Below are 72089 nucleotides of genomic sequence, written 5' to 3'. Positions count from 1 at the left end.
CACTTTGGAAACACTTACTATTTTTAGCAGTATGCTATTTTTAGTAAGTACTATTTTTATCAGTATGCTATTTTTAGTAAGTACTATTTTTAACAGTTCTACTTTTAGTAGGATGTCAGCAGGCCTGTTCAGGTGGCTATTTCCAGCAAGTCAGTTTGAGCAGTTGGTCTTCCAAGCATTTTTTGGTGCTATTCTTGGAAAGGGTGCTTCAGCTCAGTTCAGTGACTATTTCAGCAGGGCAATTCTCTCAGCTTGTTTCCCCATATCCTTGGAGCTTGTTTTGGTAGGTTCGGTATTTGATGAAAAATGGTGTTTTAAATTAAATTATAAGTTAAGGCAAAGGTTGGAAGATTTATTTTAAAGGGAATGCTTAAGTTATATTGATATCTAAGTCCTTTCCTTAATTATATATTGGGTAATTTATTGTTGAGGAAAAATACTTTATAAAGTGAAATATTAATAAGGCAAGATGGACGCCTTCTGGAGAAATTAGTTAATTTTAAAATATATTTCACTTATCTACCTCGGATGCCACATTATGATTTTATTGTCATTTTTATAAAGTATATTTTCTCCTACAAGAAGGTCGATTTGGAGAAAGGAGAAATGAAATGTAATTTCAAAATAATGTGAAGTGAATGTGTATTTGGGTTTGGCGTTCATTTGGAGGGAATGTGAATTTGAAGTTGGAAACACAAAGTCTATAAATAAGAGTGTTGGGCTCTTTTTTTTGGTATCCAAGAATTTTTATAATGAAATGTTGCCGAAATGCAAAGTGAAAGCTTCGGGGAACGCTTACCTTCTAGCCATAGCTTGATTTCTTGCTTGTAATACAGCAACTATTCGAGCCAAAGACTACTCTTCATTTAGAGGAGTGGATTGAAGATAATGTTGCAGATGTATATATTAGATTTCTGATTTTTGGGAATGTTGAAGCGTGTTGTTGGAAAATGCACACTCCAATGAGAAATTGTAGGTGATTGAAAGTATTGTCATTGATGGCAACCTTACAATCCTATGGCACCAGCAGGCATCGGCAAAGATGATTACCAACACCCCAACCGATAGGATTTTATTTTGTATTTAATTATAAATTCTTTTTGTAAGCTGACAAGGAGAATTGTAATAGGACTCATATAAGTATGAGATCTTGTAGATCATTTGTGTAAGTATGTATGAAATGTAATAGGCAGATGTGAATATTAAGGCAGATTGTGGAATAAGGTTTATGGAAGTTGTATGAGCTTAAACCGGTACTGAACCTGGCATAGCAGATGTTGAACTAAAGCAGTACATGATATTGGATTTGCATAATCCAATTTTGTAAGTCAGTGAGACTTCCCTTTTGTATTTAAGCAATGAGCTTTAGGCAGTTGGCCTTCCTACATGTGCAAGCCCCTATTGTAAGTAATATTCATTTATTGGCCAGTGAGTGAATATTGTGGGTCACAAATCCCACTAAGGTTTTTCCCACACCGGGTTTCCTCATTAAAAATATTGTGTTATGGTGTGCTTTCTATGTTGTGGTTATTGATCATATTTACTACATTATTTCTGGTTTACCGATACATTGTTTTGGAATGCAATTCATTTAATAAGTTTAGAAAATTCATTAACCAGTTAGATACTGATTCACCCCCCCTCTCAGTATCTTTGGGAATCCTAACAGTTCTTGTTACTAGTCACGAAGTGTGTTGAAGTGGATTTTGGGTCACAAGGCTTAGTGTGTCATTCTCTTCATTTTGGGTATTTCATCTATCTTTCTTTATGGTTTAGGCGATTCATTTTGCAAGTTTATAGAGCTTAAAATGGTGTTTTGGATTTTATTTTTGTAAAATCATACCTTAGTTGGTCGTACCATGTGGTTGAGTTATTTGGAATGCGTGCATAAATTATTGGGGTCAAATTGCCATGTTTTGTCATCTTAGGAATGATCGCCTACCTTCTAGTCATCATTTGCTTTCAGTTTCGTGTCATTTGGTTAAGAATTGGGTGAGTTGTGAGTGTTTTAGTGGGAATTGGTGTTGTTGGTCTGTGTGTTTTTAGTGTGCTGGGAGTATATCAGAATTACAATTTTTGGTGTTTGGAGTTGGTTTTGGGGTGTGTGAGTTCATTGGTGTGAAGAGAAAGGACTTGATTTCATTTGCAGTTTTTGGTCATGTTATTGCACTTGCTTCATCACTCTTATATGCTATGATTCATATTGTAATGTTGGTAGTAGTACTAATAGCAGTTTCTATTGTTCTTTCTTGTCCCACCGCATAAGTGGAAGAGGTTGGCCTTGCCACCTATCTTTGGAATAGTGATTTCCCTTAAATTGTAATCCATATTGTACATTCTAAAACTAGTTAGTAGCACTAACAACTATCTAATTGGATTATTGCTCGTAGTCCCATTGCATAAGTGAAAGAGGTTGGTTTTGCCACCTATTTTAAATATTGTAATACTATCCTCCCATTGCATAAGCAGTAGAGTTGATTTTAATTTCATTTCTAGTCCTCCCGCTGAGCAAGCGGTTGAGTGATTGCATTCTTCAGTTTTTTAGCTTGTCCTTGGCTAGTTTACCGCCAAGTGATTGCATTGTTTTCATTATCCCGCTGTATAAATGGAAGGGGTTGGCTTGCCGCCCAAAGATTGTAATCATTTTCAGTTATTGGCATCTAACGATCCCCTCGACGTTGTATGTTCTCACCCTTCCAGATTGGGCTCTTAGTGATCAAAAAGTGGAGGGTTAATTTCAGGAGCGTTTGGTTTTCATTTCCTAACCATAACAAGTGTTGTGTTGAATGTAATTGTGAAAAAAATTAAGGGGAATATTACATTGAGCTTTCTATCGTCTTGATGATGGATCACAAATTATGATTTGAAACATTGATGCAAACACAATCAAATTCAAAAATAACAACAAGAAATACATGATCTGCCAGTCATCAACTTCATGATCTACCACTCATCAACTTCAGTTCTTCAATTCAATTTTCTTTTTTTTTTTGTTACCCACCCAGTCCCTATGGCCCCAGCCCCACGTTTCCACTTAAGGGCGAGCCAAGGGTCGAGACTAGTCCCTGGGGGGGTGAATCCACAACCCACAAGAAGACCTCATCTTAAACTCGAGAAGGGGGTTGAACCCGAGACTATGGGAGCATACCCACCGCCCAAGTCAACTCACCTACCCGTTTGGACTAGTTCTTCAATTCAATTTAAGTAAATAAAACTCACACTAAAACTTTTAGAAACAAAATGATTTTTATTCAACTATCAATGGATATATCAAAATGCAAACATTACAAACTTCAATAATTTATTTCCTTGCTCTGTCTTTGCAAAGAAACTCTATCTTTCTCTAGTGCTCTCATCTTACCTTTCTCCTCTTTTTCTACACACTTTCTCCTAAAATCTACCAATCTCTTCTTTCCAATTCAACTCTCTACTTTCTACACTCTTCTCTTTAAATTTAAATCAACATTCCACTATCTTGGCCCTCTGCTCTGCACTATGCCTTTGCCCTTTAATCTGCAACTCAAATCAGTTGTTCTCTTTGCATAACTTAACTCCATTTATATGCTACTCTCCTTTATTTCACACGCATTTCTCCAAAATCTACATAACTCTTTCAAACCTCAATCACATCTGCAAATTTAAAAACTTCTACTCATTACTCAATGTGCCACTCTCCTCCACAAATCCTCTCTTTCTCTGCAAATAATCTACAATATTTACATTTTTCAATCTGTAATTTTGTGCATCCCTATCTTCCATGTTCTCTTCCAGTTTACTCTCCTCTCTACTCATTCCCACGCTGCTTCCTCTCTTCTATGCCACCCTTGGTTAGATTATAAATTTGCAAAAAAAATTCCATCTTCCCCTCTTCTCTGCTATTGCTCTCTTTCTTTTCTTTCACTTCAGAATTTCAATCTGCATTCCAAAAGAGAGATCCCCTTTCTCCTCCAAGCACCTCTTGCCTGTGTTTGTTTTGTGTTGTTTTATACATTAATAAAAAGTTTGAAACTCAGAGCTTTTGGACTCCCTACGTATCCTCTCTCAGCTACAATAAAAAAAAATATTTCCTTTGTCTATCCTGCTACCTCTGGTGTGCTCAAAATTTCCTCTGTAACTGCAATTTGGTGATGCATGAATTTGCAACTAATGATTTTGAAAATTATTTGTGCAGGATTAAGGATTCCTCCTCTGGGGTGCTCCTACATCAAATCAATGTTCATTGGTTTCACTAAAAAAGGTTTGGAAATCTCATTCACAAAGCAATGTAAAATCAAGTCCAAGCTTAAACCAAAATTCATCAATGAAGTGGTGATAGATGTAATTCTCCTAGATGTTTGTGGGGTTGAGTTGCTCTTTGAAGTCTATGCATCTATATCTAGGATGCTAGTTCTGATAGAAGAGAGAATAAGTAATGACTATCGAAGGATGGTGTAGAATATGTTCGACTCGTACATTTGGAAGTCTAGGATTTCTATTGTAAGAGACTCATAAGCTAAGAGGTTGATCAATGGTAATGGAAAGCTTGCACTACTATTTTTGTCTTAGAAATAAGAAAATACGGTCGATCAAATAAATTCAACACATAGAATAATAATAAACAAGTAAAATAATATGATCGATAAACTATTTTGTAAAAGTCAAAAATTACATACTTTCATACTTTTCACTCAATATTTTGCACTCACTTCACCTAAATGTGATTAGAACTCACTTCACCTATTTCTAAGCCTTAAACTCTTTAAATAGTTAAATTGATCAAACAAGACCACTTCTCTTCTCAATATCCCCCTATCTTCATTGCCATGTACTTTAAGAAACTAGCATTGTCACCTATCAGTTTGAATCTTTTCTCTAACCAACAATCATCAATAACCAATTTTTTCTCTACTATATGTCCTAACAATTAATTCACCATAGTTCTCCTTATGTGAGAGCACTATCCAATTTTGAAAAGACTCCTCTTATATAGTATTTTAACTCTTGATACCCTCATGCATTTTGTTGGCTTCTTACACACTCTTGCATCCTATATATTAAGTTTTGCATTTGTAGGCCAACAAATTTGCAAACTCCATTGACGGTTCAAAGCTAGAACTTGATTATAAACCATTAGTACATTTGTAGGCATTTTTCATTACCTACTTATTCCACTCAAAAGAAGTACATAGATCAGGCAACCATCTAAGGCAAGCCCATCACCCTTGTACATATCTCCTCTACCATTTGCACTCTAAGAAGCACACAATATTATTATTCTATTTAAGGTTAAATAATGCCAAACAGGAGCTCAACTAAGGTACACTCCTAAATTGAACAACACTACCAAGGTGTAGATGCTAATGACCTCCTAGGTGTGTTATGTTAAATAAGCCCGTGATATTGAATGACACTACCACCCATGGGTCACTAGAACTCGCTAAAAATCTACACTCAATTAAGGTCAAAGAGATCCTTATTGAACACCATTACCTGGAGAGGATCATCAATATCCATGTCAAACATAACACACCTAGGAGGTCATTAGCATCTACAAATTTATTTAAGAGCCTTGTACATGTCTTAAAGCTCCTCTTTCCAACTTTCCAACATTATATAACCAATTATAGACCCATTCAATCATTATATGTGTGCTTTATCTAATCTTTATCATTTTCCTTGATAGCACTTTTTCAATATTCACTCCAGTTCCCTTGTTATATTTAGATTTGATATTTGTAGTTGATTGCTATATTTATTCTATTTCAAGTTTATTAGTGAATTAGACAACAATGCTATAATTGAATGTGAACACATTAAACACTTAGCAATAAGTGTTTTAATCTTCCCTACACTAATATAGTAGGTTGGACAGTTCTTTCAAGAGCCTATGGGGTATCCACCTAGTAAAGCAATAGAGTGTGGGATGCAAGTGTTAATTTATTATGCTCTTCCCAAAATAACACTCAATGGTAAATTTTAGTTGAATATGATAAAGTTAAGACAACTAAAAGAACACATTGGTCAAGAAGTGATAAGACTAAGCACCTCACCTTGTAATTCTCCTAAATTGATGGTGTCTAAGAAAGATGAAATTTGGTGGGTGGGTGTGGCTTAAAGGGCCTTTAGCAAGATAATTGTCAAGAATATGTATCCACTACTTTGAATATATGATCTTTTGGGTGAATTACAAATGCCAAGTACTCCATCAAGCTAGATCTCAAGTCTGTATATCATCGTGTTGTAGTTAAAGGTGTATGGAAATAGCATTCAAGACAAAGAAGGGGCTCTATGAATGGTCAATACTTTCATTCAATTGTGCAATACAATAACAAATTTATGAGGCTTGTGATTAAGTGTTAAGACCATTTGTTTCTCTTTTGTGATAGCTTACTAGGATGATGTTATATTTTTTAGGATATATAAAGATCGCACTGTGTGTGAAAAGTGGACCTGTATCTATATCTGGAATACACAACACTTCAATTAAGTCATTAGATGCATGGTTAGTAAATCAATAATCAATGAATAATAAACCATTCCAAAGAAACCCATTGCCTTCTAGTAGATGTGAGTTTAGATTTCTCTCAGATTGCTAAGCTATCTAGTGACTAGACAACACCTAAACAAAGGATTTTTAATCTATATGAGCATGGATTTAAGCTAGATGGATGCAAGATTAATCTAGATATGCATGATTAATCTAACATGATTTAAGCAATATTTAAGGTAGATGATTTGACTAAGGATGCAATAACTAATATGAAATATCTCAATGCACAAATCTCAATGAACCTAGAGCAAAAACAACATAATAACAATATATTCTCCAGGATCCTTGAATGAGAGATGAGAGCCTAAATTTATAGAAAATTCAGAAAGAAACCAACGGCTGAGATCAAATGATGATGAGCGGTCAAGATTTTCCAAGAGAAAGCACAATCCAGGTGAATTGATGTGATTAGATGTTTTTCTTAGTTTTAAAGGAAATTGAACTAAAATTAAGATTAAATCAGGAAAAACTGATGTATTCTCTATTTCATTCAATTTTTATATTTAATTGTTTTAATTGCTTTCTTTGAGATTATTTATCAATTTTTAATTTATTTTTCAAAATTATCTCCAATTGATTTCTTTTCTTAAATTTTAATTCTTTTTTTTCAAATTATTTCTTCTTTTTTATGATTTAATGGCAAATTGATTTATTTAATTAAATATGCTAGGATATTCGATAAAATAAATAGGATAATTGTTTTAAAATGATTTACTTGGAATGATTTAATTAATTAAATAGATATTTAATTAATATTGAGTGATTAATTTTGTCATGTGACATTTGATGATTAAAGAATTAATTGTGTGCTCAAGATTTATTTAATTGTCTTTGGTTAGGACCTTGGTGACGTTGTTGAGATTAAGGGCTCATGGTTTAGATGACCATTTTTAGGGTATTACAGCATGGTGCATCGCAAACAAGTTTATAAATGTTAAAAGAACAAATTGTTGTTAAATGGTAAGCAATGTTAGTATGCAGAAAAATAAGTTATCTATCTTGGACATGTGGATGGAGATAGAGATGTAAGGTTAGATCTAGCTATAATATAAGGCATAATGAGATTGTCTACATATTCCAATGTTACAAAGACCAAAAGTTTTGTTGGAGCAATATAGTAAGAAGTTAACAAAGGCCTTATCATCCATAACAATGCTATTGTGTGCTATTACAAGAAGGCAAAATTGCTTCAAATGAGAAAGAAAAATAGAAAGGGCTTTTGAGGAATTGAAGCAAAAAAAACTTGAGGTAGTGTTGGTTAACAAATTTGTCTTCCTTAAAATATCTTCAAACTTGGCTCGCAATGCCCAAATTGAAAGACCAAAGAGAACCAACAGTTGAGTCACTTATAATGGCAATTGCAAGCGCTCTCTACTTGTTTTACAATGTGCAGCTACCTTCAAAAGTTATGCAATGAATGGAAATACAGGGTATGCCTTTAACCAGAAGGTAGAGAAGGCATACTACCATCTACCCATAGCCATGAAATAGATGTGAAAGGTTAAATCCAGAATTAAGAGAAACAGAAACAAATGGCACAAAGACCATTTACTCATCTCTCCCACTACAAGAGGACAAAGGAAGATTTAAATATTGCGTTTTCGGATATATGAATGAATAAAACTCAAAGATTTTATGACAAACACATACACCTTTAAATTGAACAGGACAACATTGAAAGACGATTAAGATAACTCAAAGATTAGCCCCAATAAAAAAAAACACATTTAAACTCAAAGATTTAACATATATTTCTTTCTTTCTTCATATACATAATAAATGACTCAAAGACCGTGTTGCCTCTGCACAAAAATCATGTCTGAAAACAGAACATTCATTCCCTCTTTCCCCTCTTACAATAGAAAATCCAAAAATCCCCCCTCTTCTTTGATGTGAATTACTATAAAAAATAAAAAGCACTCTCCGAAAACTATTCCGTTTCTTGTAACCGTTTCTTGAAAATATTCTTGGTTACAAAATTATCTCCACTTTTGTCCTTTTTATCTTCCAGCATATAGTCCATTCAATAAGTAATTTGGTGACTTACTACAAAATACCTGATAATTGCATTCACTGTATCTATCACTGATGATATAATGTTTTATCAAAACATTGAATGCATAGGAATTTCAAAATCAATTGACGGGTGTCAATCTATGAGCAGTCCATCTGGGAAGCACCGGCATGAGGATTTTAGCCCCCAAATGAACACACTATGAAAAGGAGAATCTTCAGTATTCATACTCATTGCACTAAATCCCCTGTTCACATCTTATCTATATCATTTTCAGTGCGAAATTTGATGGTCTAACATTCATTACTTTATTCATGCATGTTTGACAGACAGATATTTTACCTTGAAATTCCATAAGAATGGATCTCTTAAACCGTGACATGGACATAAAAGCCACGATCATAGTCGTTTCTGCTTAATAAATGTGACAGAAGCTAAGTGACTAATTGGGCATTTGAGTGAATTCGGGTACTAAGTCACTGAACATTCACATTGCGGGTCGTGCTCATCATCGGTTTATGCTAGCATAAACACCTGAAGAATTGAAAATCCAATCAACATCTGCGACATCTAGGTTTCATCTTCTAAAAGAAGTTGGACCAATGCCTCGAGACCAGACATCATTTATACTCATCCACATTTCATTGTCGCTAATCTGGGTTGATCGTGCCTTTGCATATGTCGCTTTTATCTCCCAAGACCGAATCTCTACGTTTCTTCGCAACACATTAAACTGTCTGGGCTTTTCACCATTTGGACCGCTAGCATGTTTCTCCACCTTGTGCACATTTTGTCAAACATATCATATGCGATGTTTTTAGGTTTACATTTAGCATATATACCCATTCACTTAGTGATCGGGATCCCTGTTTTTGATTTGGCAGTGACAACCACTACCAATAAGTGGCTGCAATTATAACACCATCAGTGCTTGGAGATCAACAAAAATGTTGAGGAGCAATGTTTCGCTGCGTGTAATTCCTTTTGTAATTAAAATCTTGCGACTGCACCCTTTACTCACTAATATGCTTTGTAGTTCAACTTGAAATGTCCGTGTATCCTATTTGGGCACAGGACTACTACAGTTATTATATTCCCGTGACCTCTCAAGGCGAAACTTGGAGCAACCCTTTGTATATGTGTTTCCATTAAATGGATAAAAGACACTGGCTCAGTTTTTTAAATCGACGACATCCTCAAATCATAGAAAGCAAGCCGATAGCTTCTCACCACACATTCACATTTGACATAATGCTCGACAATTCCTTATCTGGCACTTTGCTATTGGTAAGTCGGGGAGTCGGGCATTTGGTACAAATTAAGCTTTCACCTACAGTCTTTAGTAGCATTACTGTCGGGGAGTCGACATTCTCCATAACTTCTGAACCAAACAGGATGTCGCTCTTCATAACGTAAGAACTGCATGGGTTGGGAGTTACCAGATTTTGAAAACCCGCATGGAGCGACAAGGAGGACACGACAGCCATCCCGGTCTCATCCTTTATGATGTCAGAGCCTTGCACTCAGCAAGACTTGATCCCTGGTGGGCTCATTTGGAGCCATTCAATTTCACCAGTAGACCAAGGGACCATTGACACGAGGGCTATTTTTTAACTTTAAATTCAAATTTAAAATTGAAACTAACAAGTAGAAATGAATGCTAGTGACTATGATATGGGGATTATTGTACTATGAGGAAGACAATGGGTTATCATTGTGTCGGGTGAAAATTTTGTAAACTCGGAGAGGTTTACAAAATGTGGATTTCACCACAATGTGTAAGACAATACCTCTCAGAAGGCAAGATATGGTCTCTCCTATTTATGAAGGAAGGCTCCCCCTTTCTACTGCAATCTCTGTCTATTCTTAATCTACCTGCTAACTTTACACTATTTTCAAGATGATACAATAAATTAGTTCTCTTTTTTATAACAAGTATTTCTCCAATTCTCTATTTAGAACATAGCAACAAAACAATTCTAACTTGCAGTAATCTTAAAAATCTATGCTAAATGGAAGCAAAGTGTGCATGAAAGTGCAAAGTCTTATGTTGCTTCCTTTTCCAAATATGATTTAAGGGATGGTCATTTTGTATACAAAAGAGCTCAAAGTCAAGTCTTATCAACCACTATAACCCAAATATCGATATATTGTAAGCACAAAGTCTCCCAAATATATCACAAAGATTTCTACTCTAACAAGATAACTCAACAAAGCACAAAGACTTCACTTTATTATCCACTTAATACAAAAAAAAATGGCAAGATACCATAACACAAAGTCTACGATATTTTACTTTAATCTCTTTCAACTCAAATACGTGTCACAAAGCAAGATATAATCTCAAAGAAAGTAGAAAGAATGACATAAGAATATTCCCTCACACAATAAATTAGTCCCAAGGCAAAGATCGGACGCAACTTCTTTTCTTCTTTGATTAAACTGTTTGAATACACTACAAGCTCAAAGTCTTAGATAGTTTTTCAATTCTACAAAGTTTCGACGTATTAGCCAAAAGATGGAAAAAGATCGTTATGCCAATAAGATCCCTCATGTATATAGAAGAGGGATGATCCACAAAAAATAGAAAAAGTTACAACTAATTGTAACTAAGTCAAAAGTAGAGACCTATTTGACTTAGGACACATGCAATCCTACATGTGTAAGTGCATATATGAAATGACACCTAAGGTGTTGATTGGAATTACAAAATGCCACTAAGAAAGCATAAAATAATCTAAGCATCTTTATTTTCACGTTGATCCCATTCTTGGAAATATTCAAACTTTTGTAAAACATTTTTTATTTGAGCTTCATCAGGTCCTTGAGTATGACTGGTGATGACCTTGACCCGTACAAGAGAATCTCCCAAATCAACACAATATTTCTTATGTTTCTTCAAGAGAGAATCCAAAAAATTCAAACTGAATTGAAGATCAACCAACTTATCAATAGAGAACAAAGAGAAGTCCTCTCTCTCAATTCAATGATTAGAAACAAACTAAATTATTTGATGATTTCATCATCATCAAGAACTCTTTGGTTTCATCTAAGAAACTGCAAGGAATTTTTGATACTTTGTCAACAATCTCTTTCTTTCTATCTAGACATTCCTTCTAAGACTTTCTTAGTTCTTTGATAAGCCGCTCCAGAGTATTCATTTGATGCTCTAATGCTTCTTGTTGTTTTACATACATATCTCGAGAAGGGATGACACCATTTTTCGCAAGAACGTCTAAGTATAAATCTTCAAGTTTTAACCATGCATCAAAGTCCTTCTCCTGTGCTTCCAACTCTTGAGAAAAGAGTTCTATAGTGTTATCCACCTCAATCTTCACAGTATCAAGATTCTTAACTATGGTGGCAGCTAAACTCAAGAGTCGTGTCCCTTGACTAAGAATTCTATCCATCCATTCACCCACTGCTCTGTTTCATGAAGCTGCTTGTTCTACTCTCTTCATGGCCAATTCATCCAGTGATGAAGTCATTGGTTCAATTACTTCAGAGGACTTGGTCATTTTGATTAGAATGGTTGTGAATTGTTCAACCTATGCCTTAAGCTTATCTTTCTTGATTTTATCCTCATCATATCTATCAATGAGAGCATCTAATGTTGTTTGAATATCTCCTTTAACAGAGTCATGAGTTTGTTTGCCCAAACCAACCCTGCTAATAGTATAATCTGAGTCCTGAACTTGATCAATGTCCTTATCAGCCATAGGAATGGCAATCTTTGCATATTTTTTCTTAGTTTTGTCTATCTTTATCCTTGACAATGTCTTGTCTTTCTTGGTAGTCTTAAGCTTGGTGGAGATGAGCTAAATTGAAATCAAAATCATCTGGAGAAACAACTTGTTTCTTCCTTTTAAGAGCATTGGAAAATAACTATGGTGGTAAGGAAGAATCATCATCAACACCTGTGACTAAAGCTTGAGAGGGATCTATTTTCTCTTAAGTAGTAGCCATAATAGGTGAAGTTGTAGTAACAATGATGGGATGATTTTCAAGAGATGACTCATTATGTCTAGGACCAGTCTTTGTCATGAATTTATCAAAATCATTCAACATGGTGGTTGACACTTCAGATAGATTTGGAAAGGAAGAGAAAACATTCTCAATATTATCATGTGGGGTATCTAAAGTAGACTCACTAGTGCTAGTGGAAGAAATATGAACAATTGTACTAGGAGTAACACAAGAGATAGTAGATCCAAAAAGTTTTGATTCAACAGTAGAAACGGGAGCATGAACCATAGTTGAGGAAGAAAGAGATAATTGTGGAAGGGATTCATGGGACTTAACTGACTGAGAAGTCTTAGAAGATTGTGGTAATCCCTCTTCACCATATTCCTCATCATGTTCTTCATTGCCCTCCTCCTCTCCTTCAAGTTGATCCACATCAATAGGCTCCAGATCAAGAGGTCCATCATCCAAATGCTCACCTTGTACTTTTGACTCTTTCGCCTCCTGAACACTTGAAATGGATGGTTCTCCTTGGACTTTTCCTTTGTTAGCCCCAACTGTGAATTTCAACCTTGGAACCTTCTGGGAGTTGCAGGATCTTGTTTATTCTTTGTTCTAATCTCTGACATTTTACCAACAGGTCCGACAATGTCATCATCAGAACCAGTAGAGAAAGGATTCAACTGAATTCCCTTGCTAGAAAGCCAAACATTAGTATTTGCAAGAATACTTTGGAATCTATCATTGATGGATGTTGCCTCTTTCTATGACCATTGAATGAGTGGCAAGGGTGTTGAAGAAACTTTCTTTTCTACATAGGTAAGATCTAGAAAATTAACATCATCTTCAAGATTATATGTGATATCAGCAAGGTCAAGCTCACAAATCTGCTCCACTGTGAGCCGGAAATAATCAAGTTTCTTGACATTGTGCTCTATCCTACAATCAATCTAGATATCTTCATTGCGGTGTACATGGATAGATGCTTTCTTCAATTTATTCCTCATTCCTCTATAATCAAAGTCTCGCCTTGTCTTGAAGAAATTCATAGTTACTCTTCCCATTTCTTATTCCATTGTCCTTGCCTTGAAGATTGAGTTGATGGAGTATCTACCAATAGTTAATGAGAACTTCAAACTTGGCTTATGTGAACTGAATTGTGCCTCATGTACTGCCACTATTTGGCGAGCCAATTTCATCAAGATAATTTTATCTGATGGATACCTTGGGAGCATAAAAGGTTCACCATTAAAGAATCCCACCCTGAGATAGGTGAATGTAGGGAATTGTAGGAACAAACGCCCATACTCGTTCACTACTTCCCTTGCATGATCTGACACTCTTTTGTTGTATAAATCTTTGTTAAGCATGCATATGTGATAGCCAAAGAATGCATCATTCTGTTGGAATCCAATAACACTGAAAGGGGGGGTGAATCAGTGTTATACCATATGAATTAATTTTAGCCTTATTAAAACATGCATACACCAACCGGTATACTGGTACATACAGAATTAATTTTAGCCAATCACATAAATGAGAATCATAACACACATAATTATACATGGAAAACCTCAAAGAGGAAAAACCACGGTGGGATTTGTGACCCACAATATCAATCCACTGGCCATATGAAGAGATATTACAAAATATAAGGAGCCTGCACTTGCAGGAAGGCTTACAGCCTAGAGCACACTGCTCAATCACAAATAGAGCCTCACTGACTACATATAAATCCAGACTACAATCCAGAGAATTGTTAAACTACTAAGATAGAATCTTCTATGCCAGAATACAGTTCCGGTTTAAGCTCTATCTGTTCTGGTCTGAAACCCTAAACCCTTTACCGGAATAACCTTTACATAAATATCCTCACATACATAATCTCTCTGATATATTTCACATTATATCACATTCACGTATCCATCACCATATCTATATCAAAATGATCTAATCCAACTAACCTATATATCTTATACAACTTATCATGCCTTATGTCGGCTTACAAAGATAATTACAATATCAAATTGCATGTCGGCTAGATAACATAAATGCATGAATATCAAAAACAATTGTCGATGTCGGATCCAAGAGATGTCGGCCTCCAATATCGATAACCATATTCTAAACCATGTCGGCCTGCATTGCCGGTAACCAAAGAAATCCTTTTGTCCTGTCGGTGCTGGTACCGGTGTAGTGTCTGTGAAGTGCCTGTCGGTACACAACTGAACCAAAACATGAAGCTGAAACAAAATACCATGTTGCCATCAATGACAACATAGTGAAACCAACCAATTGAGTGTCAATTGCCAACACATTCACCCTTCGAAAATGATGAAAATTGTTCTTCAATACCAACTGGGAATAGTATTCATACACAACAACTTGCCTTATGTCTCCTAGTGTAGACAAACCTAGGAAATGCCTCATAGAAGTTGTTGCGTACACCAAATAAGATGTCATGTAAAACTTGAGGGTAGTTGGTACCTTAGTGAGTTTCTCACATATGGCATCACTTATTTGCTTGCCCCAAAATATCTTCTCTGTATTTTGTCTGCTAACATGGATGTAGTGATGCATCCATTCATAATAGGTATTTGAAGTAGGAAGGCCTTTTACCCTGCTCAGGAGAGTAACGAATTCATTGACCTCTTCAATGAAATCACTTCTAGGAAAGGTTTTCATCCACCTGACAATTGTAGATCTTGAGATCTTTAACCAATTGTCATTCATATTCTTTCTACCATAGTAAGTTTGTGCTAACTGCATGGTGATATTAGAATACTTTTCAATGTTCAGACACTTGAAGATAGTGTCAAAGAAGTCTTCATCAAGCCTAATTAGTTTCTTGCCACTTGTATCCTTCACGCTCCTGCTAACAGGATCAAAAAGATTTGCAATTGTCATAACAAATTCAAGATCCTGAGCAAACATTGGGAATGTTGAGACCAAATGAATACCATTATTGATGGTAGGCTTCATCTTATAGTATGAGGGTGGCTGCTCAATCCTCTTGAGAAACTTTTCCAAGTCTACATGACCTATTTTAGTATCCTTTATATGATCAATATTGGAAGACAATGACAAGAATGGGAAGACTGGATGCAGATCTTGCTTCTTGAACTTCATAGTCTTGCTTGGAGATGGTTCTATCATCTGGGCAAAAAAGGCATTGTAGCATAGAGAAATCATAAGTACTTGAGAAGAGCAATCATCAACCATCTTGATCATTTTGAACCAAACAGGATCATGCAAGTGTCGCATTTAGTGACATTAAGGTTATAAAAACCCTCATTACATCATGGTAGAACAAATCGAAATCGAGTCCACTAATCCTATTTACACGTGTGTGTGCAATTGGTGTAATTCGGGCTCATAGGCCCGAATTATACTTAAGGTTAAGTGTGGCTTAAAGGTGTAGTTCGAGTTCGTAGACCCAAACTACACTTATAATAATGGCTAGGTGTAGTTCAGGTCTATGGACCCAAACTACATGACCTATTTTAGTATCCCAGACAATGACGAGAATGGGAAGACTAGATGCAGATCTTGCTTCTTGAACTTCATAGTCTTGCTTGGAGATGGTTCTATCATCTGGGCAAAAAAGGCATTGTAGCATAGAGAAATCATAAGTACTTGAGAAGAGCAATCATCAACCATCTTGATCATTTTGAACCAAATAGAATCATGCAAGTGTCGCATTTAGTGACATTAAGGTTACAAAAACCCTCATTACAACATGGTAGAACAAATGGAAATCGAGTCGACTAACCCTATTTACACATGTGTGTGCAATTGGTGTAATTTGGGCTCATAGGCCCGAATTATACTTAAGGTTAAGTGTGGCTTAAAGGTGTAGTTTGAGTTTGTAGACCCAAACTACACTTAAAATAATGGCTAGGTGTAGTTCAGGTCTATGGACCCGAATTGCACCTGAGAAAACATGTTATTGGTGTAGTTCAGACTCATAGACCTGAACTACACTTAAAAAGTGCATAAGGTAAAACCAATGTAGGGCGGACCTATAGGCTCGCCATACACCAAAAAGTGTAATGGTAAAATAGGTGTAGAATGGGCCTATAGGTCCACCATAAACCAAAGGCTAGATCCATGATGTAGGTTGGGCATATAGGCCTGCCATACACCAAAAAGGAAGAGTCAAGGAATGGTGAGCTTTGGGTTGTAAACCTGGACACCACCATTAGTTGGTGTGGTTGGGGTTTACAAACCCAAACCCCACCTTTGGTTCACACGAGATAAAAGGCATTGATTGGGTTTACAGACCCAAGAAACACCATGTATATGATGTACCAGCCCGAACAACACCAAAAGTGGGAATTGCTAAGGCATGCAATTATAACGCCGTGTACCACCATACACTGGTGTGATTTGGATTCTCCAACCCAAATACCACCCAAAATGGGTAAAATCGAAAGAGGATGATGCATTTGGTTATCATAAAATCCAAAAACTATTACAAGGAAAAACAATACAGCTACAGTTTTTAAACCCAAACGCACCAAAAATGAAATAGATTTGAAATGGGAAAAGCAAAACCATAGAAGATAAATAAGAAAAGAACTCACCGGCAAAGAGGGAGATATCTTGCAAATTTGAAGGAGAAAATGTGTTATACAAAGTCGCCTTAGAGCCAAAATGATAAGCCAAAAAGATTAAAAACAAGATAAAATGACTCCTAATAGAATTACAAAAAGGGGGCATTAATATCACTCAGTATCATTAATAGGTGCAAGTCAGGTTTATAAACTCAATTTGCACTTATTATTATGACAAGGTGCATTTCGGGTTCACAAACCCAACTTGCACGTAGAGTCCAAAATGGTGTAAATCGGGTCTACGACACCTAGAACTCAAAAAGGAAGATAACTTGGAATGCAAAACAACAACCACGTACAAGATGACAAAGTCATCTCGAACAACAATTGAACCACAAATGGGCCAAAAAATTGTAGGGTTACCCCAATTTTCAACATGTCCAAATTGGGGATAACACATTGTTAATTCTTCCATAGATTAGTCCTTAAATACTGCATGTATGATAGATTTGCTACAATAATTCTACTCATTCGTCAAATAGAAATGAGTTGTAACCAACAAATTAATAAAAATGTTGTCCATGCCACCCTACTTTTAACCATTAGCACTTGTTTTTAGTTGGAATCCTTCTCCAAAGAAGTGTATATGAAGTTGTATGAGCAAGATGACTATTTTGGGAAGATATACAGGCAAGCTATAAGGGGGAAGGTTGTTGAATTTGAACTAAACTACAACTATTATTTCTAATAAGGATTGTGCTACAAATTAGGCATGTTTGATCCCAAGAAAGCGTTGTTTTTCTTCTTAAGATGGGCTCAAACTTTTAAGGTAGATAGTTACTTTAGAGTTGCCAAGACTTTGGAAAATATTTGAAGGTGTGTATTGATCATACATGCAATTTTTTGTCTCAAAATTCATTCATGGGTGCAAGTTGTGTAGCATAACCCAAATAAAAGGAAGTTAGGGTTGCATCAACCATTACCAATACCTTCACAGCCATATTAGAGCATCTCCATGGATTTTGTGGGAGGATTACCCATATCAAGAAGAGGGAATTGTTCTCTCTTTGTATTAGTGGAGTGTTTTAACAAGTTGTGTACTCATTTTATGCAAGAAGACTCTTAAATGAAGTGATACAATTGAGTTGTTATTTTCTTGTGTGTGGGTCTACTTTAGTTTACCTATAAATATTATATTAGATCAAGATATAATTTTTTGGGGAAACTTTGGTGTTCTTTGTGGAAAAAGATGGATACCTAATTGAAGAGATCAACTAATTTTCATTCCTAAACACATGACGAAATAAAGTTGGTGAACCAAACACTTGTACAACTCTTAAGAGGGTATACTATAAAGCATACTAAGTCGTGGAATGTGAAAATGTATTGAGTACCTATAACCTAGTCCTTTGGACGTTGCCTTGGGATGGCCACATTAGGATAAAGAATTAGATATAAATTGAACAAGCTAAAAAGTTCATCGAAATAATTTGACAAACCAATCTCCATGTTCAAAAGTTGAGTCACAAGCTAGGTATGAAAAGAGTTATGACCCACATCAAATTGAGCATAAATTTCAAGCTGAGTCTAAGTTTGGTTGCATCTAGGTAAATATAGGCTCAAAGGGTGAGCAAGGAAGCTTCATCTCTTAAAATATGGAATTTTCATTATTTAGAACAAGTGGGTGAGAACGCTTTTAACCTTAAATTGTCTCCATTTATAAAGATGTAATAAATGGTGAACGTTGAGAATCTACAATTCTTTGAACCTTTGATACTAGATGAGGAAGTTGTGTTGCCTCCACAATTGTTTGAGCCCTTGATATTAGATGAGGATGTTGCGTTGCCCCACTATTGATGATCTTGCTCCACACATTCAAAAGGAGTAAAGGAATTGTAAGCGTGTACGTTAGATGGCTGGTTGGACTAAAGGGGTAATTGACAAGGACAGTTAAATGATATTCAATAGAGGATGTGGAGAAGAAATTTCATCGATTTTGATGAATTCCTAACATTTTGGGGACCAAAAGCCTCCTAACTTGGGAGATGTGATCCATAAATTAAATCTAAATGAATGATCAAAAGGTCGATTATCATCACTTTTGCCAATAAAATGTCAAGGGACTCTATAGAGATTTAGATTACTTTCATGTTGGAGATTACCTTGGGCTGATTTGTAGCAACTCATGTAAGTCAAATAATAGTTGTGTCCCTAGAAGAATGGGGCAGGCTATAGAATGAAGTTTTCATGATGTTGCAAGCATATTGTAGGTGTGGAACTTAACTGTTCATGTTTCCACGAGAGTTGTAGAAGGCACTAAAGACATTGATCATACTTGTAACACTGATATAAGTGGCATGAGGTGTTTGAAGCTCACTCTTATGAGATTTTTTATCTTTTAAAGGTCTCTCTAGGTTTATCCCTATGTTAGTATTATCTTCATATTTATCATTTGTTGTTTGTCATCTTTTAACAATTTTCGCACTATATTACTTAAGTCCTTTGAACAACACTAAATTATTTAATCATTACGATACATTTTTAGTCATATTTATTAAGATAATAGAGATGAAATATGTAGCTATAAAACTAAGTGGAATCTCCATACATGTTTATTATTACAAGTAAATTGTGCAAGCTACCTTCCAAAATCAAGTGTAATGTAATGTGCCCAATAAAATTATTAATAGAAGTGGAAAGACTATAGAAAAGGGAGATCTAGAGACAGTAGGAGGGTTATGAAATAACTCTATCAAATGAGATAACTAATGTAGTCAAACTCCAATTTACATACTCCAATGGTATATGACAAATCAGTAAAAAAAACAATTCTAGATGAAATACACGCAATAGCCATATACCTAAGCGGACATAAGTAAGGAGCTGATATAAAATGAACCTAAGGGCAAGTACACAAAAGAATAACCAGTATCTAAAATGATATGTCATGATTAAGTCACGGAGATAAGTGTTTCTATTCTGGTTCCAAAACGGCAGTACGGATTGACTAACACGTGTTAGTCGTGTGTTTTACACCGTTGATTTTGTAATAAACGACTGCGATTGACTAACACATTGCTATCACGCTGTATGAAACGTCCGTTTTGGAGCCAGAATAGCCGCGGCCGTTCCAGTCGCAGTTTTCCAAAGCTGAGTGAAGACTAGACATCCCTTCATTTATGTTCTGGTAATCAAGAATATACCCACAAAACTAAATGATATTAATCTGGTTAAATTTGTGTCTACACCACAAATAAGTCACAAAGATAGGTGTTTCAGTCGCGGTTTTCCAAAAGCTAAGTGAGGACTACACATCCCTTCATTCATGTTCTGGTAGTTAAGAGAATACTCACAGAGCTAAACGATATCGATCGGACATAAAAATATCCTTAACAAGTAAAGGAACACCTCCTGTGATGCTTAACATACTCACAAATATATATATATGGATGCATGCCCGATATAAGATGCTCTTCTAAAATAAAGATTGAAATCGACAAAGATGCAAGAAATCACAATCTTTATCTGTCATGAGACAGTTATCTGATATCCATACGAAAATGAAGCTTTCTTACAAAAACCAATTTAAAGCTATTTTTATGGTTACAATGACGTCCTTATTAATCCTAGAGAACTTATAGCACATGAATTTGAAATATAACGGAGGACTTTAAAATTTGAAATTACTGAAGTAATGCCTGGGCCCTGTACAAATGTCCATAATCACAAATCTGGCTAGCAGAAATGAAAGAACAAAATGTAAATCAAACAGTTGTATATATTCCACATTAGCACGAAAATACAATATAGCATGTCTAGAATATAAAATTCTTTGTACTGTTTTCTGCTCTGTAGTAGCAACCAAGAATAGTTCTTCCCAGCTTCATCTTCATTTCTGCTACTAAATACTAAAATAGTGTTGAGTGCTTCGGGTATAGGCAACCAAATAATGCCACAAATACCTGTTTCAATGACAATTAAAAATACTGTCCAAAAGCATATCATACAATATCCTAACTTAAGGATAAACTTTTATGGCCAAACTAAGATACAAATTACAAAGAGAATGTATTTATAGGGGATGGACTAGACCTTACACACCAAACAGCAAGGATAATGCCATTAGTATAATTTGATTTGAATTTTTCACTCGGATTTCAATAGTATAATTTAAACAGAGAATTAAGGTTCTTCTTTTAGTCTCTTTCAAAATGAGTGTGAATTACTTGTTTTTTTGACAGAACCAATTTCAGGTTCCTAGCTTCAAGATCCTTCAGAAGAGCTGCAACTTGGAATGGAACTATGAAGTTCTTCAGGCCATTTGTCATCTGCAGAAACTGTTTCTTTAACTCTAAATGATTTACTGGACGCACATTTGGTGGATTTACTCTCATCTCTGTTCCCTTGATATTTCTGACTGTTACCAGATTTTCTCAATTTTATTGACTTAGTACTGAAGCCTTTCTTTGTTGGTGAAGAAACATACAGGAGCCGAGACATGACATACGTAAGAAGCTCCTCCTTGTGGGCAAATACAAAATCAAGATGAGCATAGTCAAACTCTCCATATGACACCTTGACTCCAGCATCTTTCATCATTTTGTAATGCTTCATCACCATGGAACGAGGTATGAGTTTATCCTTCAGGCCAGCAACCACATCAACAGGAATATCGATAAAGCCATAATTTGCCGCAAGGTCCAATGGGTGAGGCATTCCATAAGCCTCCATATTTGCAGATGAACTTCCAAAGTCATACATTTGAAATTTCTTTGCATGTCTCATCTGTGCTAAGTGCACTGCAACATAATAGGAAACTCCTGGCATATCATTCATATTATAGTGTGATGTACCTATCACCCCCACCCAATTTGAGCTATCCCCTCCAACAACATAACTGAATAGTGTCTGTACAAGCCCTCCAAGTGCAGGATAATTCTGAAAATCTCGAGCTAATTTGTTGAAAATCATACGGAAAAATTTAGTAGGTATATAGAGTCCTGGAATCAAGGGAGCTAAAACTGGAGCAAAAGCGGGAAAAATATATGAACAAAATTTTAAAATCAATGGTGCATCTTCATGGAATCCTGCAGGTGATAATAGAATTAATCTTGAAAGTCGATGGGGTTGTCCTTTTAGGCGCTTTGTTACTACATACATCGGCAATGCAGCGCCACCCAGACTATGTGAGACAGCACAAATTGTGTAAGGAAGGTCATCTCTTTTATTATAATGATCCAAGCCAATCTGCAAGTCACTTAGCTCAGACATCTTTATCTCGTGTATTTTTTCAATCATTGCAGGAATATCTTGAGTGCCATGTTCATTGATTGAATACTTCCAGTACCTGCAAGATACAAATATTCATTATATTTATCTATTGGGCTTAAATAAATCCCGACAGAGTACAATGCATCATAAAGTAGATAATGGAAAATGCATAGCAAAAAGCCATGAGATTAGTATTATGCAATTAGAAAACTTCTTGTTCTAGGCCATATTGATCTCAAGCCAAGTACAATATCAATGCAAACAAGGGTCCTCCTGACAGAATTTCCAAAAATCAAGAACATGAGGCTCAAAAACAGGTTTATTTATGTTTGTGATGAATAAACCTGGTTAATGGCACTGAAAAACTGGTCCAATTTTATTGCATGCAGGGACTACTCAAGGACATATCCAAACTGAGTCAATGAAGCAATAAAGAAACTCTTTTTCCAAATGTACCTAGATATATCATGTAGTAAAGCTGCAAAAACTAACAGTCCCTAACTGTTTTCATCAAATTATATAAAATTTTACAAATTATCTATATCTGAACCTGATGTTGCAGAGCTCTTCCACTTAAATCAAAGCATCCAACTGGTGAACTCTCTCCAAAAACTCTTTCACAACATATAAAACCAATATGTCCTAGGTATAAACACTGGTAACGAGCCTCAAGGAAAATTATACAGAAATTCATGAGCAATTTTCTCAACTACATGACTGATAGGATATAATATATCTGTAAATATCGTTAGTCTGAAAGGGCCATAGATGTGAATGGTCAGTAGAGTCATACTCTTAAATCCACCAATTACTTAACCTTCTCAAGTTCAGTGTGTACAGGACTTCGTCTGTGAATCAGCAATCTTTACCATGGAGGAGGTCGAAAATGATGATACTGATGAGGCAGTAGCATGTCAATCTCTGGTCTCATGATACAACTTAACATCCAAAGATCAAACCCTACTTGGTATCATTCCCCAAAGATATAATTCTTCAGACATATATCTATAGGCATAATTTTATACATCAAAAATATGCTGACAAATCAACATCTGAGTTGAATCATGACTTGTAAACAGTCCCAGGCAATGTAATGCGCATATTTAGAATATTAAGAACTGATCACTCAGCATCTGGCTATGGTAGATAAGATTGTAATGTGAGTATATACCAAGTTAAATGACAAATATAATCAGGATTATACTCATAATTATGATCTCTTTGGTTTTCTACAACTACATCCAGGCTTCTAGCAGATACCAGGAAAGGATACAAAACAGAGAAAAGCAAAATTTTCTCAGGAGCAATCGCTACATATTACAATATGTAACCATTAATGAGTCTCTTATAGCAAAACCAGTTAATAAGATCACTTTCAGCGTTAAATTCATTAACCATAGAGATATTATGTGTTTCTCATCCTGCCATTAGTTGGGTCTAGATGCAGCTTCATAATGTGCTTTTCATGGTTTCAAGCATCATATCTAGAAGTTCAAAGAAAGAGACAATATTCCATCCGTAAGGATTTTAATAGACTAAAAATTATTGAACTGTAGGTCCCTTGGAAAATTGAGGTGATGCTTAAGTAGTGATGGTGCCTCAAACCTTCATTGTAGTATTGTTCATTTGCTAGAATGTGATTTGTTTATTCACTTTAGTAGTGATGGTGCCTCAAACCTTCATTGTAGTATCATTCATATGCTAGAATGTGATATTGACTTGTAAACAATGGTATTATTACTTATGCTCTGTGTTACCTAGGGACGCGTCCCCGGGCCTAAATCCCCCATACCTGTCCCAGGGACATTTCGGGGAAGCAGGGATGGCCAGTGGATGCTCCCTCCCTCCCCTTGCCCCTCCCCAAAATTGCAAAAATTCAGGGAAAAGTTCCAGAAATTGGGGGACAGTAGTGATTTTCGAAGGGGACGTCCCCCCATCCCCCAAATGGTTGGGGACATCTATGACACCCCCTAACCATCCCCCTTTCCCAGCACATTTTTAAAATAAAAGACTCGAATGCTCTAAAAAAACATTTTTTAATTTTCTAATAGGTTTGTAAAACTGGATTTTCACTAATGACTGGTAAACATGTCTGAATCACTTCCAAAAGCACTTAAAAATAATGAGCAGCAGCCTGGTAATAAATTCCACAAACACTCAAAACTCGGTAGTGCATAAAAAAGTGGTTGCAGGTCTGCGATATTGGACTTTTCAGTTTCACTGATATGAAAGGTAAACAGGTCTGAATTGTAGCCAAAAGCACTCAGAAATATGAATAGCAGCTTGGTAATGAATTTCACAAACATCCAAAACTTGGTAGTGCATAAAGAAGTGGTTGTAGGCCATAACAATAATGGAATAATATCAAAATATCCTCCAACCAGAAAGAAACAATGAACTAAATGCAAACAAGCGCTGGCATATTGACAATGAATTTTCATTTATGAATGCATATTGAGTATTGACAATGAATTATAAGTATGAATGCATATTGAGTATTGACAATGAATTTTGGACACAAATGTGGTATGTTAAGGTTCTATAATGTACATATACATGCTTTATCCATGTTTTCATATGAATATAATGTATATATCATAGTTCCAGGACTTGCCTGGACTCGCCAGAACTCGGTGAGTTCAAGGCCGGGTGACCCTAGGCGAGTCCCTAGGGGCCCAGACCCAAGCTTGCCGAGTCCTAGGCAAGTCCAGCCGAGTCCTGGTCACTCAGTGACTCGGCTCGGACCCAGTGAGTCCCGATGTCTGGACTCAGCCGACGACAGTCTTCTAAAAAGCAAAATAAAAAACATTTTAAAACATGTTTTAAGTTACTTTTTTTTTCATTTATATTTCATTCTAAGTTGTAAAATTCATCTCATTTCATTCTATTGTAAAAATAGAGTTGTGAGGAAAAATAAGAGTGCATAGTAGGGTAACCAGCGAGGAGTAAAATCTTCAACAAATCACATTGGGGCAGTGTAATACTTGCATTTGGTGCATCAAGAGCTTGTTAGAGAGGTTTAGAAAGAGGTTGCATTTCATTTCAACCTTGTTATAAGAGGTAAGATTGAAATTTTTTGGTTTTTTTGGTGTTTTATAAGCAAAATTTACATTGTTTTTTTTGTTTAAACATTTGTATTCATTTCTTTCAAAAAAAATGTACATTGTAAGGTTTGCTGATTTCTTTAAGTTTTGAAAAAAAAAACAATCTACATGGTAGGGTTTGCTGATTTCTTTTAAAGAAAATGAATACAAATTCTATTAGATTGTTTTTTGTTTCAAAACATTGCTATTACATTTTTTTTTTGTATTAATTTATAAATTAACAATGCACTAATATTCATTTTTTTTGTAATTGTGTCTTATTTCAACAACATGAAAAAAAAAATGTACATTGTAAGGTTTGCTGATTTCTTGAAGTTTTGGAAAAAAAAAAACAATCTACATGGTAGGGTTTGCTGATTTCTTAAAAAGAAAATGAATACAAATTCTATTACATTGTTTTTTGTTTCAAAAAATTGCTATTACATTTTTTTTTTGCATTAATTTATAATTTAAGAATGCACTAATATTCATTTTTTTTGAAATTGTGTCTTATTCCAGCAACCTTCAACTTTTGAAAACCATATTTTTCACAATGTCTAGTTCCACTCGCCCTCGTATCCAACTTGGAAACATGCTAAATATTTTTCCAGGCAAAAAAAGGGAGGCAAAATGTAAATATTGCAAAACAATCTTTCATGGAGGCATAAATAGATTGAAATACCACATTGCCAACATACGTGGCCATGATGCAAAGCCTTGCACACTAGCATGACCTGAGGCTATTAGTGAGTGCCAAGTGCAAATAGAGACATTTGAAGCTCACAAAGAAATAAAGAAGAGACAAAGAAAGGAGTTGGCTAACATTGGTTGTGTTGGAGAGGCGTCTTCCATGCCTCCATATCATCCTAGTGCGAGTGCTAGTGTTACCACTACTGCTTTCGTTGTTGGTAGTGCCAATGGTAGTGGGAGTGCAAGCATTGGTCCTAGAATTCGTAAATCTAGGATGGATTCATATTTTGAGCCACGCACTACTCCTAGTGCCCAACCTTCGCTTGAGAGCATGAGTTGGAACAAGGAGGTACACGATAAGGCTAAAGGTGCAATTGGGAGAATTTGGTACTATTGCAATATTCCATTCTTCGCAGCCAGGTAATTCCTTTTAGTTTTTATTTAATTGCTTTATGTTTTTAACTTTTTAATATTTACAGTTTGTTTTGTCTAATGATTTTTCATTGGGCATAGAGTTAGACATACTTATCTTATTTAATTTATTTGTGATAGGTCTCCTTATTGGCAGAGCATAGTTGATGCCATCGCTATTTGTGGGGCGGGGTTCAAAACCCATTCTGATTTTGAGTTAAGTGGCCAAATTTTGACAGATAAAGCCACATTAGAAGACCAGCAAGAGGTATGGAAGAAGAAGGGTTGCACCATCATGACTGAGGGTTGAAGCAATAGGAGAAACCGAACGCTCCTAAATTTTCTTGTTTCTTCTGCAAGTGATTGAATAACTTGAATTTGATTTAATGACTACTATTTTATTTTTAATTTAAGATTTGTTGAATGATCATTGATCATTGATTTTGCTTTGTTTTCAAATTTCAGGTGGCACCATGTTCCTGAAGTTCATTGATGCTTCTGCACATTCCAAAAATGCCACTTACCTATTTGAGGCTATAGATGAGGTCATATATGAAGTGGGTGAGGAGAATGTAGTACATGTGGTGGCCGATAATGCAGCAAATTATGTTGTTGCAGGTAAAATTTTGATGGAGAAGCATCCATCTATATTTTGGTCTCCATGTGCCACCCATTGCATTGACCTCATGTTGGAGAACATTGGTAAAATTGCATGGATCAGGACATGTGTAGAGAAGGAAAAAAATATTTGCAAATTTGTATACAATCATGCATGGGTCCTTAACCTAATGAGGCAATATACGGGGCAGATGGAGTTGGCTCGTCCAGAAATCACTAGATTTGCCACCAACTTCATCACATTGCAATCCTTGATTCGGAGTAAGGCAGCTTTGAGACGTATGTTTGTTGGTAAGGAGTGGACTTCCTCATCCTATGCTACGGCTATTGTTGGGGTTGATGTGGTAGATTGCATTTTTGATGAGCCAGGCTTTTGGACCCCTTGTGCTGAGGTTGTGAAGGTAAAATTTTTAAGCATTCTACATTATGTTTTAACTTTTAATTTTTATTCGTATTTTTCTTTTATTTGCTTATTTTCATTCACAATTTCACACTTAAGTTAACTGATATTAGATAATGTTTCACAATATTTGCAATTCGTTGAGCCCTTGGTAGTTATCCTACACGTTGTTGATGGGGAGAAGCCCACAATGGGCTACATATACGAGGGCATGAATAGGGCCAGGGAGGGCATCAGATATGCCTATGGAGGGGATGAGAGTAAGTATCATCCCATTTGGCCCATTTGGGATATCATTGATAGGAGATGGCAGGTCCATCTTCACAAGCCCCTCAGTGCAGCTTCTTATTACCTCAATCTGACATTCCATTTCCACCCTGATTTCAAGGCGGATGAGGAGGTTCTTAGTGGGCTCTACTTAGTGATAGAGCGAATGTCGCCTGATCATAGCAGCATTATAATCCAATAGCTAGAGGCCTTTTCTAATGCAAAAGGGGAGGTCTTCTCTTGTCAATTATGCAAAGAAATAACTTTTAAGAGCATAATTTTAATTATATATTATTCAATTTATTATTAATTATTAAATGAGGTTGATTTTTTTTCCTTTTTCTCATCTCAGATAGATGGCGGCAGATGTTTGGTCCTAAAACACCAAATCTTCAGCGGATAGCCATTCGTATTTTGGGCCAACCATGCAGTGCTTCCCGTTGTGAGCGCAATTGGAGTATGTTTGAGCACATACACTCCAAGAGGCGCAATAGACTGTCTGTGGAGAGGTTGAATGATTTAGTCTTTGTTCATTACAAACTCCATCTTAGACAAAGACAGGTTATGGAACATGACACCACCCCAATCACGCTAGAGGAGGTTGATCACGAATTTGAGTGGATCAGTGAGGCTACAAATCTTGTCTTTAGTGATGAGGACTTCGATTGGATCGACTAGGTAGATAGAGAGGCTAAGGTTGTAGCCATGGCAGAGGAGGAGGTTAGAGCACGAGCAGAGTCAGAGCCAATGCCAAAGCCGGACACAAACACAACTGATGTTGGTGAGGGTGGAATGGAGTCACGAGCAGAGAGTATGGCTGCTGAATCATCCAGAACCTACCTTAGATGCCTTCGTAGGAAGGATCCGAGCTCCTTTGAGCCATAGACTTGTAGTTGTTTTGATATTTGTGTGGAACATTTGATGTCATGGATTTCATATTCCATGAGTTTTGTAATATTTTTACATTTGACACTATTTATATATCTATGTTTGCTATTTCCTTCAGCTACAATTTGCGTTTATACTAATGTGATCGGTGTTTACTTGTGTATGTGATCAAATTAGCTTCTATTTGATGATGTTATTGTGTATTTAAGGTTTATTTAATAAAGGATGCATGAAACAAGTTTTAAATCCTTAAAAATCTCTAAATTTCTTAGGTTTTTCACTTTGCCTAGTCTTGCCGAGTCCTGGCCGAGCATTTTTGCTAAGTCCAAAGTCCCGAGTCAGGTCACTCTTGCCGAGTCCAAGTCTCGTTTCTATGGTATATATACATGCTTTATCTATTTTTCATATAAACATTTAAAACTTCCCTATATATTTTAAATTTTCCCTATATTTTATATAGTCGTTCCCTTTGTCATCCCCCCGTCGTCCCCAAAATTGGCAAAACAAAAATTTCCATCCCCTGTCGTCCCCGTCTCGAAAACTCAGGATAACATAGCCAAAAACTGATTTACAGGTAGTGAGTGTTCCTCCCAAGTTTTGCTATATATGAAGATGTCATAAAAAATACTTGAACAAATTTCCATAGAAATAGCCTAATGATAGAGTAAATCAAACTTTGAAATGTCGATGTTGCATTTGTGAGACCAAAAGGCATTACCAAAGTTCATAGTGGAACTCTTAGGCTCAAAAAGTTATTTACGTACACCATCATCTCTAATTTTAATTTGATGGTAACAAAAACAAAGATCAAGTTTCATAACATAAACAACACCATTAAGCTCATCCAATAAATTCATCAATAACTAGAATAGTAAACTTATCTTTTATGGTGTACTTGTTGGAGTTCTTTGTAATCATGACACACCCTCTAAGTATCATCTTTCTTGCACACATTACCATGAGAGAAATAAGCACTTTGACTATGCCTAACAATACCTACACTTTGATTGTGCCAAATAATACCTACCTCTTAATGTCTATATCTTCTTGACGTCACTTTGGTGTACATAAAAATATTTTTAGAGCCTAATGTTGGATGATTGGCTCCCTAGTACTAGTTGAATGGTATGATCATGATCTCTTTTAGGAGGCAATCCTTTGGCATCTCTCCAAAAACTATTGAATTCTTATCTACAACAATTTGTAGATATAGTGGTGTAGAGGCCTTTGATAGATATGCTTATAATGAAAATAGTTTAGCAACAAACTCATCTAACCCCTTGTTTAAGCATCTTTTGAATTTTATGAGAGCTTACCATCTCTAGAGACTTTGCATCTAACCCTCTCAATTTAATTGTCCTTTCTTCTAACTGAAAGTGCATTAATAACTCTTATAAGTTCATCTCAATTGTCCCCAATGAAGTAAAGCCATTGTACTCCTAAAACAATATATGTTGCACCCATGGAGATGGCAAACATTAGGCAATCACTACAATAATCTCCCATGGAAAATTTTTTTTTTTTTTTTTTGATAGGTAATTGGCCGAAGCCTGAATAGCTTTTGACTGGAGCTATGAACCAGTGGGGACACAATAGGGGGCCCCATCCTCATTACAGATCTTTGAATTATTATTATTATTATTATTATTATGTTTGATTAGATTGACCCCAAGACCTTCCCCATCGCATGGAAGGCCAAGAGTCATCTCCCATGGAAAATTTAATGCTATGGTATATCCGTGAATAATTGAGAATACCCTCATCTACAGTCAATCAGGGCTTGAAATTTTGGAGCTGTATATAATGCAATTTAGATGAGCAACTATCTTCTTGTTGCTGAAGTTGTGAGTGTTTCCTGAGTCTATCAATATTGTCACACTCTCTTCAAGAAACTTACTACCTCAAGAGTCTAAAGTGTGTTAAAAAATGGTTGCTTTGGTACCTCCAAATTTCATGTCTATCTCATTGTTGCCCTCTAGCATTGCTTCTTTCTCACTCGGCCTTTCAATGTAGACAATTTCTTTTCAAAACATTTATGTCCTTGCCTATGTTTTCTACCACAATTAAAGCATAACCCCTTTAGATCTCTTCACTTCAATTTGTTTGAAGTCAATCAAGTAGGCTGAGGAAGTGACTATGTAGGAGTGCTTCTATCTCTTATGTTTACAAAAGTTTGCCTTATATTGGCCACAAACTTTTCTATTGTCTTGTCATAATCATTGCTTAGGACATATCATTTGGATGGAACATGCATACCTCATATTTAATGCGGTCCTTTAAACCACCTACAAAAAATTCCCTCAAATTTCTCTTTGCCAACATTCTCTACTCTTAAATATGAAGTTTGGAATTGATGAATATAATCCTTGATTGCACCTATTTGCTTTAATTTAGTATATTGACCAAAGTGGTTATCCATAAACTGTCACCATAATATGTACTGAGTTCCTCTTGGAAAACAGACCATGTGACAACACATCCCTTCTTTTTCTTCTATTCACGTAACCAACAATACAAAATGAATTGGTCTACTTACAAGTATAAGGATGCCACTGCAACTTCTTGTTGACATGAAACATGATGAAGATCACAAAATTGTTCCATTTGGCAAAGCCAATTGGTTGGATCCTTACCATCTAACTTCCACATATCCATCTTTGGAGTGAAATGTCAAGGCATAGAATTATGGATATCATAACAAGAGAAATATGGATATCACCAGTCATGTGGAAGGCATTGTCTAACCTCATATGCCAATTACTTTGGGAGGAGAGACAGTGATGTGAGATATCATTTTTCAATTTGTTGATGGAATTCATATTGCTTGAATGGTGCCAAAAAAACACCATCTCAGCTCAAACTATCTCAAGGCATCGATCTGTTTCCAAGCTTCATGGAACTTCAAACAACTCATGAAATGAATTCCATTTGCCAAAGGTCCATTGAAATGAATTCCATTTGCCAAAGGTATGGCTCCCCAAAGTTATCCCTTAAAAACCCTTGAAATGAAATGCAACATTTTAAAGAAATGGAAGAACCCTCACACCTAAACTACTTATGCGTGTTGTCCCTTAGTTGAAAATTGAAACCTTTTTTCATGTCTTGATTAGATGCTGACTAGGCATATTTCACTAAAAAAGCATGTTCTTTTGTGCTCCAAAGTATTTCTTCTCACTATTGTTAAATTCTAATTTTTGAAAAAATTGTATTTTGTTCAATGCTGCAACCCCCAAAACCTAAACTCCATACTGCCATGTCTCAAGCACAAATTCAAGGGCATGATGAATCAATCTTGTTAGTCATCATATTTATACCAAAGTTGCAACACCAGCACCTAATTTACAGTAGCTATTCAAGATCAATGGCTTACCATGCTCAACTTACTTAATATCATCAACATTGAAAATGCAAAATAATTACTCTCTTTCTAGAAAAATGCTCCCTAGCATGGCAAGTACCCCAAGTATTGAGTAATCAGTACTTCATATAGGCCAAGTAATATGAGTCTTGCACCGTTTCATATTCAAATTCCTTGTAAGTACAATGCTTATTATATAAAAAGTAAAGGCAAAGGCCATTTTAGGTCACTGCCAAGTAAACCACCAATTTGGTGCACAACATCCCCCTTATGCAAGTGTTGTACATGAGGACTGTTTTTCCACTTGAGATTTAGAAACCCTAACTCCATTTAGCTTTGAAATTATGACCTCCACTATTCAGTACACATGCCATGCCTTCACCTTTATGTCCACAAAGTTTCAAAACAATAGAATAGTGAGATGGGGAAATGAGTTTCAAGGACAAGGTGAACAAGGAGCTAAATTTGGGGATGACAAGTGGATAGCAGTGCACATAATATCTTCTAATAATAATTCATATTAATATAATTACAAAAAAATTAAAATGTTTATTATATAATTTTTATTTTTATATATTATTAAAATGTATAGATATTTAATTTTATATATTAATTTATAATATATCTAAATATATAAAAATTCTAAATACATTAATTATATAAGTTGCCCAAGTATATGGTGCAGATTAAATCTAGAAAGTTTTTTGAGTGCATTCCTTAGAGCTTGGAGTGTATGTAAACCGTGCCGTACAATACTTTTGACAGATAATTGTGCAACTTAGAGAAATTCTTACAACAGCCAATGTCAATTCTTGCATTCCTAGGAGCTTGGAGTGCATGTAAACCATACCATACAATATTTTTGACAGGAAATTGTGCAACTTTAGGCAATTTGTGACTGCAAATTGCAATGTAATGAAACCCTTCCACCTATGCAATTGAACCAGAAAAGAAACAGGCCCTTCCTCCTGTCACATGCCCTCATGCGATTATTAACTTCTGCAAATCACTTTCAGCTTCATTTTTTAAGGTATAGACAAAAATAAAATTGGCAATTTTAAGAGTTTTATGCTGGCCATTTCAGGGACATTGCAGCCATCCCCAATGAAGGGAATGTCCAAGAGACATCCCCTGGCTTCTGTAGGGTGTCCCAGGGATGTTTCCCCTCTGCTGGGAATGATGAGGGGATGTATTCCCTTTGTTTCTGAATCCTGATGGTGTCCCCATCCTGAGAAACATTACAATTTGGCAAGGGAGGCAGGCGAGGGGGAGAGGGGTATGGTGCATCTCCATGGAATGTACAATCCCAAAATCCATGGTGCCAACTGCCAAGCCAATAAATAATGCAATTTGCCCATTTCATGCAACCAAATCAGAAGAATTGCACCACAATGTGCATACTCCTTTGTAGTGTTTAAATATTTCTTATAAGAAACATAACAGGAAAGTAATATCAGGTTGCCTTAATATCTTAACTTCAAGAAGACAGCATATTTGTATGTTATTCAAGGAGACTAATTTCACCATTAATTGATGCATACGAAAAATAATTAACTCCCATAAATGACAGTGGTTGGCATTCTAATAGATCTCATGCTACACTGAGTTACTTGATTTATCCTCCAAAATTTCAACAAATTGAAAAGCTCTAGTGCATGTCAATTACCTATAGTTCATTACGCAAATGAAATAGACAAGTGCTTCCACTTGTAAACATGAAAGCAGTTCTCAATTTATGTTGGGGACCAGCCATAATTTTCTAAATATGTACCTTCACTTCAGAAAAATTCCCAAAAATCGTGAAAATGTAATTCATAAGCTTAACCAAGACAAGAAACTACAAGAGTCTCAATTTTTGAGATCATACCTTCGAGAAGATATATGCTTATCAACGTGCTCTCTGGACACTAAACCCCGAAAGTTACCTAGGAAAACATCATAGCCTGCACCATAAAAAGATCTCTGATTTATAACATTTGTTCCAACAATATTTAAGCAAAAAACTGTAAAAGTAAGTATACATCTTCCATTTCAGAACATTAGCACACAGGCCTAAAAAGAACATTAACCAAAAAAGATTTAAAAGAAGGTGAAAAGAATACCAAACAAAATCCCTCTTTATCAATAAGGATTGCAATATCTGTGTTTAATGTCAATATAAGTTCTGTATCAACATTATTGGAAAAGTAAAATTCCACTAACCTTGATCATATGCTGCAAATGCTTGGGAACCAACTACTCCATTTGACACCCAACTGCAAGGCCCCAAAGAAATAATCAACAACAAACAAATCACAAACAGAAGCCTGAAACAACCGACTTCTGTTCAAAAATATAATGTGAATATTCTGCCAGAAAATTGATGATTTTGGTCTCACATACAATAAAGATTGGACATTTATTGTTGCATTGGAAAATAAAATCTCATTTGTATCTGCAGTAGTGTTCATTTTGTGACTATAAATATATGTTTTTATCGTTTGGTGCATTTTCCATTATTTGTGCCTTGAACATGTTATGTTACAGATATATTAAGGCTATTTTCCAATGAAAAACATGATATTCTAGAGGAAGTTTTTAAAAGAAGCCAGTTGGTTCATTTCCAGTAACAAGCCTGGGTTAATAAAAATTCTAAAGCAAAGCAACTGTAGCAATTTTGAATGTTCTTTTCTACCGTTTATGGCATTATGAAAATAGAACTTTAACAGTGTCAATAATATGGACTTCAATCTTCCCTCTCAATGATGAGTTCGCATACACAGAATTTTCCTTCAAGGCAAAAACAAGGTTCCTTTAGGACTTTGTCATTATTGTCTGAGATCAGGTGTGCCAATTTGTTGAACTATAGACTAAATGAAACCATAGGAATTCAGAATGAGAATTGCACACTCTCATTTGCTGTAATTACTTCGTAGTTGATGCATCTTCCGAATTCCACAAAGTAGGATTAGGTAAATATTTCCCAGGCTGTATATGACAATGGATACAGCTACCAAAATAGTTTTATGGAGTACTTACCCCAAAGATGAGTCCAACAATCCATGTTGCAGGTAAAGGACCTTCCGTGATTCATTCCTGAAACCACCACTCCCCACAGACAACATGGAAAAGGGTAAATATATTAACAACAATGTTTTCTTTGATATACTCACATTTCATAGTTCCAAATAGCACATATTCAATTACAATTACTTTCTGAACATACAGAAATAATAACAATTCTGACACTTAACACCTCATTTCTTACCTTGGAATTCTTTCCAGGAGGAGAACATAACCATCAGCTGTTGTGACACGAATAGCCTCATAAGGATATCTTATCAGGGGGTAAAGAGAACCGAGTTAGAATTCATTAAGTGGTAATAATGCCATAATTCAATTGTATTCTCCAAGTTAAAATTATGTACTAACTGTATGTTATAAGTCTGTCAAAAGAATAAAACATTTCAGTACCCTAATTCTGTTATAACATCCCCACATGTCCGTGCATCTGTGTTCAAAGATTGTGAAAATTTTGTTTGTTGCAAATTAGGTGTTGGGTCACAATCGCCAAGAGTTGATGTCTGGAAAGGCACGGCATTCTTGCTAGCCAACATGTCACTTTCACTGGCTCGTTGGCTGGTAAAGAGCCTTTGGAATACCAATCGACATGTTTCAAGGGGAGATAGAAGAAAGTGAAGCACTTTAGTCACAATATCAAATACATGTTCTATAACAATCTGCACAAGGAGCTGCAAATCCTGTTCAAACAATGAGCCTTTAATTAAGACCAAATACAAAAGATACCATTATCCACAATTATAATCCAGTTCCTCAGTAAAAATTATAGAACTCGTGATAAGAATTATCAACTGTACACAATTTGAAGTGACAGAAAAACAGCATATATTAATACCAAGTAGCACTAGCACCACCTCAATTAAGCCACGCCTTTGATCAGTTGTTCGTTGAACTACGTGGCTTTTAATCATGTTCATTCTTTTGCTTGCAAAGCCATATACATGCCTGAAGCTTTCTCTTCCATTCGGAGAAGCGAGCAATGATCCAGTCCACCTTGGAGAATTTCTGGAAGAAGTATATGAAGATTGTGATACACCAAAGAAACATTTCAGAGGCCACAAAATCCAGCCAAAAAATCGTTTCAGCAAGGACTTCGGATGCTTCTCACGTCTAACAAAGCTGTTTGTTTGTGACAAACAAGAACCTTGAGTAGAAGGAGAAGAAGGGATGATATTCTCATCATAATCTTCCTGTCCAGATTCATATTCTGATTCTGTACAAGAGTCAAAGCCCAAAGAATTCTCATGGATGATTTTATTGAAAGAAGATACCCCACTGTCAGCACCAACAAAGAGTGTCATAAGTAAACATGCAATAAGAAATAGATACTATTATATAAACCAAATATCACATCTGCTTCACCAATAGCATAAAGCAAACAAATATTCCATCTATTGCAAACATCAGATTTTTCTAAGCCATTGCAAAAAAAATCTCTAGGCGAGAAATGCACCAAATTAATAAAAACAACACATGCTTTCCTTTTAGGGCCTTTAAGTTGTCCACAACATGTAAATCATACATTTTGCTTTTTCTGCTTTCGGAATTCACTAGATTTTATCCTAGACACTCCCACGTCAGAGCTACATGAAACACAGCTCTTGGTGAAGTCCACGCAGAGTTTACAATTTTTAACATTGAGGTACTGATCTTATATAATTATATGGTAAATCACGGTATTTATATATATTATCTGCATGTTATGTGGTTATCTGAAGTAAAATCTTTAATTTAGGCTAAAATATGTATATATTTGTTTTTTATATATTTTTTATATGGGTGTAACCAATCCCAGGAAAATTGTTGTGCTGGTGTACCAAAACCAATAACTTACATATATCAGTTCATGTGTGTGTATGTGTGTCTATATATGTACCTGTCTTTTTATGTCAATTGTGAACTTAGCTTGATGAGTTTTTGTCAAGTTCTTTCCATTTTAGAATTTAAACCCAAGTATTCAAATTCCATTTACACTTCTGTGAGTTTATTGAGTTTTTGTCAATTTTTTTCCATTTTAAAATTTAAACGAGTAATTGAATTCCATTTGCACTTTTGTGTGTGCATGAGTCTATGAATATACCTATTGTTTTCTCTCGATTGTGCACTTTGTTTGCTGAGTTTTTGTCAAAAGTTTTTTTTTCCATTTTAAATCCATGTAATTGAATTCCATTTACATTTTGCCACGCATGTATGTGTGTGAACGCATGCATGTGTGTGTACTGTCTTTTTTCCTCAATTGTGTACATAGTATGCTGAGTTTTCTGTTTTTGTCAAGTTTTTACTTTTTTGTCCATTTTAAAAACCAAGTAATTGAGTTCCATTTACTTGTGTGTACTTGTGTGTCTATAGGTGTGCCTATCTTTTTCCCTCAGTTGTGCACGCACTTTGCTAAGTTTTTGTCAAGAACCTGTCTTTTCCCTCAATTGTACACCTTGTTTGCTGAGTTTTTGTCAAGTGTTTGATGAACCCAAGTAATTGAATTCCATTTTAAACTTTTACCACACATGTCGATGCCATTGCAAAGAGAATGCTGCCATGATAAAGGTCCTCCAAAGGCACATTTCTTGTGTACCCTCAATTGTGCACTTAAGTTGCTGAGATATTGTCAAGCTTTTTCCATTTTAAACCCAAGTAATTGAGTTTCATTCTTACTTTTCCCACGCATGTCAATGCCATATAAATGGAATGCTACCATGATAAGGGTCCTCTACGAGCAAGCGTAAATTTTCTTTCAGCATATTGATTTTTCTTTTAAACAAGTAATCTTTGCAACAGTAAAGGCCTTGAAGGAACATTTCTGTTTCCACATTCGTTTTCATGCTTGACATCCTGACCTAAGAAAGTGCATAATGCACTCAAAAAGAACTTGTCATCTTGCACCCAAACATAAGAGTTCCCCTCACATGAAGCCCAAAAAGTTTTCTTGTCACATTCTTTACCCTTGGACATTTCAAAGAATATCTTGAATGTTAACATAGATTGTAACCTTTATGCTCAAGCAGTTCCAACAACAAACATGGAAAGATACAGACATCTAGAAAATAAATGCTGATATTTCTACCACAGTGATTTCGGTCTTTCAGTGTTTGCTAAGTTGCCTGCCATGTCTTAAGATGCAGCCATTTTAAAGTTATATCTACGCGTAAAATATAAAGAGATGTGTCCCTATCTTTTTTAGGTGTATCTAGGATTCCATTGAGCCTTTCCTCGTTATGCTAACCTCAATACAGGCTGTTTTCCCTGTTAGAACCATTTTGAAAAGAAATTAGCCCCAAAACAAAATGGAGTCTGAGATTGGAAACATGCAAACAAGGAAATTAGACAACTGGATTGTAAAACTCAAGAATTCTTACTACATAAGCTGGGCTAATTGTGTTGCAGAAGCATCTAAGGGCAACGAGCAATCAGCATCAACCAAAAACTAATTTATTTGTCTAGCTTTCTAGGCATATTGGAGGACAACATAAGTTATTTGTAAGTCGCATACAATTCAAATTCAAATTTGAAGTATCCTTCACTGTCAAATTGGTGGCCTAGACTTGTGCAGAACTCAACTTGCATCACAAGTCAAAGGTTTACAATCCAAGCACCCAACTTGAATGGATTGAAGTGTCTATGGACTTAGACTTGAATGGAATTCAATGCGCACAATCCACTACTATTTGCATTCCTTGTTTCCTAATTGTTGTGACGTATTCACACATCGCCCCATTGCAAAGAGGGACCCCTACTTTTTTGCTTTCTGGGGTTTGTTTCTAGGTCTTTTAGGGTTTTGTCTATTAGCCTTTGCATGCTGAGTGTTGCCAGGGGGATCACTAGGATAGCAGGCTCTGCTTGAGCCAGGGTGAGTCAGCAGGGGTTCCAGAATTAGGGTTTCTTTGAAAGTCTTCCTTAGGCCTAGTATTGCTCTTCTTGCTAATAGTGTCCTATTTGAGTTTCAGGAGGTCAATGAAGCTTGGTGAGTGAATATCATCTTTGAAGGTTTGAGTTAGGTCAAATTGGTGAGTGATGAAGTCTGGAATGTCATCCTGATCTTCAAATGTCCTGAAATTTGGCTAAGTCTGGAATGTCATCTTGATCCTGAAATTTGACTAAGTTTAGAAAATTGAAGAATCCTGCAAAAACTAGATTTTGCATTATAACTCCTGGAGGTCTGAAACCACTCTCAAACATCCTGATAGTATATATGGAATATAACTTAAAGTATAAGATTCTTATACTTAAATGTTATATTCCATATATGAATCCTGACGGAGAGACCAAAATGTCAAATTTCGCTCCTGACCCTTCCAAAGGGTCCAAAGCGAATTTCAATTTCGCTCCTGACCCTTCCAAAGGGTCCAGAGCGAAATTCTCCATAAGACATTCTACTTTGACCCAAACTTAGAACTAACTCATTCCCAGGTATTATTGAGGGCAAAACACTTGTTTGGATGAAGAAATGTGAGAAGTGAAGTCAAGATTTGAGCCTAAATGTGAATTTCGCTCCTGACCCTTCCAAAGGGTCCAGAGCGAAATTCTCCCTAGACACTATTTTCTCCCTTGTTTGGGCTAACATCCTTGTTCCTTGGACATGGTGGGGGTAGATTGATATGTTCTTGCCTCAGGAAGTGATTGAAAGCATTGAGGAATGAAGATTTTGACCTAAGACATGGATTTCGCTCCTGACCCTTCCAAAGGGTCCAAAACAAAATTCATATTTCCTCTATTTTGCTCTTTAACTTGACCCAAGTTTGGAACTTCTAAGGCATGGTTTGGAAGACTTGGATGCATATTTGCCTTGGAGAGGAGGTTTGAGGCGATGAAATGATGGAAATCAACCTAGAAGGAGAATTTCGCTCCTGACCCTTCCAAAGGGTCCAGAGCGAAATCCTCCATTTGACCTTCTTTTTTGCCTTAAGCCCTAGGTCGACCTTGTCTTGAGCTAGTTTGATGGTGGATTGCCTTGATTGTGGTAAAAGAAGCTTGAAATTGATCAAGTTTGAGGGGGAATTAGGTGAATGAAGTGGAAAATCAACCAAGAATGAGGATTTCGCTCCTGACCCTTCCATAGGGTCCAGAGCAAAAATCCCCATAACTCTCATTTTCTTCCTAGTTTTGGCCAAGTGTTGGTTTCTAAGGCATGTGGGAAGGTGAATTGGTATGTTCTTGCCTTGGGAGGTGATTGAAGGCATTAAAAGATGAAGAATTTGCCTAAAGGATGAATTTCGCTCCTGACCCTTCCAAAGGGTCCAGGGCGAAATTCTTTATAAACCTCATTTGCTCCCTTGCTTAGGCTACAAACCTTGTTCCTTGGGTGGAGAGTGATGTATTTTTGCCTTCCAGAGAAGATTGGAGTTGAAGAGATGAAGAGTCAAGCCTAGAGTAGGAATTTCGCTCCTGACCCTTCCAAAGGGTCCAGAGCAAAATTCCACAAAACCACTCTTTTCTCCCAATTTTGTGCCAAGCCAAGTGTGGGTCAGGGTGAGATAGGATTGGATATGTCCTTAGGAATGACTTTGAGTTGCTAGTGATCAATATATTTGAAGGAATTGAGCAAAAACTAGGATTTTGCTCCTGACCCTTCCAAAGGGTCCAGAGCGAAATTCCTAAGATCACCTATTTCCCTAGCAAATCAAGTCAAACTTTTGGTTTTTATGGCCTAGGAAGGAATGGAGTAGCGTTTCTTTGACCTTTGAGGTAAATTGAAGTGGTGGAATGAAGGAATGAGCCCAACAACAAGGATTTCACTCCTGACCCTTCCAAAGGGTCCAAAGCAAAAATCCTAAAACCTATTCTATCCTCCAAAATTTGTGTCAAGTCAAGCCTAGACCAAGGTGAGAGAAGTTGGGAGATGCCCCTAGGATTGTCCTGGAATGGGTTTTGGCCATCAAAAATGAAGATTTTAGGCTAGGACAAGGATTTCGCTCTTGACCCTTCCAAAGGGTCCAGGGCGAAATCCTAAATAGGTCCTGTCCCTGGCCATGATTTTTAGCGAAATTCTCCTTTCTAGCCATTTTGAGGGTCAAGCAAGTGTTGCATGTATGGGAGAAGGATCCAAATAGAGAGTCAAGGTAGATCAAAGTGAGAAGAATGGAGCTAAGTAAGAGAAATCAAACTAAAAGGAGAATTTCACTCCTAACCCTTCCAAAGGGTCCAAAGCGAAACTCTTCAAACCACCTATTTTCTCCTTGTGTGAAGCCAAAACATTGATTCCTATGGCATGGTTGAAGGTGGAGTGAGGTATTCTTGCCTTGTAAGGTGAATTGAAGTGAAGGAAGTAAAGAAATAAGTCTAAAACTTCAATTTCGCTCCTGACCCTTCCAAAGGGTCCAGAGCGAAATTCTCAATTTCACCTAGTTTGCTCATGATGAAGGTCAAGAGATGGATTCCCAGGCCTTGGTGGAGAGAAGACTAGTGTATGCTCGCCTTAGAAGATATTTTGGAGTGGAGAAGTGATAGAACTTGAGCCTAAACAAGAAATTTGCTCTTGACCCTTCCAAAGGGTTCAGAGCGAAATTCCTAAGTGGTCTAATATTTTGCCTAGGTCCTTGAGCAAAACCTTTTCCTTGGCAATTTTGGAGGTGAATGGCTTGATCTTGGTGAAGTAATGTTGAAAATGAGGTCTGACTGAGCAACTTTGTCAAAATTCGCTCTTGACCCTCCAAAGGGTCTAGAGCGAAATTTTTATAGGGCCCGTCCTTGGGGAGAATCTTGAGCAAACTTCATTTTAATGTCTTCTTGTTGATGATTTAAGGTAGGAAATGCTATGTTAGAATGAATTCATTATGTGTCCTTAATCACCTTTTGGTTGGTTTTGCAGATGGAAGAAGACTAGGGCAAGGACGACCTCTTCCAATTCATCATCATCAAGGATGTTCCACATGCACAAAGGGAGGACTCAAGGTGCTTTGAAGCGTTGGAAGACTAGGAGTGTTCAAGGAGTTCAAGTTAGCCTCAGGGCCTCATTCTACCACAAGATGACAAAGAAAGGCTTTGCCAGCACTTCAGGGTGAGATATGCTACTGGAGAAGGAAGACTTGACAATAAGGAAACCTGGTCAGGCAAAGGAAGTACATCATTCATCGTATCAAAGACAGAGGAGGATCAACCAAGTCACAAGCATTAGACAAGGTGGCATCCCAGTCATCATTCCTCCGGTCGGATTGGTCTCCTCAACGTGTCCAGATTCAATGTACCTAACTCATCGGGGACGACACAAACTTCGAGGCACCTACCCCTGCTTCCTATTGGTCCTTGCTCTTGGAATGTAATTTTCTCATTGGCTAGAGGAAGTTTGTTGTAACAAACCCTAATTAGGGTTTTTATCTTGTAATCCTAGCCATTGGTTCTAAGTCAATCAGAGTCGTCTATTTGTAAAGGGCTCCCTATATAAAGCCATGGCTCCTCATTTGTAAGGGTTAATAGTTAATAGTTAGTTAATACTGAATAGTCAGAGAGTAGGAAATAGTTAGAGTAGAGTAGAAAGAGAAGGCAAAGATTGTTGCCAAGATATTGTTACAAAAGACTTGTAAACTTCATTGAAGAAATGGTGAATTCTATGGGTCGATTCAACAATTTGCATGGTCTCTGTACTTCTCAAATTTGATTTCATGTTATTAGGTGAATGGAAGAAATTTGTATGATCAACAGTGAAATTTGCATATCCATACTACTAGCAGTTTGTTGATTGCAGACTTGCCTTGCATAGTCAACTGGAATCATTCAACTTAAGCTTAACTTCAATTATCGCTTCTTCATTGATATGCATCAACCTGATGGTGTCCATGCTTGTAGCGATGATCTAAATATCATAAAGCTTTCCTCAGAAGATCACACTAATCTTGTGGAGACGATCCTAGGATGTCAAAGCAAGACTTAGTTAGAATTTCATCAAAGGTCATTCATTGCTCTTACGTTCTTAATGTTAGAAATAGATCTCGTTCCAACCCTTATCCTTTTTCCTTTTTTCAAAATCAAGGGCCGGTGAAATTCCACGTTCCAGTAATATCCAAAGCAAATAAGACGTTCAGGTCGTCGAAAGTAAGTCCCCTTGTGATTCCAGCAAAATCACATCGTACCGCAAAGAGCTTATCCACGCGTAGAGAACCTATATATCATGGAGTTACTCCAACTGATCCTTCGGCAAGATCTTCAGCAGTCGGGAAACTTTGTTCAAGAGAGGATAAGGTACCTGTAGGTATTTTATTTTGTGTTTGGTCGTGTACAAAAGACACATCAACAGAATTGGCGCTAGAAGGAGGGCATGATCGCGATAAACGCCTGAACAGTTGATATCTAGATTTTATCAATTTCTGTTTGGGGGAGTAATTTTAAGGAATTTTCACCCTTCTCCCACGCTCAACAAAATTAGCAGTGCCTGACAGCGAATGCAAACTCTTGAATCCAAGGAAGATCAGTGGAAAGTCATCTTCAACACTCGACGGAGGTGGTACAGAGAAGGAGGTGATCGCTGAGTCATCAATTGGACTTGCAAAGAAAGGAAGAGCTTTGCACAGCTGGAACCGGTTGAGCTTTCAATTTGAATCTGAGATATTCAAGATCTCTCTTATTCCTGAAAATCAAAAAAAAAAAGTGAAAAACCAAAAATCCAAAAAAAGTAAAAAACCAAAAAATCCAAAAAAAGTGAAAAATAGAAAATCAAAAAATCAAAAAAGAAAGATTTCTCGATGGAGCGACGACAGTTTCACAATGAGCAACAAGTTGATTTTCCTCAACTTTGGTGGAGATTAAATACACAGCTTTATCCACGCCGATTGTCCGAGTTTGCAAGGCCAGGGCAGTGTAGAATCCATGAGACAAATGAACATGATGAAATGCATTGCTTGAAATACTTATCAAGGATGGAATCAGCAGTTGGGAAACTTTGTTCAAGAGAGGACAAGGTACCTGTAGGTATTTTCTTCTCTGTTTGGTCGTGTACAAAAGACACATCAACACTAATCCATGCACCTTTCTTTAGGGGGGGTTGTGACTAAAGGGAATTTTACATGTTCAGATGACTAAGCCTAGTTAGAGTCTTGCATACCTTGCATAAGAGTGCTGTTGTTTGATTGAGTTCAACTTCCAAATTGACTCCACATATTAAAGTTGAATTAATTTGCATGACACATGATGGAAGAGTTGAACTCCTACTTTCTCTATTGCTCTTGTAGTGACTTATTGAAGATATTTATTAAAAGAGAAGTTGGAGGAGGTTGCAAGGTTAGCTCGTCCATGATTTGTTGTAAGTTGAAGGTGTTATAGAGATTCTCATGCAGGTTAAAAGAATCAAGAAGAAGAATGTTGTAGTATTGCCCTTCTCAAGCACATTGTGTACCCTGTTTATGCTATTTTGAAGCCACCATTGATGTATTTCAGTTCTAAAAAATTGTAAGAGGTTGTGAATCTGCTAATAATCAGTTTTCCACAGAGATGTGCTGCCCAAATCTCTTCAAGGGCATTCTATGTAAAAGTTTAAAACTTGTGAACAATCTAATAATGAAATCAGCAGTTTTCCCACACTCAATGTGTCCTTATTGTCTCTGAATTATAATTGTAAGGATTGTCAATCACAGTTATTTTTCTGGTAAAATACACTTTTGTGATCTGTCTTGAATGTACCTAAAATCTGCAACAAATCAGCTGAGTGTATGTTTAAAACTATAAAGAAAAATTGTTGAATATCATATCAAAAGTCACCTAGGTTGAAAACCAGTCTTTGCAGTTCTCATCCCTAGTTTAATCTGAGTTTATTTGGCATTTTCAGAGCCTAGTCAACTCTAAGTAAGTGTGCTTAGGTGTTGCTGCAGGTGAAAAGTCACCATTCATTTGGCACCCCAAGCTAGCTGTATCAAATGGTATCAAAGCAAGGTATAGGTTCTGTGGAAAAGGTTTTGTCCAAATTCTAGACTGAGTTACCGAGTTTGTGAGTGTTTAGTTGTTGGTTAAATAATGCCTCGAAGAAGACAAAGGCCTACAAAGGCAGAGTGGAAGAAATGTTTGAAGAACTCTAAAACAGGTTAATGGCCCTAAAAGCTAACCATGTGAAAAAGCCTGCAGATGATGAAGCAAATAGTATGGGAGAAGAACAAAGTATGGGAGAGGGAGTTTATGAAAGTTGGCTTCCAGATTACTTGTTGCAAGTTGAAGGTGGAAAAAGGCATTGACGACATCTTTTGCAGATTTAGAGCCCACAGGAGAAGTTCAGAGTCATTAGTTGGAGCTACTGTTAGCATAGGGGTACATAGTTTTCATGTTATTGTTATTGTATGTTTCAGATTAGATCTGGATTGGTCTGTAAGGTTTTAGACAAGAAAAACACATTTTGTAAGGGATTATCTGTCAAAATTTCCATATAACTATTGTTGAAAGTTGCTCTTTCATGATAATAAAATGAACATGTTTACCGTTCACTATTTGTGCAGAAAAATCAGAAAAAAATTGGAGTGAAAGGTTTCGGCTGTTCATGGTTTATTAAAAGTCAGCAAACAAAATCATTTAAAATAATTTCCCAAATCACTGAAAAAACAGGATTTATGTGGTCTTGTTCAATGACTATGTGACTGCACTTTCTATGTACAGGTTTTAGACAAGAAACACACATTTTGTAAGGGATTATCTGTCAAAATTTCCATATCACTATTGTTGAAAGTTGCTCTTTCATGATAATAAAATGAACATGTTTACTGTTCACTATTTGTGCAGAAAAATCAGAAAAAAATTGGAGTGAAAGGTTTCGGCTGTATTTCTGATTTAATTGGGTAAATTGGAGTGTTCTAAGTGTGTTCATGGTTTATTAAAAGTCAAAGTCAGGAAACAAAATCATTTAAAATAATTTCCCAAATCATTGAAAAAACAGGATTTATGTGGTCTTGTTCAATGACTATGTGACTGCACTTTCTATGTACAGCTTGGATCTCTTTAGACACTCCTCAAATTCAGGTTCGTGGATATCTAGGGAGCTTAGTGTATTGTTGTAAGCAGTGTTGTGTGGTTTTGCTGCAAGGAGAAGGCTACTCTTCATTGTATCACTTATCCTTGCCTGCATTGAATGGTATAAGAGCAATCTTTGGATGACGGAGAAGACCAACGGTTATGAGTTATAGCAAAAATAGACAAACAAAGATGGATGTCCCTAATTTTTCCTAAACTTTGAATCTACAAGGGCTGATAGACTGGTCAGTGAACTTGATGAGTATTTAGAGTACAATGAAATCGATGATCCTCATTAGATCATAATGGCACAATCCAAATTGAAAGGGCATGCAGTCCTCTTGTGCAGAGAGTTGTAATGAGAGGGTGCCCTCTGGTATAGTGAGAATCACTCAATGGAACCAAATGGTAACTAGGTCAAAGATGAAGTTTCTTCTTGAAATCTTAAGTCCCCCCTCTGTCAACATTCAGGTAATTTTAGCCATTCTAGCTTCTGAAACCCCTAAAGTGATGTCCATCGTGGTAATTATTCTATCATTCCATGTATGGGTGAAGCCACTAGAAAGCCTTGCTCATTGGCCTTAATTTTTCAAAGTCACAATTAAGCCCCATCTCTTCAGCATGTCCCAGACAATGACACTCCTCTTGAAACAGCACAAGACGATGCCTCTAGCCTCAAATAATCTTCCGCATTATATAAGCTTTAAGCTACTAACTGTACCACATGCTTCCTTCCACTTTATCAAACCACAGAGCTAACCCCAAACCAAAGGTGATCATAGCAATGATGGAACCAAACATGAAGACAGGCAGACCAGCAATCATTAAAAATGAAATTAGATCCCCCACACATGTAAGATTGTGTTTAAAGGTAAAGCTCTCCAAAACCCTCCAGCACAAACTTGAAATGATGACAGTGGTACTTGCCACACAATTCAAAGCTCAGCCAAAATTATACTATATATTTAAACCTTCTTTTTTAGTTTCTATCATCTTTAAATATCAGATTCCTATTTTTAGGAAAAAACAGCAACACCTGTCCCCATTTCCCATACAAGGATTGGTCGCCATCTCCTGGTAATACTGCAGTTTATCAAGATTGATCTTATAAAACAATAGATCCAGAACTCATAATTGCCTAAGGTTTCATTTTTTTCAGGTTGCACATTTTGAAATATTTTTTTGGAATCTAACCTTTTCCCACTGTAATTACTGTATTTTTTAATGTTTTATCCCAAGAGGATTTAATAAAAAATACTTTCTTTTACCTTGAATTGAAAGAATGTGTTTCCTAGGTAGTTTACAAGGTAAGTAACAAAGATTTCCAAAGACTTATTTCTCCTTGGACTGGTTGCACGACACAATAACCCAGTCGAAATATCCCGCGACGCAATAAACCGTTTGAAATAACCCATGTAAAAACAACCTCACACCATTATGACCCAAGGCAAAAATAACCCTCGGTAAAAATAACCCATTGGCAGGATATCCCCGTAAGATTATAGAGGAAAGAAAATAAAATTTACAAATTACATATACGTTGCCGAAAAAACTTTATTATTCAAATTTTCAAGTACAGTGCCAAATCATGAACGATACCTCTTAATAATCTAAAATGTTACAGTAGCAGCATACCTTAGTATATTGGATAATATCAGGGGCTTATATTACGTCCCTAGCATAGACGCTGTCCTCCAATTGTCAATATCTTTGTAGACCAGGGACGCCCTCCATCAATGACCACGATTAGCTATTCAATACCATATTATCAACAAGAAATGACCACGATTGGGTTGTTTTGGATCTGTCACATACCGTTTTTATTTATATTTAATTTTAATTATTAAATTAGGAAAATTATTTATATTTTATGTTATATGGATGAAAATGAAATTGAAATTGAACTAGATGGATAATGAAATGAAATGAAATTGAAATGGAAATTTAAATGCAAATGAATTTATTAAGGGAATTATAGATTTGTTTGAACTTTGAAGTTAAAGAGTTTTCGTTCTTTTATTGATAATTAGAGTGTTTACGTCTTTAAATTTTGGTATCAAAGCTTTTGGCTATTGTTCATGCATTACAGATGTGGAGGCATTACCTCCTAGGAAAGGCATTTGAGCTGAAGACAGATCATTTAGGACTGAAGTACATCTTTACACAGCCTAACCTTAATGCAAGATAGAGAAGGTGGCTTGAGTTCCTAAGTGAGTATAATTTTGGTATCGAATATATGAAGGGAAAGGAAAATAGAGTAGCAGATGCTCTTAGCCGAAGAAGACATTTATCTACTATGGTTACAACAAGGTCAAACTTGAAGCAGCAAGTGTTATAGAATCTCCCTAAAGATGAGCATTACCTAAGAGTCAAACAAGCCTTAGAGGTAGATCCTTCAGATCATCAATTTGATGGATATGTGCTAGAACATGATGGTATTTTGAGATACCAAAGGAGAATGTATATTCCTATAGGTGGGAGACTTAAGGAAGATGATCTTGCATGAGGTGCACAATACACCTTACTCAAGACATCCAGGAATAACGAAGATGGTAGCTGAGTTGAGGACTTTGTACTTTTGGCCTAAACTTAGGAAAAATGTGATAAGAGTATGTGGCACAATGTTTGGAATGCCAGCGAGTGAAAGCTGAGCATGTTCATCTAGCAGGACTTTTATTTCAACATGTCATACCTGAGTATAAGTGGCAAGTAATTGGTATGGATTTTATCCAAGGATTACCTATGAGAAAGAACAAGCATGATACCATCTTAGTAGTTGTTGATAAGTTGACAAAAGTTGCACATTTCATATCTGGGAATCTCAAGGACGGATCATTTATTCTTGCAAAGAAATTTGTGCAAGAGATATTCCGATTGCATGGTGTACCAAAAACCATTATATCAGATAGGGATACCCGGATGACGTCTAGGTTTTGGACGACACTTAATGCAACTTTGGGAACTAGATTGAATTTCAGTTCAGCATATCATCCTCAGATAGATGGCCAAACGGAAAGGGTTAATCAGGTAGTGGAGGATCTTCTACGGATGTACTGCATGGACCAGCAGTACAAGTGGGAGGAATTTTTGCCATTCGTTGAGTTTGCTTATAACAACTCATTTCATGCATCATTAGGGATGGCACCTTTTGAGACACTCTATGGACAAAAGTGTCGCACACCCATTAGTTGGGATAGAATGGAAGATAGGATCATCATTGGTCCTAATTTGCTCAAGGATAGATGAGCAGATGAAGTTGATCAAGAGTAGGTTGGAGGAGGCAGCCGATAGACAAAAGAGCTATGCTGATAGAAACAGGACTTTCAAACAGTTTGATGCAAGAAATAAAGTCTTTTTGAGGGTTAAGCCTCATAAGAGCTCTATCTCATTTGGAAAATCATCAAAGTTGGCACCGAGATATGCGGGACCCTTTGATGTGCTGGAAGTCATTAATCCAGTTGCTTATAGATTAGCTTTACCACCTACTCTAGCTCGAATCCATAATGTTTTCCATGTTTCTTTGTTGATACCATATCATCCTGATGCATCTCATATTCTTGAATGGCAATCTTTATAGGTACAAGATCCAGGGGTGGTGCTAGTGGAGCCCATCCAAATCCTAGATCGGTGTAGCGTTAAGCTACGTATCAGAGATTTTACTCAGTATAAGGTCCAGTGGGACCAGTACTCTGAGAATAGTGCTACATGGGAGGATGCTGAAACAATTGACCATCAATTTCCTCATTTACTTTCATAGATTAGTATTTGATTATTGCATGAGATACTTTGATACTCTGATTTTGATTCGCATGTTGTGAACTTGGATAGCATGGATGCTACTGTTATTGCTTATGTTTTGATTTGAGACTATAATGTGTGGTTGTTATTTCATGATGTTTGAGATACTATTTGCTTATTGATGTTTAATAGGACATCGGGATGATGTCTCTTCCAAGTGGGGAAGGATGTCACGTACCATTTTTATTTATATTTAATTTCAATTATTAAATTAGGAAAATTATTTATATTTTATGTTATATGGATGAAAATGAAATTGAAATTGAACTAGATGGATAATGAAATGAAATGGAATTGAAATGGAAATTTAAATGCAAATGAATTTATTAAGGGAATTATAGATTTGTTTGAAGTTAAAGAGTTTTTGTTCTTTTATTGATAGTTAGAGCATTTAAGTCTTTACAGGATCTGGGGTAATTTAATGTAGGGTTATTGTGAAGATGGGATATTATTACCCCAGGATCTTTTGTCGTTGTGTTATTGTGACTGGGTTATTGTGTTGTGAGTTATTTTGGCCGGGTTGTTTTAAGTGGATGCCAGAGTAGGTGAAAATTTCTTTTTACCGGTTACTCTGAAAAAGATAGTCTCAAAACCAGGAATAGCATCGTACATGGATGGGCATATTTAGTATGTAGAATTTACATAGTACATAAACATGGGAAATCAAACGCAAGTAAGAGATAAAGCAATCTGCAAGTAGTCTATAAACTAATCAAAGAATTTACTAAATTTGTCCTCCAAACCTGGGAAATAAATCTCAAGACATTACCAGCAGTACATGACTGGTACATGGGAAAACAATATTGAGCACACCCAATATATATCATTGCTTTTTTTCATTTCTTATTGCCTGTTTGCCATTGTTTCAGATCTCTCTTTTGTGACAACTTACTGTTTGAATATTTTTTCTTTACCACAAGAAAATGTCAAAATATACATAAGGCCTCATATTCATGTTCAAGTTAAACCTCATCAAACTTTATGAACATGTGAATTTTAGCCAACCATCACAAATGTTTTGTTCTAAGTTTGACAAACTTAGATTTTAAAAGATATGATCATTTAAGTAAGAGGAACCACATGTAGCCATTGATAATGCAAGGAAAGTGCATTCAATATGAGCTATTACTAAACATAGATTATACACACATGTAACTGAAAATGTGAAAGTCGTGTAAAGACAGAGGCATTGTTTGACCTGAACTTCAACTATAAGAAGAAAATTGAGAAATTAAGCATATAGACTACAAATGGGTGATTATAGCATATCAAACATGAGATCTTTTCACAGAGAACAAACTTCAGGCCTGGTTTTCATGTCCATGTTAAACCTGATCACCTTTATGAACATTTGAAATTTTCATTCTAAGTTTGATAATCTTGGATGTACAATACATAACCACCTTAGGAAGGAAGAATGAGACATAACCACCATAATGTTATGAAGTTGCATTATGAGCTTGTATGAAATTAATTATACTTGTGCATAACCAGATTTGTGAAATACATGTAATATATTGAGGCCGTGTCAGACCCTAATTTCAAATGTACAGATTAATTTAATTGAATTGAGAAATCAGGAATATATCGACTGTCTAGAAATGGATAATTATAGCTTCTCAAGCATGATATTTCCTTTCCTAAATGACAAACAAGACAATTAGGCTCACCGAGTCACTAGCCTTGCTTCATTCAAAAAAAAAAAATGTGTACCATTCAAATCATGTTTTCATTCATTAATAGTTCTTAGTACTTACTCTTCCATCCAGCGAGGCAAACGTGGAGCTTGAAAGGATGGTCTCAGCTCCCACCCATGAAGGCCTTCCAAGCTGCCAGCTTTCCCCGGTAATATAGCAAGTACAAGAGCAGAAAACCCATTTATTAATCTCACGGTGTTGTTAAAAGTTTCTTGTGTGAATGCTTTCACTGATCTGCAAAAAGCAATCAGCAAAATTGTAAATCCTTGAGGCCTGAAAAAGGATTAAAACTCAAACCATCTTCATAGATCAAAACCCTGATCTTAATCATAAGAACTAAAATAGAAAATATTTTAATCTATATTCATATATAACTTATTAGCTACTAGTAAAATCTTTGGGATCCTTCCAAATATCCACCAACAACCAACTACATTACTAAGTTAACTGCGCGACCAAAAAGTAAATTCATTTAGCTTTGAAATATGCAACATATATGTATCCATAAACAGGGTTCCGAAAAGCTTATAATTGCCCACGATTATATCATGATGAACGAACTTACTTCCATATTTCTACAGAAAATAGCTATACTGCCTTCTGCGGTCCAATACTATTTAGCCAATTTACGTCGTTTTTTAACCTTAAAAAACGATAAGCAAACAAGGCCGCAGAAAATCACGATGTAATGCAAAAGAATGTCAACAGATATCGCATTTGTGCGTAAACCTGAACAATTAACAATATTGAAAACTAACTAACGTGTACTTCGCTATTTGAATGAAGCACTGTTAGGCACAAGAACATATTTTGTCACACACCCATTACTACAAATGGCATGTACAACCTCATTTGTTCCTAACACCTATACAACGCAAGAAATCAGGCTTCCTGGACCCAATCACAAGCCTGCAAATGAACTGTACCAAAAAAACCCTAAAGATTCCCTTAAGAGTCGGCAAACATTTACTTTTCTTATAAAATACGTAGTTTATGGCATAGACGGAATTATATCACTGATAAAGCGTGGGTTTACTTTCTTCTCTCCACCGAATAAAATCGGTGCTCTGATTTATTGCAATTACAACTACAATGAAGGCGCTCTTGAAAATTGTGAATCCAACAGAGAGATTTATATTGCATTAGAGTTCCCACCATGATCATTCATAAGTTGCGAAAACATAAAAATATGTATTGAATTACTGTTCCTACCGTCATTCTTCAGATATGCATAAACAAAACCATATGTTCAATTGATTCTGTGACGTAAAAGAGAGCGGGGGAAGCAGACTTACTCTTTGGCAACGCCAAGTGCAGAATCGACGAGCCTCTGCATCACTATGGCCTCCCGTCGACTTGTTTTCTTTGCCAATTCCAATTCCAATTCCAATTCAATCGATGTTTTCTTTGATGACGGCAGAAGCACTTGGTCTCTTTCCCTGATGTTATACGACAGAGTTAGATTTGACACGTACGCAGAAAGACAGCATTATTAAAACTGATGCAGGAAAGAATAATGACTCACTTTTGTTTTGTGGTGAAGTGCCTAGAGCGATAAGGCTCATGTTTTTAATTTTGCACCGTTGAAAGGGTCTCTTTCGACAAAGTAGTTTTTTTTTTAAATTTTTTAATATTCAGGAATCAGCAATCTGGAGTTTAATTCTTTGTCTAATTCTTTGTCAATGTTAAATTTAGTATCTAGATTTACCGACAGATATCTAAAAATAGATGTATTTAAAATAAATTATTTAATTTTTTTAATTTTTTTATTTTATTTTAATTATTCACATATTTATATATATTATATATTTTAATTTTTTAAATTATATAATTAATATCTTCAATATATAAATTATTTAAATGATGCTTAAGTTTTAAAAATAATATTTAATATAATATATGCAAGTTTTAAAATGGCTCGCAATCAGCAAAAAATCACAGAACTTCAAAATAGGTCTTTTTTTGTCCACTCGAGAGATATAGCTCGAGTTGGTCATGGATCGTGTGCAAATTGGTTTGAGATTTTGGGTCATCATCCTCCTTCAGTCCTAGGGGAAAATTTTATGAAAGATAATCCTGGGCACCCCCACTCTGCGCTAGAAAATTCTGGGAGGGAACGGCGGCCACAGAATCAGCATTCAAGTATTAGCTACGACGGGCATACTCATTTGGGATGGCAAGAAGTCGTAGGCAGGAAGGCCCAAAGGGCATTGAACGCTCAAACTAGGGAGGGTCAAGACGGCAGGACGGGCGACTTCATACAGAGGTGTCTGGGCGATCGAGTTTGGGTGGCTCCCATCTCCTCATCTATCCCTAGATATGCTTCGGGAGCCAATTTGATTCCCCTTGGGGAGAAGCGGTGCCCTGGTAATATGGTTTCCTCCTCTCACTTACCTTTATCATATGCCCGATCAAAGGATAAAATTAAATTAGGGTTACATCTCCCAAAACCCTACGATAATCACGAAGCTGGACGCCATGGCTTCCCAGTGGATCTTTCCCTTGGAAAGGCAATTCCCAAATCATGGGGCAAATTCAAGAATCATATGCTCCAAAACATTTACCATAACCAGGCAAGGCAAGTCACTAGGAAGTTTGTGCCTGATGCATGTGAACAACCAAATATCACAATTGCTACTAACCCTAGTCCTAAGGGCGATGTTCCCACCCTGGTTGTCAGGGAAGAAAAATATGTCAAGGGTTTATGGGACCACTGCAAGAAATTTGGTCTTTTTGCTAAATGGTGTGGGAACGGACTACCTGTTGGATTAATTGCAAAATGGTTGGAAAATACATACGCGAGCCAGGTAAGTATAACTACTCTCCCTAATGATTTTATTTATATTGATTGCATATATGAGTCCTTAAAACATGAACTGGTAAATGGGGGTTATGTCTTTTATCGAAGCTATAACTTTATATTTATAGATTGGCAATCGAATTTTAACCCTAGCTCATACAAATTTGAGAAGATGTCAAGATGGGTAAGATTCAAATACCTTCCTATAGAGATTATGCATGCACAAGTATTATTTAAACTGTGTGATATTTTAGGAGGTTTTGTAGGAATGGAAGGGGAATGGACCCAATCTTCAAATCTCAAAATGTTAGTCAACATAGACATTAATTCAACCCATCAGGAAACAATAGATTTTATTACAGCGAATTGCAAATACCGCTTAGAACCAGAATTTTATTTGGGTTTTGTGTCCAACAACATTGCTTATAAACTTAGTGCTTCCTCTCTCTTGAGGAGAAAATGCACAAGCCATTTGCCTCCCATTAAGGAGAAAGAGAGCATTACTAACCCTATCGGTGGAAAGAGGGATTCCAGTTCTATTGATCACTTGTCTAAGCAGAATGTTGTTATCAATCATCTTGGTATCCCATCGGAGATTAGAGAAGGGGAGATTGTAGAGGATAGATTGCAAAACTTACCCCTTGTTTCTACAGCCCCTCCTGAAAGTAATAAGATAACTGGTAACAACCAGGAAGAGCAAGGGGATAGGGCCACTAATGAGATTCTAGGGACACCCCCTGTGTCTAGTTATATTGCTCCCCTACCAACTAAAGATATAGCACATACCTCAGTTCAATATGCCCCAAGTATGTCAGTGGCCCATAACAAATCTGAGAATAATGGGACATTGGTTAAGGGCCCAAAAGTTAATGATCTCATCCCCTCGCCCAACTCCCTGGGGCCTGTAGTTGATAGGGTCAAGGTTGTTGTAGGTGATTCCCAAGATAGAATTGCTCTGAACTATAGGCCTAAGGATGGCAGGAAGGATGAAAATGACATCAACCTAATTTGCAATGAAGTGGTCAATAATTTGATGGATAAGTTTGTGGAGTAAATTGTCGATGAGGATGAATTAGCCCTACAAAAACAGCTACTAATTGCAAGAATCATTGAAGTGGGAGGTGATGAATATGAAAAAATTGAGAATGTAGAGATGATGTTGAAACCCTACGTATCACTCAAACTGAAGCGGGTAGAGACTCCCCTGACTGTGCCAAGCAGAATAAGAGGAGAGGGAGGAAATCTCCGATTGCACTGAGAATGCAAGACGCCTCAATGGAGGGCTAGACTAAGTTGACTTCTTTGTTTCATGCTAGGAGGGGGAAGGTCCTTCTCGAGGATCCATGAAGCTCATAACCTAGAATGTTAGGGGCATGAATGCCCATAACAAGCAGTGTATTATTATGCGTGGCATTGCAACAACTAAACCATATTTTATAATGATACAAGAAACTAAACTCAACTTAAAGGACATTGATACATTTAGGAAAAAATTAGGCATCAAGGAAATGGCTAGCTCTTCGGCTAATGGAGCTTTAGGAGGTCTAGTAGTAATATGGGATCCTAGAGTTGTTTCCTTCACCAAAGACAGATGTCATGGAAACTAGATGAGCAGATGGGTCAAGAGTATTAGGAACAATCTGCATTTCCTCCTTATTAACATTTGTGGCCCAACACAAAATATGGATAAGAGACTAGTGTGGAAAGAAATAGAACAATATCTGCTAACAATCCCAAACCAGATTTGTATTGTAGGGGGAGACTTTAATGCCATAACCAATCGCACTAGGAAATGGGGAGGGAGTCGGATAGTATCTCAATCGGCTCTTGATTTTAGGGATTGGATCAATAAAAATAATTTTATGGAAATTAAAACTACTAGAGATGCATTCACATGGAACAATAGAAGGAGAGGATTTAGTAACATAGCAGAGAAACTAGACAATTGTTGGAATCCAATAACACTGGGAGGGGGGGGTTAATCGGTGTTATACTGGAATGATCAATTTTAGCCTTATCAAAACATGCATACACCAACCAGTACACCGGTACATACAAAATTGAAAGAAGTAAAGCAGCCAATAAGCCAATCACATAAATGAGAACCATAACACAGAGAATTATGCATGGAAAACTTCAAAGAGGAAAAACCACGGTGGGATTTGTGACCCACGATATCAATTCACTGGCCAGATGAAGAGATATTACAAAATATAGGGGCGTGCACTTGCAGGAAGGTTTAAAGCCTAGAGCACATTGCTCAATCACAAAAGGAGCCTCACTGACTACATACAAATCCAGACTTCAATCCAGAGAAATGAGTGAACTACTAAGATAGCATCTTCTATGCTAGAATACAGTTTCAGTTAAGCTTTGTATGTTCCGGTCTGAAACCCTAAACCCTTTACCGGAATAACCCTTACATAAATATCCTCACATACATGATCTCTCTGTTATATTTCGCATCTCCTTCCTAATACATATTCACATCATATCACATCCACATATCCATTACCATTACCATACCAAAATGATCTAATCCAACTGACCTATATACCATATACAACTTATCATGCCTTAAGTCGGCTTACAAAGATAATTACAATATCAATATACATGTCAGCTAGATAATATAAATACATGAATATCAAAAACAATTGTCGATGTTGAATCCAAGAGATGTCGACCTCCAATACCGATAACCTTATTCTAAACCATTTCGGCCTGCATTGCCAGTAACCAAAGAAATCCTTCTATCCTGCCAATGTTGGTGCTAGTGTAGTGTCTGTGAAGTGCCTGTTGATACAAAACTGAACCAAAACATGAAGCCGAAACAAGATACCATGTTGCCATCAATGACAACATAGTGAAACCAACCAATTTGAGTATCAATTGCCATCAACAACAAGTTCTTTCTCAAAGAAGCTTGACTGACTTCCCCCAAACCCTATATGTTGAAATTCTCCTAATATCTGGTTCAGACCATTACCCAGTCCAACTAACTATCACAGAGGACATTATACCCAATAGATGTCCGTTCAAATTTGAACAAATGTGGCTTAAAGATGAAAAAAATTAGAACTAATAGAGCAATGGTGGAAGGAGGCAAACATTTCAGGATCTAAGTTATTTAGGGTAGTCAACAAATTAAAAATAGTTAAATGCAATCTATTGCAATGGAATTCAAGCCACTTTGGAAACATCTTTGAGACGAAGATGAAATTAGAAGAAGAGATAGAAAAGGTTAATAATATAGTAATTGAAAATGGAATGGATGAATCCCTCTATCTTGAGGAAAAGCAGTTATTAGCCGAATATGAAGATATCTTCGCTAAGGAAGAAATTTTTTGGCATAAAAAATCTAGAGAATCATGGCTTAGTTTAGGGGACAACAACATAAAACTCTTCCATAATAGCTCCAACCAGAGAAGAACCATTAAGAGAATAACAAGAACCATTAAGAGAATAACTAAGATCAATACTAAGGGAGGAACTAGCACGGAGGACCCTAACCAGATTGCAGCTGAGGTTGTAAGGTATTATGAGAACATTCTAAACAATTGGGAAGGCTCTAAACTTGACAACCAAAACAACATTATTGAAAATCTCCCAAAAATTATTTTGGAAGAACAAAACAGGAGTTTACTGGCTAGATTCTCTAAAATGTAGATCGAAACTGCACTTATCCAAATGAACCCAGACAAGGCACCTAGCCCATATGGGTTCCCGGTCGTTTCCTTCCAGAAGTGTTGGCATTTCATAGGCAATGAGGTGACAGAGGCCTTAGAAGGGGTGAGGAACTCAATAATTATGCTCAAGGAAATCAACAACACTTTCTTAGTCCTTATTCCTAAGAAAGATAAAGCAGAAAGTTTTTGTGACTTCAGAGCAATTGCATTATGTAATACTATTTATAAACTACTCACTAAGACCTTAGCCAATAGATTACAAAAGTTGCTCCTTTGCTTAATTAGTGAAGAACAGACGAGCTTCTTTCCAGGTAGGTCTATATATGATGGAGTCATCATAGCCCAAGAAGCTATTCACTCTATTCAAAATAATAGGGATCCAAGCATGCTAATCAAGCTGGATATTAAGAAGGCCTATGATAAGGTGGAATGGCACTTCCTTTGAAAATGCCTAGAAGCTTTTGGCTTCGCCAAACAATGGATTCACCTAATCTTTGAATGCATTTCCACCCCTAAAATGTTAGTCCTTGTAAATGGTTGAGCCCCTGAGGGTTTTTTTAGTATATCCAGGGTTTTAAGACAGGGAGATCATGTATCTCCCTTCTTATTCATTATCATGGCAGAATCCTTGGGTAGATCTATAATAAAAGCTAGAGAAATGAATATAATTAAAGGTATCAAAATAAGTAGTGGATTAGTCCCTACCACTCACCAGCAATATGTCGACGACACCATGTTGTATGGCCATGGTGGGAAACAAGAAGCACAAGCATTTAAAAAAATTCTTGACTCCTACTCTAGGCCTCGGGACAGGAAATTAGCAAGGAGAAATCGAAAATCTTTTTCTTTAACATGGATCAAAACATGGAGAATGTGATATGCAATATTTTGAACTTCAAAAAAGGCAATTTTCCATGCAAGTATCTTGGGCTACCCCTAGATATTGGGTGTAGGTCATCAAGATTATGGGATCAGATGGTGTCCCGAATAAAGAATAGAACTGAATCTTGGAAAGGCAGATGGCTCTCCTCAGCTGGAAGGGCAACTATGGTAAACTAGAACTTTTTGCAATGCCAATCTATCAACTGTCCTGCATTAATCTTCCTATGATAAAGAAGGAGGAATTGAACAAACACCTTAGATCTTTCTTCTAGCAAGGAATGGGGGAAAAGAAGAAAATCTCACTAATTGCATGGGATAGAGTTTGTAGACCCAAGGAGGATGGGGGGGTTGGTATTAAAAGCATTAAAGAACAAAGTAAGGCCCTAGGCGATAAACTAATTTGGAGAATGTACAAAACCCCTCATTTGAAATGGGTAAAAATCCTGAGCCACAAATACATGAATAATGATGATCCAACTACTATTTTCAAGACTGTCTCCCCTCCAAGAGGCTCATGGATATGGAACTTCACGTTAGAGTGCAAAAGCACTATAACTAAAAACTTAACGTGGAACCTTGGCAATGGAGAATCTGCCATGTTATGGTCAGACTCTTGGGGAGGATATACAACTATAGATTGACTATCCAATTTTGACAACTCTAGAGCCCTCTTAGAATCTTGATGGGGAAAACATATTAAGGATTACATTGAAATAGTAGATGAGGATATGAACAAAGGATGGAAATGGAAATCACTGGTAAACATTAACATCCCAAATAGGGAGAGAGAAGAACTTTCTAGGATTCTCAGAAATAGACATATCTCCTTCCATTCTATGGAGGATGGATTGGTTTGGGATGGCTCGAAATTTGGAAACTACAATACTAAGGACAGATATAACTACCTGGTAAGAAAACAATTAAGGCCTAAGATAAATACCCCTTTGGATTTATGTTGGGACAAGTATTGTTTACCCAAGGCTGGCATGTTTACATGGTTGGCCTTACAAAACAAGATCCTAACAGCAGACAGGTTTAGGAAAATGGGATATGAGGGACCAAGAAAATGCATGTTATGTGAAAAGGAGGAGGAGGACGCAGACCATGTTTTACTAACCTGCAAGTTCTCTAACCAATTTTGGTTGTGGTTATGTAAGATGTTGGGATGGAGTTCTTCCCTGCCTAACTCCATCCTAAGAATGTTCCAAGCTCGGTCGATTATAAAGAAAGGTTAACTGTATAGTAGTCTCTAGAAAGTTTCTCCCTCTATGATCATCTAGGAGTTATGGAAGGAATGGAACAAACAGTTATTCAAGGATAAGATGATGGGTTGGGAACAACTAATGAATAAAATTGATGTTGTTATCATTGAAACTGTGAATAATAGGATTATGAACCAACAAAAAATTGATGCTAAGATGTCCTACTGGGATGAGAAAATGAGAGGCAGATGGATTGGGTTAAATATCCCACCATACGTGGGCCCTGGAGAGGAGAAAAAAGAAGAAGAGATAGTTGAATGTGTTTGGCTGCCTCCCAAGTTGGGCTAGTTCAAGCTCAACTTTGATGGTGCATCGTGGGGCACCCTTCGGCTAGCTGCCATTGGATGTTGTCTTCATAATTAAAATGGCACAAAGGTGGCAAGGTACGCAAAACCAATTGGTATTGAGACTAACAACATGGTTGAGTTGATGACTGGTGCAGGAGCACCTAGTTGAGTAAAAACTCTCCTTTTTGAGTCTTACATGCTTTCATGTTTGTAATGTCTTGTGTTAGGTCTATGATGTTTTAGGTTTTTGTGTGTCTTTTAAAATGGTTTTGATCTCATTTTGTGCTCAAGAGGTCAAGTTTTGTCTTTCAGGATGTGAGTTGACAATTTTGGGTTTCTAGGCCAAAAAGGGCAAAAATGTGGAAAAATTGCCTGAAAGATCTAGAAATGCTTTCCAAAGCATTGCAACATGTTTGCTAAGTGTTTTTAAGAATGTATAAGGTGTTTAGATAAGTTGATTAGGTTGGGTTGTCACAAATGTCTTTTGGAGCAAGAAATGTTGTCATTTGGGCTTGTCAAAGCTGTCAAAGTTGTCATTTTTTGACATTTCTAGCAAAATGAAGTTGTGGAAGCCTCATGTCCATACTGGGTCTTGATAACCAACTGGAAAAACTATAAAAGTCCTCCCTTTTCCTTGGAAAGGGTTGGTGATTGTATTAGCAAAAGAATCCTAATAGAAAAGCATGAAATTCTGGTTTTTTTCACTGTTTTTCTCTTCCTTGGAGTAACAGTCCGTACTGTAGCATATTGGTCGGTACTGTACCTTCTGGGAAGTGTTCCTATTGTTAATCCAATTTTATCCAAGTGATATTTGCATTGGTTTTTCCATTTGCAAGTAGTTTAGACAAATTTCTTTCATTTTGTGTGATCACTGCCCTGTCAAGGGTTTGGGGTTTAAAAATGTTGCGACTTGACTAATCCAGGCCTGGGCTCCCACCAAATGGATTTTTTCAAGTTGGAATGCATGTATATAGTGTATATATGTCCATTTCATGCCAGAGTTATGCTTGGAAAGGTGAATGTGAGCACTTATTAGGCAAGTTGTCTAACTTGGCTAGTATTCTTCCTCAAGGCTCATAATTTGGATTCTAAAGCATCAATTGTTGAAACCAAACATGGAAAAGGGTCTGCACCTATCCTAAAGGCATTTTGAAGGAACTGGAACTCCAAATTGTACTCTTTTTGCGTCATTATGTGTCACTGTTTGTGAGGGGCAACAGGTTCCTTGTTTTGGAGAATTAAATGGTTTTGGCAACAAATTGTCTTTGTGACCTTCCATGCTTGAAGACATTACCTTGTTTGTTCAAACACAATGTTAATTTGATGGTTTGAAGGTCTATCCATGTTATGGTGCAGGAATTTGGTAGTCTTAATCCTCCATTTTGCAGAAATAACAGTGAATTGACAGAAAAACAGTGAAGGACAGTGAAATTTTGCTCATCTATAGCTTGTTCACCAAGTGTTTGGCATAATGCTTGTTTATCAAAGGTAAGAAATATTTTAATTTGTTGTGGCAGAGGTCTCCTAACAATGTGGGAGTTTGAACCAAGTTTGGTAGAGAGAATCTATGGTAGATGCATCCAAACCCTCACTAAACCCTACTTTTAAGCCCAAATTTGTGGACAGTCACTAAAAATAATTGATGGAGCCTAAGACCTGAAAATTCCTTGAGCCTAGACCTCTAAATTATCATCCAAGATAATTTTTTGGGAGAACTTGGCCATCGTTGAACATAATGAGCAAAAAAGTGATAATTAACTCTCCACGGGCTACAAGCCTTTTTGACTGTTAAAATCATTTTCCAAGAACCCGATCACCTTGAAATCATTCAATTTGGAGAGATCTTTGGAAGACAGTCCAAGATAGTGAATGAACTTTTAGAAACCTCCATGACACCCTTGTGAAGCATTTTGGGCTGTGAGACCTAAGGAGTTGGTTTGAGCAAGTGAAACTAAGGAGCCAAAACGAGAAAATGAAAACAAACTTTTTGAACAAAACCTTCATCTAGTCCCCTAAACCAATTGGAGGTGCTTGTGAGAATAGAGAACAGTTAGAATCATGCCCAAAAGGGACAAAGGAGTGTGTTGGAAGAAATGGAATGGTTTGGCATAAGCAATAGGGGATGAGTAAGGGAATGAGCCCACTCAAAAGAGGAGTTTGCTAGGGAAGTGATGTATGAGTTGTTGGCATGAAGACCTCAAGAATGTCTTGCAAAAACATACAACAACCACAAGTAAGTCTTTTGGAAACAAATTGAACCTTTAGACTTAAACATCCTTGTTGAGCACTTTTTAGCAAACTCCCTATCATAGTTTATGGAAGGGCTTCTAATGTGTAAAAATAAGGGGGTGGAAAATATGGCCATTGAGGGAGATTATGCAATTGTGATCAATGCACTAAGAAAAGGGGCCACTCCTAACTGGAGGCTTAATGCAATACTCACTAGAGCCCTTCTTTGAGCCCAATCATTCAAGAAAACAATATTCAACCACATATACAAAGAGGGAAACTTCCAAGCAAATGAACTTGCAAATTTGGGTGCATATGGGAATACCATTATGTAATTGCAGGACCAAATGAGAATCTCATGCTCTTATAAACAAGCATAATTGGGATTTTAGTTCCAATAGCCTGCTTCAAGAGGGGAGTCACAATGACATACCTCCTCGTAAAATTAGCTTATCATATAAAATTATATATATTTCATAGGTCATCCCTCTTAGTCTCATCAAATCATGTTGTCATAATGGTTTTTATATATATATATATATATATATGTATGTATGTATGTATGTATGTATGTATGTACATGTATGTATATGTATATGTATATGTATATGTATATGTACATGTATGTACATACATGTATATATACATATATATGTACATGTACACATATATATGTACGTGTACACATATATATGTACGTGTAAATATATATGTGTAGATGTATATATATATATATGTGTTTGTGTGTGTGTGTACACACATGTACATATATATATATACATGTATGTATATGTACATACATATACACATGTGTATATATATGTACACACATACACACACACACACATATATATGTATGTATATATGTATATGTACATATGTATACACACACACACACACACACATATATAAAGATGTATATACATATATATATATGTGTGTGTGTGTGTGTGTGTGTGTATATGTATACATATACATATGTATATGTATACATATACATATGTATACATATATATATATATATATATATATATATACATATATGTATACATATATATGTGTATATAGATATATATATAAAGATGTATACATATATGTATATTTATATATACATACATATATGTATATACATACATATATAAATACATGTATATACATACATATATACATACATGTATATATATATACATATATATATATATACATGTATGTATATATATACATATACATACATGTATGTATATATATACATACATACATGTATGTATATATATACATACATACATGTATGTATATATATACATACATACATGTATATACATACATATATGTATATATATATACATATATATGTATACATATATACATATATACATATACATATGTATATAAATAAGACTCAACATTAAGACACATTGAGTTATCATATGTTTAGGTAACACAACGAAAGACTAAACAAACCTAAAGAGTTTCCCAACGTGATTACGTAGCTTAACATCTAACTCAACTCACGATATTTGATCCAATTTAGCAGGTTATCTTAATTACATGTTATTACTTAAAACACGGATATAATTTGTTCAGTAAATTAAAATAATAAATAATAGGATGCGCTCATCCATTATGGTTGAAGATGAGTCTAACATGAGGATATTTACCCATAGAAGTTAAAACATAGGTAACACATGAATTCATCCCTTAAGGTTAAAATATAGTTAACTTGATGAGTCCATCCATTTTCGATACCAAAATAGCTAATATGATGAAGTTCGTTTATTAAGGTTAAAATGTAAATAACCCATTGAGTTCATCCATTATAGTTAAAATGTAGCTAATAAGATGAAATTCATTTATTAAGGTTAAAATGTAGATAACCAATTGAGTTCATCCATTATAGTTAAAATACAACTAATAAGATGAAGTTCATTTATTAAGGTTAAAATATAGATAACCAATTGAGTTCATCCATTATAGTTAAAATATAGCTAATAAGATGAAGTTAATTTATTAAGGTTAAAATGTAGATAACCAATTGAGTTCATCCATTATAGTTAAAATATAGCTAATAAGATGAAGTTCATTTATTAAGGTTAAAATGTAGATAACAAAATGGAGTTCATCCAATAACTTTTAAACCATTCATTAAGTTCAATTTTACATTAAACACATGCCATGCACCTTGTTCCAAAACGCACTTTAATCTTATCATAACTAGTGAGATCCTTTCAAGCATACTTATTCTCATTAACGATAATAGAGTTCATTCTTTCATGATCCAATTTACTGCATTTAAGAGATGATTGCATACATGCATTTACGACAAATCTCATCTAAACCACTCATACATTCTATCAAAATGTCATCCATACATGCTAGCACTAACCATGAAACATGAGAAACAAAAGCATCACATAACACTGAAATGATCTCGGAGTTCACCCCTAGAGGGTTACATCTCCGGGTCTGCTCAACTGTAAGAACCCTCTGATAATTAAATAAGTTAAAGGTACATAAGGTTCACGTCATTTACAATCTTGCCATTTAGGCGAACATAACCAATATACAAATGACCACTTTGGTCAATAAATACATAAATGATCTCTACATAGAAGCGGATCCAACTGAACATATTAAAAGCATATACAAAGGTCCATTGCCTAACGGTACTCTAACTAGAGACCTGACCAACTATGGTCAACCACAATTCAACCCTCGACACCCACATAAGGGACAAGGCCAGTTATAACACCATCACAAGGCAACAACCAAACTAGAGACCAAAGACATAACAGGTACCCCAAATCAAACAAACGACAGGGTCCAAACAAACATATCAAGGCCTTGCCATTACTTTAACAAAAGTGAATATAGAAGTTAAACTTGCAAATGTAGGAATCGGAAATGACCATCTACTTCCATATTGTTTAAACATTACATTCGATCCAGTTTTCTAATAGATCTAAGTTATTTTCTATCTGTCTACTTTGTCTAAAAACATGACATTTATGGTTTACTAACTCACTATATTTTATTAACATCATACAATAACATAATTATGTTTTTATGAGTTTCCAAACAACAATCACAGGAATATAATTAAATAAACATTGATCAACTAAAAATACGATATGCATTTTCAAATAAAACATCATTTCCATTTTTGATCAAACACGATAATCAAATCTCATCTCTTGCAACACACATATAGACTTTCCAAAAATGGAAATACAAATTTTAAAAGAAATAAAGTCGATGATCATTTCCCCACATAAATTGATACCTCCTTGCATACATATAAGAAAAATAGCAATTATATATATATATATATATATATATATATATATATATATATATATATATATATATATATTAATCCACCATTAAATTATTAATAACATTACAAATTAAGTATTAATTAATATATATATGCATATTAATTCCCAATTAATACCTTACATACTAATTAATAATTAATTAATTAATTTTTTTTTATAAAAGTGGACAGGCCACTAAACTTATAATTTATTAATTTTGAGATTTGAAAATACAAAACGGGTTCAAAGGGCATACCGGCAGGAAAGAACCCACAAGAAAACCTCTTATTGTGGCCCAAAAAAAGAGAAAAAACTAAAATTTAGAACCCCATATACCCAATTACATATCTAATTTTGATCACCCTCCCGTTACAAAGCTTATCAGGATATACCTGTCATTATCCAAAAAAAACCCCATAAACCAATTACATACTTGATATTAACACCCTCCCATTACATGATTCTTCTAAGATGCGTATCATTATCCATAAGACCCAAAAAAAATTTGAGGAGTAGACTGTAGAGGGGGAACACAGCCACAAGGCTTCCATGCTTGACAAAATTTTGTATCAAGCGCTCAACACCATAATATCCAACAGGCACGTAGGAAACCACCCACTATTTCCCACAAAAAACAATTTTGCTTGCCAAAATGAGGAAAAAGCCAGATGAAAACATAACCCTGCTCAAAAAACCTGTGGACAAAAAACCTCTGGCACTCAAACAAAAAGCCCAAGAGAATGATGTCAAGGAATTGAGATCCATGAGCTAGGCCCTTCTAGTGGTGGAGAGGAAGGAGGCACCATTTGTATAGGAGGAATCCAGACTGGCGAAGCTCGAACATTAGACATTGATTTTAAAAGAAAATGTATTCCTACAAAAACATTAACTGCTGTAGCCAGACAATCTGGTGATACATAGTCTAAAAGGGCTACCAAATTAAATAATGTATCATCACATATGTTAGATATCAACCCATTCCTTAAAATTGAAAGGAGTTCCCCATGCCACCTAGAGGATAATAACTGAGAATGAGTAATAAAACCAGCATATTCGAAATCACCAAAATCAAAACGGTAATTAGAGAGAGCATTGTCCAAATCAACCATAGAGTAGAAATGGGAGTTGAAATATGTATCAAAGATTGCCCTAACCATAGAAAAATCCAGAAGCACATCCATACATACAGTGAGAAACCGAGATGCAATATCAACAAGGAAACAACCTGGGTTATCCACAAGCCATTGCTTTCCCAAAACTTTGTGAAAAGCCAGAGAAAAATCCACCGAATGAATTTGAAACAAATGCCCAAGCTTTTCATCGTCCAAGACAAAAGAGTCTTGAAAATCATAGTGTTTGCGAGGCATTAGAATGCGGTAACCCACTGGTTCTATCAAAAAAGAAAATGCAAAGCCAAGAGAGCCGAGGAGAATGAAAGAACCCAATGTCATCATAAGACAATGAAAACAACCATGAGAGGACAACACACTAATAAAAAATGATGACATTATCCATGCCGCCACCCTAAACAAAAATGATGACATTTCAAAAAACTCAGCACCAAGAATGCAAGACAGAAACAAATGTCACCACCTTAATAAAAAATGATGACAATGTCCACGCGAAGCACAGAGCCAACCAAGCCAATTAATAACTCAAGATATCCACACGAACAAGATTACTCAAGAGATCACAAAATCTGCCACGTCATGGACGTGAAGGAAACAAAACTGTGCAAACAACAAGGGAGAAAACAATAATGAATTTATGAGAAAAGATTACTCTCATACAAGAAACCTCCCCCGTACCCCAAAAACATGCAAACTCAACTCTCAATAAAGATGACCTGTATGGCGAAAAATAGAAGTGCATTCCTATAATTAATCTTCCAGCCACCGTACATACACAAGCTTTTTGCCAATAAGAAAGAATAGAAAACTCTTAAAGTGACACCAAAGAATAAAGCAAGATAAAAACAATTTCCGCGCACCATAAGACCAACCGGATCGAGGAAGCAAAAGGCCTCGAGCCCTGTTTGGGATTACACACAAGCATGTAGAAATAATGAAGTAATGTCCTAAAGTAAGATACCACCACTTTAAACTTTTATGTCTGAATGTGAACAATATGTAAGGCACAAGGGTGTACTTCTGAAATAACCACATTTACAAATAATAGAACAAGCATCCGTAACTAACAAAATAAACCAAAACGCTCGGGATATACACCCCATCCTTCTGCTCAATCCAGATATACCGCCAAAACATATGTAACTCATGTGTTAATAAAATAATATGAAAAAACCTCTCCAATCCTCAAGGAATACACACATTAACATCTAACCCAAGAGCAGAGATGTATAAGTACTCCAAATGCAGATAGAAATAAAAGACTCCTATCAGCACATAAAGAACAGATACAGGCTGTACTGAGAAGAGGATAATATGTATACTTCAGTAAGAAATGAAGATAATGAGTAGGAATTTATTATAATGTATTGCCACCTGATTATTGCCTCCCCATTCCTCAAGAAGTACATACATTACCATCTAACCCAATACAAAATCTAAGAAGAGGATAATCTATATTCTTCAATAAGAAATGGAGGTAAAAACTCAAAACAGATGAACTTAATCTTTGGGAAGAGGCATATACCTGGGGAGGACATCTTGAGGAATGCCACCAATTTCTACATTCTTATGAAAAGCAGCCGAGTCAATAGCCAAATTAGCCAGGAAATCAGCCAGTTTATTTAACTCTCAAAAACAATGAGATAACATATAGGTATAAAAAAAAGATAATTTCTCCACAATGTGATCAATTAAATACTTCAAATGCCAACAATCACTTTTACAGTTCAAAACACTTTGGATAACAACCATTGAATCCCCCTAAATGGAAAGGTGTTTGATCCCAAGGGAGATAGCCATGTCAATCCCAAGTGATAGAGTTTGACATTCAGCAAAGTTGTTTGAATGAAACCCAAGGGCATGACATTGAGCAGTTATTAAAACTACATTATGATCCAGAATGGCCATACCAGCCCCCGCCATACCCGGGTTCCCCCTGGAAGCACCATCAAAATGGAGTTTAAAATGACCCGGAGGAGGAGGAACCCAGGTGGCCATAATTCTCTTATTTTTAAAAGCCAGACCCTTTGAAACTGACCCATGAGAGGGAATAATAGACAGGGATTTCCATGTCCTTGTGATCATGCCATCCCAATGGGAGAAGGATGTCAGATGATCTAAGTTCTTATGAATATATGACAAGGCCACCTTCGAGATAGAAGCCTCTATCTTGACTAAGATATCAGAGAGCGACGTGGATGATTTTTTGAAGATCCTATTATTTCTCTCTAACCATATGTTCCAAACAATGATCGATGGAGCTATGATCCAAAGACAGGCATAAAAAGAATAGGAGAACAAAAGAGGCCAAGCTCTGAAGTGTGAGAGGAGGTCCCCACTAGTAACAAAAGAGAGATCTAATTTCTCGAAGAACCAATTCCAACAATCTAGAGCAAAATCACAATGAAGGAAAAGATGGGATGACGATTCCAATTTCTGATTACAGAGAACACAAGGGAAAACAACAGATAAACCCATCCTATCCAGTCTCATCCCAGTAAGAACCCTATCTTGAACAACAAGCCAAGCAAAAGCTCCAGCCTTCGGCAGACATGCTGGATGCCAGAATAATTTGTAAGGCCAAGAAGAGAGATCCTTGGCCGGCATAAGGGAATTATATCCATCTTTCACTGAATATTTTCCAGAAGAGTTCTTGGTCCAAATCAGCTCATCATCGAGTTCAGACAAGATGATAATTCTATTTCTAAGAATAGAGTAAAAATATGCTTTTAGACTAGGGCTAATAGGAAGAAACTCAATTGACTTCCATTGAGCCATCACCATATGACCATCATGAACTACAGTAAAATAGTCTGATAAATAGGCCCCCCATTTATCCAAAAGTATAGATTTCAAGGGTGACCAATCCCTAATAGAATCCATAGGACAATGACCATTCCAAGCATCATCCCAAAATCTAACTTTTAAACCATTATGCACAACCCAAGAAAGATGCGGTAGCAAGACTCTTCTACATTTTCCCATGAAATTCCAAATGGCCGACCCCTTAGGTAGAGACTCGGCCTGAAATACAGACTCCCTAGCTCCATTAGAAAGGTACTTAGCGAACATGATTCTAGCCCAAAGGGAGGCTGGATTATCATACAATTTCCACACTAATTTGGCCCCCAGGGCCAAATTTTGATTTTCCAAGCTACGAATTCCAGATCCCCCAAGTTCTTTAGGAAGACAAACCTTATCCCAAGCTAACAGGGGGATTCTAGATTTCAAATCCCTGTTGTTGTTCCAAAGAAAAGACCTTAGAGTATCCTTTAAACTGACAATAACATCCTTTAGAGCTTTGAGAATTGACATTAAGTAAGTTGGCACCGCATTCAAGACTGACTTAATCAACACAATTTTCCCCACCATGGTGAGCCATTTGTGGTTCCATGCCAAAATTTTCTTAGACACCCCTGAAACTATTTTATCCCAAAAACTAACCTTAACCTTATTAGAAAAAAAAGGAACACCTAAATAAGTACAGGGAAGATCCCCAAGTTGGAAACCCCAAAACTTTTGAAGCTTATCCCGGAGCAGGGAGTGAGTATTTAAGAAGAAAATCTTAGATTTTTTGTTGTTGACCTTTTGACCCGAAAAAGCTACATAATTCCTAATCACTTGATCAATTGTCCGGGCCCCCTTCAAGGTTGCACAACCAAATAGGAGGGTGTCATCAGCAAAAAGACAATGAGAGATCCTCTGATCAAAATTCTGAATTTCGATGCCCTTCCATGAACCACTCTCACGAGCTGAGCCAATTGGCCGACTCAGAGCTTCAACTAGTAAGATAAATAAAAAGGGTGAGAGCGGGTCCCCTTGCCTTAAACCCCTAGAAGAGTGGAAGAAACCATAGGGGGACCCATTAATAAGAACCAAGAATCTTGCCGAGGAAATGCAAGCCATAATCCATTTTATCCAAGCCAAGGAGAAACCCAACCTTGACAGGACAATTTTTAATGCATTCCATTCAACCCTATCAGAGGCTTTCATCATGTCTAACTTAAGAAACATTGTAGGGTATTTCTGGGCAGAAATCGAATGTAGGACCTCATGGGCAACTATAGCCCCTTCAGGAGTTTCCCTTTGAGGGACAAAACCTCCTTGCTCAAGGGATATTATTCTTGGTAATAACTTAGCCAACCTCATTGCAATTACTTTAGAAAATATCTTATAAACGGTGTTACATAAAGCTATAGGATGGAAATCTTCGAAGGTTTTAGGGTCGTCCTTTTTAGGTAAAATGACAATTAAGGTAGTGTTCATTTCTTTAAGGATAGACCTATTTCTCCTAGCTTCCTCTAAAGCCAAAAGGACATCCTGACCGACAAACTCCCAACATTTTTGAAAAAACAAAGGAGTAAAACCATCAGGCCCAGGAGCCTTATCTGGATTCATAGCAAAAACAACCCCCCGAACCTCTTCTATTGAGAAAGGAGACATTAACATTCTATTATCCTCAGGAGAGACAAGAGAAGGAATAGGAGACTAGATATTGTTAGAATCATCAATATTCTCAGAAGAAAGAAGATTCTTAAAAAACTTAACTGCTTCCTTAGAGATATCCCCATCCTCAAAAAGGATATTCCCCTGGCAGTCCTGAATAACATAAATCCTATTCCTAGCCCTTTTCATTTTAGTGCTAGCATGAAATTTTTTTGTATTCTTATCATCATCAGCTAGCCATAACTCCCGATATTTTTGTCTCCAATAAACCTCCTCTCTAGCCAAGATTTCTTCTAATTCACTCCTAAGAGACCTAAGTTCATCCAACACCTTAGAGCCCAAACCATGCTGCAAGACATGCTTATTGAGGACCTCTAACATATCTAAAACCCTCTGTTTTTCTGCAAAAACATTCTTGAAATGAAGGGAGTTCCAACCCCTAATATTTTATTTTAAGAAAGTAATCTTCTTAACCAATTGGAACATTCTAGAACCCCTACAGAAAGGAGCCTCTCCCCCCCATTGTCTTAGGA

The 72089-nt window shown here is 36.3% G+C and overlaps 1 protein-coding gene across 1 annotated transcript; it reads right to left on the bottom strand.

Moving 5' to 3' along the window:
- Positions 1–20822: 20822 nt before the first annotated feature.
- Positions 20823–53023, bottom strand: LOC131064456 (uncharacterized). The gene is made up of 9 exons (XM_057998607.2): positions 52813–53023; positions 51578–51751; positions 35963–36383; positions 35502–35788; positions 35296–35364; positions 35067–35123; positions 34251–34303; positions 33916–33991; positions 20823–22409 (listed from the first exon to the last, which is right to left on the bottom strand). Exons 1-9 carry the CDS (start codon positions 52851–52853, stop codon positions 21326–21328), a joined length of 2262 nt encoding a protein of 753 aa, XP_057854590.1. The 5' UTR covers positions 52854–53023; the 3' UTR covers positions 20823–21325.
- Between the last annotated feature and the right edge of the window lie 19066 nt (positions 53024–72089).

Source organism: Cryptomeria japonica, chromosome 1 (assembly GCF_030272615.1).
Source record: "Cryptomeria japonica chromosome 1, Sugi_1.0, whole genome shotgun sequence".
Classification (NCBI taxonomy): domain Eukaryota; kingdom Viridiplantae; phylum Streptophyta; class Pinopsida; order Cupressales; family Cupressaceae; genus Cryptomeria; species Cryptomeria japonica.
This window is presented reverse-complemented; position numbering and strand designations above follow the sequence as displayed.

Excerpts from the sequence above, each read along its gene's own strand:
- LOC131064456 (XM_057998607.2), bottom strand. The coding sequence starts at position 52,853 with ATGCAGAGGCTCGTCGATTCTGCACTTGGCGTTGCCAAAGA. Across the intron at positions 35,789-35,962 it reads AAAGGCGTGGCTTAATTGAG|GATTTGCAGCTCCTTGTGCA; the intron begins GTGGTGCTAGTG and ends TTGTTTGAACAG. Across the intron at positions 35,365-35,501 it reads GATGTTATAACAGAATTAGG|ATATCCTTATGAGGCTATTC; the intron begins GTACTGAAATGT and ends CCCCCTGATAAG.